Source organism: Ceratotherium simum, unplaced genomic scaffold (assembly GCF_057802395.1).
Source record: "Ceratotherium simum simum isolate JZ-2026a unplaced genomic scaffold, ASM5780239v1 HiC_scaffold_46, whole genome shotgun sequence".
NCBI classification, from domain to species: Eukaryota; Metazoa; Chordata; class Mammalia; order Perissodactyla; family Rhinocerotidae; genus Ceratotherium; species Ceratotherium simum.
This window is the reverse complement of record NW_028261262.1, coordinates 414611-486535: the sequence shown is the minus strand read 5'-3', so window position 1 is coordinate 486535 and position 71925 is coordinate 414611. Positions and strand designations below refer to the sequence as shown.

General features: G+C 43.8%; 1 protein-coding gene, 1 long non-coding RNA gene and 2 pseudogenes across 9 annotated transcripts; 2 read left to right on the top strand and 2 right to left on the bottom strand.

Moving 5' to 3' along the window:
- Positions 1 to 20148: 20148 nt before the first annotated feature.
- LOC147911230 (ral guanine nucleotide dissociation stimulator-like) lies at positions 20149 to 28943 on the bottom strand. 3 transcript variants are annotated; one of them, XM_087428405.1, is made up of 14 exons: positions 28846 to 28943; positions 28394 to 28587; positions 27688 to 27798; positions 26840 to 27030; positions 26320 to 26696; positions 25331 to 25546; positions 24870 to 24973; positions 24316 to 24385; positions 22630 to 22698; positions 22131 to 22205; positions 21504 to 21536; positions 21040 to 21161; positions 20737 to 20837; positions 20149 to 20430 (listed from the first exon to the last, which is right to left on the bottom strand). In XM_087428405.1, exons 1-14 carry the CDS (start codon positions 28936 to 28938, stop codon positions 20306 to 20308), a joined length of 1881 nt encoding a protein of 626 aa, XP_087284531.1. In that variant the 5' UTR covers positions 28939 to 28943; the 3' UTR covers positions 20149 to 20305. The 3 variants fall into 3 exon arrangements, with proteins under 3 accessions (XP_087284531.1, XP_087284532.1, XP_087284533.1); XM_087428406.1 differs by lacking the exon at positions 21504 to 21536; XM_087428407.1 differs by lacking the exons at positions 21040 to 21161; positions 21504 to 21536 and having other exon boundaries at positions 20344 to 20430.
- LOC147911229 (uncharacterized) lies at positions 21155 to 30772 on the top strand. Of its 5 annotated transcripts, none has more exons than XR_015551395.1 (4): positions 21155 to 21417; positions 26824 to 28213; positions 28293 to 30469; positions 30692 to 30772. It is a non-coding gene; the product is annotated as an uncharacterized LOC147911229 (long non-coding RNA). The 5 variants fall into 5 exon arrangements; XR_015551398.1 differs by lacking the exon at positions 30692 to 30772 and having other exon boundaries at positions 26824 to 26891; positions 27486 to 28213; XR_015551399.1 differs by lacking the exon at positions 30692 to 30772 and having other exon boundaries at positions 28293 to 28604; positions 28897 to 30469.
- A 14260-nt stretch (positions 30773 to 45032) lies between these two features.
- On the bottom strand, positions 45033 to 48663 carry LOC101387741 (methyl-CpG-binding domain protein 3-like 2B; annotated as a pseudogene). Its single transcript, XR_015551394.1, has 2 exons — positions 48590 to 48663; positions 45033 to 45772 (listed from the first exon to the last, which is right to left on the bottom strand). The product of XR_015551394.1 is annotated as a methyl-CpG-binding domain protein 3-like 2B (transcript).
- Positions 48664 to 55716: 7053 nt separating this feature from the next.
- Positions 55717 to 56460, top strand: LOC147911228 (methyl-CpG-binding domain protein 3-like 1; annotated as a pseudogene).
- The last annotated feature ends 15465 nt before the right edge of the window (positions 56461 to 71925 follow it).

Genomic DNA, 71925 nt, shown 5'->3' with positions numbered 1-71925 from the left:
CTTTTTCTCAATCGCAGATAAAATGCTCTGTAAAAAGTAGCTTCAGGACTATTCCCACATAACTAAACTGTCCTCCGAGTTCCTCACTCTGAAGAAATAGCTGTTGCTTCTGTTGTCAAAACTGTAGTGAAATGACAAGTGACAATCGGTTAGTCTGGTCTCTTGGAACCCTTTTTCCTCCTCCCTATTTGCTTGTGCATCTTCCCTTCTCCATCCCCTTTTCACTGTCTTGCCATTCATCTTCTATTTTCTGACAATATGTAGGGACCTGTCTTCGTCCCAGCTCCACCTACCAGTCCATTCCAAGAGAGATTTTGGCTCAATCAGCCAAACAAAAATTCACAAAGTCTGGTCTCATTTTTCATCTTACCGTACCAGGATTGGGCCCTCAGACCAGCTCAAAGTACAGCCTGGTGGTTCCCTGGCCTCAAAGATCCCCTCCTCCCCCTGCTTACCTCCAGCCCACTACACCAGCTGCCTGCCACCACTGGCTCATGCACATTCTCCAACCCAGATGGTGCCACTCACCCCACACTTAACCCTGACGGGAGCCATGTTCCACTTCCGACTCGGAAGCCTGTGCTCCATTTTCAGTGCTGATCTCAGACCACCTCCGGTGCATGCCTCGGTTCACTCATGGTGCAGCCCTCTGTGCTCCCCTGATGACCTGACTTGGAACCAACAGGAAGTTAAACATCTAGTTCAACTGAAAAATAGTAGGAGAGCCTCTGCCTCAGGTAACGTTTTGAGATATATGGTGCCCCTCCCTGGCCCCACTCCTCTGAACTCTAGCACACTCCTACCCCTCAACCTCATGACAATAAGTCAAAGGACTTTGTGGAGCCCCTCCAGGTTGGGCAACAGCAGGACCTGGGACTCGCTGGGTCACTGGAATGACCCAAAGCTGTATCCCTTGTGAGGTAGGAGAGGTGAGAACTTTGGTTCAGGGTTTGAACATCTTTGAATTAGTCTGGCCTAATTCTAATTATTTTTATTGAATATGTAGCATTTTTTTTCCTCTGTGGGTATAGATGTATTACTTCTAGATGCATTATGTTGTCATCTCCTTCCTTAGGGCATCCTTGTTAAGTTTCTACCTAGATACTGATGTTCAAAGATATAGTGCAAGGATGCACCCTCTCTTTGCACTCTTGCAGACAAAATTCCCCTATGAAATATTTGTGTACAAACCATAGTAAATGTTTTCATTTATCCAGTTCCTCAGGCAAAAAAAAAAAAAAAAGAAATATTGATAGTTATCCTTGACTCCTCTCTTTTCCTCTTGTTCCACATCCTATTCATCACCAAAGCGTGACAAATTTTTCTAAGTTATATACTGACTTCAGAATTGCTTGCCTGGATCATTTCAGTAGCCACGTGCTTCCTCACTTAGTCCTCTCTGGTCCATTCACCAACCAGACACCAGGGGGGTTCTTTCAGCATGTAAGAGAGGTCCACACCCTTTAGTGAATTCCTAAAATAGATTTTGGAGGTAGACTGCCTGAGTACCAGCTCTGTGACCTTGGACAATTACATAACCTCTAACATTCCTCGTAGGTAAAATGGGAGTTAATATTGTTTGCTCCAAACATTGTTGTGAGGATTAAATGAGTGAATACATGTCAGGTGCCTAGAACATGCCTGGCACATGGTAAGGCAACATGAAAATTTTCACTATAATTATAATAAAACTTACTGTTGTTATCGCCTATTAATTAAGTTGAATCATATGATATTTCCAATATACAACCATTTTTGATATATTATTATTGTTGAATAAATGATAAAACTAAGTTTAGAAAGATTGTGTAGCATAAAAAAAGATTGCAGAGGAAAATATTATTAGGAGAAAAATAAGATGAAGTAAATTGCTTTGCTGGCTGGCCTGTAATCCGGCTGTAACTGCTTTGCAATTTACAGAACACTTTCTGATACATTGTTTCATTTAATTCTTATAGAATGCTTTTCAGGATGTTATTACTGCTGTCTCTGAAGGAGTAACTGCCTTGCCCAAGGTCACTCCACATTAAATAACACAACTAGGATGGAAACATATTTTTGAGTGTGAATTCCATGTAATATTTTGTTTTCCCTTCATAGCATCATCTTTCCTCTCAAGAAAGTGATGAAATAGTGTTGATCCATAGGAACCTAGTATTAGAGACATCTTTTATGTCTGCTCATAATCTCAATGATAGCAACCATATAATACATTCTGTGACGTGCTTACCCTCAGATGATAAACAGTATGTCTTTGAAAGAGTGGTGATGTAAGAAGGAATTTTGGTTTCATGCTTTCTAGATTTTCAAGTCCATGCTTAGAGCTCTGGAGAAGCTTGAAAAGAGGAAATGGGTGAAAATAGTCCAAAATGAAAGAAGATTGATGCATATGTAACTTTAGTGATCACCTCAAATCTCTCTTTTTGTTTATGGTCTGTGTCACCCCACTAGAATAAATGCTCTTAGTGTAGATCACTGCTGTCTTGCAGCAAGTGGTAGGCAATGAGTTAACATTTATTGAAGGAATGAAAATGGCCTTAAGTACATCTGCTCTTTATACACCAGAGAACAGCCCCATTCCGGGCAAATGGTATCATTAGTTAACTTTGAAAACCCATGTTCTTATTTGCTCATAACCTTGGATTCAAAGCTCCCTTTTATTTCCTGCTAAGTACACAAGAATTGTGTTGTGTCTCATTAGGGAATGTTTGCACAGTGTCACTACAAAAGAAAGACCTTTTAGCCTACGGTCTGCTGGTTCCAGCAGGTGCCAACACTATACTTCTCTCTAAACAATTAGCTATCGATTTGCTATCCTTATAAGCAGTGATCTGAAATGGAACTTAATTTGATCAGTGTCATGCAAAAGTAGACACTTACTGTGTCTCTAAGTGATGATGTGGATAATAATGTTGATGGAGAAGAAGATCACTAAAAATTCACTCTGGTTTTGCCAAGTGCATCTGGGTAAAGGGTACCTTGAAATTATAGAACTTTAGAACTCAAAAGCACTTTTCAAACTCTTTATATTACAGATGAAGAAACTGAGGTCTAAAGAGGTTAAGAGATTTGACCATGATTAATTCTTGAGACTAGGGTAGGCTTCTCTAATTCTCAGCTGACCACATTGTCATGTCTTAGCACCAAGTAGCCAAGAGAGAGAAGTCTGTTGACTTCTAGGCAGAAATTATTCCTCTTCACATTTTTACTTTCTCTCTCTTAGATGTCTGGTCTGCCCTGACAAGGAATTTATCTGATGTTTACACTATGCTTAAGATGAGGAAAATGTTACTGGCAAACATTATTGTGATTCAGTGTGGCACTGGAGAGCCCAGTCATGGAAAAATGAGAATAGAAAGAATAAGAGGTAAATAATATTAGAGAAGAAGAGAAAAATCTAATATTTTAGTGGGAAATAACATAACATTTAGAACTAGTAATTAAGTTGAGTAATGTGAAACAATACTAGATAACTATATGAAAAATCAAAACTACTGTTATATTAGTAACAACTAGTTTAAACATGTAAATAATTTTTCTAGCATTTGGAGAAATGAATTATTTAAAATAAGCATTTAAAATAATTGGATCTATTCACTATGAAGTTATAAGTTATATAAGTTACACAAAGAAGATTATAAAGATATACCAAATGACATAAGGCTCTAATTAAATGGAGAGACAAACTATATTTATGAAAGAAAAGAATTAGTGTTTCAAAGAATTCAGTTTTCCAAGCATTATTCAGAATAAATGTACTTAAAACCAGCTTTCAAAATGGTACAGTAGTTGTTTTAAAGACAATAAGATATCCATTTTCAAAATGAAACACTGGGCCGTAAACTAACATTATTCACAAGTAAATCACTCCAAATGGATTATGGGGCTAAAATTAAAAGTAAAAATCCCCAGTGCAAAACAGTGGTGGATGACAACAGAGGAGAATATCCAATGTCTCAGAATTAGTACAGTTATTCTTAATATATATGGTTAAAAATGTCGGGTTGAAAAGAAGGATGAGAGAAAGTACAATGAAAGATGATATGGTCTCAGATTTTCTTTTAGAATCTGAATCTTGAGAGGACTATTCCAGCCTAAAATCTTGGATAAAGAAATAGAAATCTGTGGTATTTAAACATATAATGAAAGGACATATTTAAATAATAGTATCATGTATCAGTTAGCTTCTGCTGTATAACAAATTGCCTTAAAACTTGGTGGCTTAAAATAAAAATAAAAATAATTTATTTTTTCTCAATATTCTGTGGATTATCTGGGCAGTTATTTTGATCTGGATCTATTGGTGGCTCAGCTGGGATTGGACGGTCTAGGATGACCTTACTCACATATCTGATGGTTGACTTGAAGTCACTTGGAGTGATGGAGATGTGCAGTCTATCTAGACTCATTTACATATTGACGGCCACAGGTTTCCCAGGGGCAGCCAGAGAAGGATAAGTACCAACAATGAGCAAATGTTTTTCAAGCCTTTGCTCACGTCATTTGCTAATGTCCCATTGGCCAAATCCAGCCAAAAGCCAGGAGACAAGGAAGTCCATTGATGTAGATCATCTTGATTAACCTTCCTGGGTACAGCAAGAGAGAGAAAGTGGATTTGCTGTGGCAAATGGAAGATATCCAGAATTGTTCACTCCTTTTGTGTCTGAGAATCTACTCCTGTCAGTCACCTGGGTTGAAGGTTATATCCCTGCCCAGGAATTGTATCAGCTAGTGTACCATCCTGAGTGCTCTCAAAGCATTGATACTCCCATGTGTAGTCTAAAATAGTTGCCTCCACAAGTGTTCTTCATGTAAGATGGGTTGTGGCATTCTTGGAAGGAAAGTGCAAACGATAATTAACATAAAGGTCCTGGTTCCTATAGGGTGGACACTTCTACCAGGAGACAAAGGATGAATCCCATTGAATGTTATGACTGCTGTGATGCCAGCACAAGGAAAGAAGCCATCATGTCTTCTGGCATGGGTAATTCTTCCAGAGGACATGGGCCTTCTGTTATACAGTCAGGACAGAGAAGACATGGGGCATTCAGGTAGCCCACCGGGATATCTTTTGATATTCTTTCCCCAATTTTGTTGATAAATTAGTGCAGCAGTTGTATCCTGAGAAGGGCATGGTGACCAGGTGCTCAGACACCTCAGGGATGAGCATCTGGATCATCCCTCCAGGTAAACCACGTAGACCAGCAGAGGTGCTTGTCAATCTAAATGGGAGAGTAGGATGAGTGGGATGGTAAGTATCAATTGCAGCACCAAAAAGCTGCTGTTCAGAGCTGCCTGTTATTTGTCCCACTGATCTTCCTCTTGTAAGTTTCCCCAGTCAGCATGACCAACCAGAACACTGCGTGTACTGACTTTAAGAAGCAAGTGCATCTGAGGGGCGTAAGTGATGGACCATCATGGAGACAGTGGTATATTTCCAAGATTCTTCTTTTGGGACTAAGTCATTCACTCTTGTAGCTGCCAGAAATGTTTTAAGGGCTCGTGCTGCCACCCTCTCTGGGAATTTCCTTGGGCCAAAGGAAAGTGCCACACCTAAGATTATGACCACTCCCAATGGCAGCCCATTTCCAATGAGTGGTTCATGTGGGGGGTACAATGGCCTACTTCCTTTGCCTTAATTTGAGACACGCTTGATGCTCTCTATGGGATCAACTGTTGTCTCCATTTTTAACCTACTGCAGTTCAGTCTCTTGTTCTGTCCAGTCTCAGTTCTCTCCTTTAGACATGGTTACCTCAAGCTAGCGACAAACTTATTGTGCCAAGGTTTCTTCATCAGTAAAACGGGAACAATGAGAGTGCCTACTCTGTAGACTTGTATTAGGGATTCAATCAGTTAATTTATGTAAAGCACTTATGAGGCACCCTGGTATATAGTAAACATTATATATCATCTTTTATTATGAATTAATTAAAGTTCATTGTAGGATTATACTGACCAAAATAAGCCACACACAAAAAGAGCAAATATTGTATGAATTTCAATAACAGGCAAAAAATAATTTGTGATAGGAAAAAAAACAGAATAGCAGTTGCATCTAAGCGCAGGTTGTGGCGAGAGGTGGTGCAGAAGCAGGGACTGGCTGAGAGGACATGAAGGGACTTGATGGGATGAGGAGAGTGTTCTACATCTCGATAGGAGTGTAGGTCACACAGGTATATACATTTGTCGAATGCATTGAATTTTACATGTTAGGTCTGTATGTTGCACTGCATGTAACTTATACCTCAATTTAAATTAGAATCATTTTGCTAAGTGAAAGAAGCCGGAGACTAAAGGCATTTTATTGTATGATTCCATTGTATGACATCTGAGAAAAAGCAAAACAGTAGGGAAGGACAATTAGTCAATGGTTTCCTGGGATAAGGAGTAAGAGAGGGGGATGACTACAAAGGGGCAGCACAATAGAATTTTGGAATGATGGAATTGTTCTATCATGAATGTGTTCACGTGTGTATCATGCTCAGTCATGATGGTGTAGATGCATACACAACTCTATGCATTTGCCAAAACCCATAGAATTGTACATCACAGAGTGGATATTACTGTAGGTTAAAAAAAAATTTAATCCACCAGCTAGTGGAGGGAATGCAAAATGGAATAGAAGCTATATAAAATGAACCTAACTGTATTACAAAGGAAATAACCATAATGAAGGGTATGAGAAGGAAATGAAATTTACTTTGGAAAACTGTGTTAAGACCAGATACTGTAAGGCTAGATACAAAAAGAACTGACCAGAAATCCTGGAGTCTAGTTCATAAATTTGTTTCTCAGAAGGATATGTGTTAGCAATTCTTAAACTACTTTATTTATGTACTAGAGCTGAACAGCTAAGTTAATATATTGTAGATCATGAGAGCCAGTTTCGCACTGTCAAAGAAAGATGTTACAAACAAGGGAAGAGAGAAGACTAGAATGAACACTGGGTGCTGGATTAAAATTGGAAGCATCAGTATGAATTCACGCTTTTGATGAATGGATAGATGGATGGATGGATGGATAGAAGGAAGGAAAGATAGAAAGATAGAAAGATAGAAAGATAGATAGATAGATAGATAGATAGATAGATAGATAGATAGATAGATAGATAGATAGATAGATATAGATAGACAATGTGTGTATGTAGAGGATAGGATACATTCATATATTTCCAAGGCCTATCGGCTCAAAAGACCTAGAAGCAATGACACTCCAGTAGCAATGAGTACACCTATCACTCAAATCTTGGTTTCTAAAGAAAAAGGAAAAAGAAGGAACCAGGGCTCTTTCGAGAAATGGTTGATGCCAGGGCTGGGGTAGGTAAAATACAACCTGATCCTGAAACACCTCTGAAGCATATTCCAAGAGAAAATAAAATTCACAAAGAGGCAGCCCACAAAATCTGCCTACGTATCCCCCTCAGGTCCCTGAATAACACCTAAGCTGTGCATATGAAGGGAAAGACTGTAGGGGATTTAGAAGAGAAAAACCACTGGAAACTGAATATTGTGTAGAAATTTCAGAGGTCACACATCCCAGGAGTTGGAGGTTGGTTTTCAGAGTCATCTGGAGTGGAATGACCTTGATAAAAAACCCTGGGTTCCCATTATGACCCTAGAAATGTCACACTAAGAGTAAGGACTACACCCTTTGCAAAACTGAAATAAATCTGTCCTTTTAGAGGCTAAAACCCAGCCATCATAGGTTCTAGGTGATCCATTAGTAGTACAATTGCCTGCCCTGACAAAACCTAATCTTTAGAGGAATGTAACACGATTAAGAGCCTCTATGAGGTGTTGTGCACAAGATCCAGCATACAATGAAAGGTTACTAGACATGCAGAGCAGCAGGAAAACCTTCTCTATTATGAATATATAAATCAATAGAAGCAGACCCAGAGACAATGCAGAGATTGGAGTTAGCAGACAAGCACTTCAAAATAACTATGAAGAAAAGGGAGGAAATATGGACAATTGTAGACAATGAAAGACAAACTGCAAATCTTTAAAACAACCAAAGGAAAAGGACACATTGCTTTCAAAAGAGCAACAATAAGACCCATAACTTTTCAAAAGAAACTACAGAACAAGAAGACGATGAGCGGCTGGCCCCGTGGCATAGCAGATAAGTGCCCGCGCTCCGCTGCTGGCGGCCCAGGTTCAGAACCCCGGGTGCGCACCGATGCACCGCTTGTCAAGCCATGCTGTGGTGTCATCCCACATAAAGTGGAGGAAGATGGGCACAGATGTTAGCCCAGGGCCAGTCTTCTTCAGCAAAAAGAGGAGGATTGGCATGGATGTTAGCTCAGGGCTGATCTTCCTCACACACACACAAAAATAAATAAAGCATTCACCTTAAAAAAAAAAAAAAAAGAAGAAAACAACGAATGACATCTGACATCTAAAGTGTTTCATGGAAAAATGAAAAAACCCTAACAATCTAAGATTCTGAGACCTAAGAAAAATATTCTTCAAAAATGCAGACTAATTAAAGATGTTTCCAAAGGGGGTTTAAAAAAACAAAAGCTGAAAGAATTAATCAAAAATGGAACTGTACTTCAAGAAACACTAAAGAATGGTCTTCAGGCTGAAACAAAAGAATTCCATGTGGAGACACATAACGTTAGGAATAATTATCAGCAGTAAAAAAAATGTAAGTAAATATAATGAATATTGACTGTATAAAAGAACCCTGTATAGTTTTACAACTTTTGTGTAAGTCTAAACTTTCTCAAAATAATATTCTTTTAAAAACACAATGAACTAATCCCCCAAAACTACAGATGATGGAAGCCACTGCAAGGGATCCCCCAGTCTACCTCCCAAGATTAGAGACTATGGAGCCCCAGCAAGTGATATTCACAATCTGCATCCAATAGTAGAGATGACAGAAGCCCTAGCAAGGGACCACCAGTTCCCTCCAAAGCTAAAGGCAACAGGACCTCAGAGAGCAACCGTCATCCGAAACCAGGCGGAAGAGCCGAACGGAACCACTGAGCCGAGGAGCGGCGGAGACACGCGGAGGGAACCGAGGATGGGCGTAAAGAGCCGAAGAAGGTGAGGAAACGGCCGAGGTCGGGCGGAAGGACCCGAGGTTTGGCGGGGGAGCCGAGCCCAGCCAGCGGCGAGAGGCGGCGGAGAGAGCCGAGCCCCGGGGCCGGGGAAGAGCTGACAGGTCGTGGTCGGTGAAGCGAAGAACAGGCGGTTGGCGCCTCAGAAGGAAGCGGAGACGAGGACGGCGGAGAGTGAAGGCGACCGCGCTGCATGGGGCCGTGGACGTGGAGCCCGGAGCCTTCGACGCGCCCGAGCCGCCCCGAGCGCCCCACGGAGTCGTGGACCCGGTCCCCGCTGCCCTCCTCCCGGCTCTTCCGGCCCCGCCGCTGCCCACGGCGCGGGGCGCTCTGGCGGACAGCGGCGTGTCCTCCGCCCACGACGAGGACGCGCGTGTCCCCGCGGCTGCATCCTCCGGACGTGATGGCGCGTGGAGTCTGGCGCCGATGTCGCCGAGGACTGACCCCGGGTGCAGCCTCTGACCCGCGCTGAGCCCGCGGACCCCGCCCGTGGGGAAGCCGCTGGGGTGAGTAAAATGTCTTATGTCTGAATTAGCATTTGGCAAAAATTAAAAAAGCATGCAACTTATGTTAGAATGAGATATAAAAGCAAGCTTAATAAAATAAGATTTTTATGGACTCAAATTAATTTAACATTAAAAAATGAGCTGTTTACAGTGGGTATCATCCTTTCCTGAGTGTAAGATTTATAAGAAAATATTATACTAAATAATACCTTAGGCTAAATTACCTCGGAAGAATTTAATATAAAAGTGAATAAAAATCATGGTAAAGAGAAATTGCAGTGTACCAGGACAAACAGATCTTCTTTCTTGTCACACGAAACCCTCCCTCCCTCTCACCCACAAGACCATCTACTCTTCATTTTTGTCTCTCAAGAGTTTAAGAAAGTATAATTTTAACATAACCAAGCATAGTAGTCCAGAAGAAGCAGGAGTAACATTAAATGAGGGAGTGAAAGCTGAGGGGGCTGCTCATGGGGAACCGCTTCCCCAGGGCCACACCACTCGGCTTCTTCAGCAGGACCTTCTCCTGTTTTCCATCAGGTCTCCAGAACATGCTTCTTGGCTCCTTGCTCTCTCTGCCTCCCTGGCAAACCTGTCTGCCCTCAGGGCCTCACCTCTTGCTTTTTCACTTTCAGACTCTCTGCAGATGTCTCCATAAGCTACCGGCTGTCTGCAGAGTGGCTGTGAGAGACAGAGACTCGCTCCTGGGATCATCTCTGCCCCATCTGAAGACTGTGCAGCGGTGGGCTCGGGGCTGGTGTGTAGAGACCCAGCACCAACACAGCCCAGGGATTCACCTGGACTAGGAGGTGCAATTATTTTTAAGGTATTTGTGATATCAAAAGTACTTACAAGTTCTCCTTCACTGCTGCAGGCCTGGCGTCCCTGCAGTCTCCTGTGTGCAGAGTTGCTGGGGCTTCTGCAAGGTCTCCTCCCGTTGACTATACCTGACTTCATTGCCAGGGTGGGAAGGTATCCTTGTGACAGGCCTCTGGAAAATGCAGCTGGTGAGTCTTATAGGAAGTGCAGACCTTTCCCGATGTCTCTGCTTGGTCTTAGTTAAATGGACTTATCTTTTCTTCTCTGAAGTCTGGGGCATCATATTTCTTTGAGCTTCCCCTTGAAAACAAAATGAAATGTGCAATTTGAATAAAATGAAGAACACTCTCAGCTCATTTGGATCTTCCACCCTCCTCTCTCCCTGGGGAAATGTGTTTCAGATTGGCCTGTGCATCACAATCATCTGGAGGGTTGTTAAAATTCAGATTTCTGGACCTCAACCCAAGTAGGTCCAGGGTGGGGCCAAGAATGTGCACGTCTAGGTGTTCCCGGATGATGCTGATGCTGCTGGCACAGGCCCCTCACATTGAGAAGTAGATCCTGGGACATCAAGCTGATATGAGTCTAGGACAGAAAGCTCTGATCATTACCCAGTGCCACCTCCAGACCGTTTCCCTCTACCGTCCTCCTCTGAGGATGTCCCCCCTTCCCATCCTTATCACAGTCAACTAAACACATGCTGGTACCCCTGACTCCACCATCATGTGGATCCACAGATCACAGGTATCTTTGTATCCCAAGATTTAGGTTTTCAGTGTCTCTCTTTTACTCTGCTTTAGGACACAATCACCTCATTTTCCTAGCTCCTTTAATGCCTCGTCTCCAATGAAATCATATTACCTCTCAACCCTTAGGTGCTCACTTCACTTGCACTCCCACATCCCATCTTCACTCAAATATTCTCCTGTTCATACATAAATAACTCCACACAGACCATATTCCCATCACACAGTTGCATCCACTGTAAATAACCATTTTTCCTCCCCTGACTCTTCCTCTCTCCTCCTACTCCTCCCTGTTACTCTCAGCTCCACTATCTGGCTTAACAGAACAATTGATGCTTCTTAGAAGTCAATCCTGCTCCCAAGTTTGTTACACATCCACACCCTCTTCTAGGCCATCCCATCCATTTCCCTGGCTTCAGATACCATTGATGAACTAGAAATGCCCATTGAGTCAGCAAGATCTGACTTCACCCTCAGATCCAAATACGCATCTGCCCACTCACCACATCAGTGACAACTTGATGACTCAGCTCACAGTGAGCATTTCCCAAGTTGAAACAGCCAGTTCTCCAAATAATCACCCATATCTCAGGGTCCCCTAAACTCCCTTGTTGGTACTAATATCCTGTCTACCCCTGTGTGTCATTCTGGACACCCTGCCACCCCACACTCGTTCATCAGTGAACCATCCATCCACCCTCCTGAATCCACCTAAAGATTCTCAACTTGTGAATAATTCTTTAGCACCTTTCAGATTCCCTACAAAATACCATTTCCACAGAGTGACCTTTTCCTGATCCAGCAATCAAATTTAATATCACTTTTTCTCTGTGTTATTTTTTTTCAATTTTTAATTGTATGTGTATAGTATTATCTATTTATTTCATAGTGTTTTTCTCACTAAATTGGATACTCCATGAAGAGAAGACTAATGTGGGCTTTAATGTTTTATGCTGCAATATTCAGTCATTTCTTTGCCCATCGAAAGGTGCTTAGATATATTTATTGAAAGAAATTATTCAACTTCCAAAAGAACTAAATTTTTCAAAGAAATTCACTCCAGCCACAATTATACAATGATATAATCTGTTTTGTGGTATACTGCAATAAATTATCACTAAGATTTCAAATCCTTTCTCTGTAATCCATTATAAGATTATAGTCATAATAATCTGTTTAAAATGTAATCCTAGTCAGTCCACTTTTCCTTTTAAATCTCTCATTTCTGTCTTCAGAAGATATTTTTTTAAAAGTGAAACCATAAACCTCACTTCATTCCTGTTGTCCTGCCATAATTATTAATACCACCCTTTCGTTTCCCCAGCATGTCCCAGTTTGGAGGGAAAATTAGTTGATCCTCTCATTTATTGAGCACCTATTGTATGCCAAGTTATGTACTAAAACCTGTGATCCAGAACTTAACAAAGTCACTGCGCCTCTTTATTTTAATCTTAGTGAGAGGAAAGAGTTAATAAACAGACTGAGGAATCTCTATTATAGTGTTAGGTATAATTAAGTGCTGTGATAAACAGTAAGGCCAAGACAGAGACAGAGAAAGAGGGAGGGATAGAGGAAAAGTGGCAAGGACGGATGAAGGAAGAAAGAAATTAACTACATAATTATTGATGATGAAGAGATTAGGGAAGGACTAACTGATGAGGTGACATTTGAGCACAGAACTGAATTTTTCTTAAAAAAGACCAAGCGCATTGTGGGTAAAGAATTTTCCAGAGAGGGGAACAACTTAAACAGTGCAGGGCCGAATACTACACCACTTCCTAGTGATGTTGTTGGTTAAAAATAAAACAAAACCATCTAGCCTATTATCCCAGAAAACTTCACATAGAAAAAAGTACAATAACTTGAACATGACTTAACAAACATTAACACCTAGGAAACAACTTTAATAAAAAGATATCTTCTTGTTTTAAGAGCTTCTCTCTGGGAACTTAAAGAGGTTTCACAGAAGGACAAAATGTACAAATGGACACTCTTGCCATCCATATGGATTCCACGCTCACCAGAATAGGCTGGCTTGGAAAACAGGCCGATGCAGGTTCCTCCATGGCTGCAGAGTTGTCCTGCTGACCCCACTCCTGATGTGCAGACAGCCCCTGGATTGCTGGAAAATGCAGTGAGTTCTGCCTCTGATTCCCCTTTTATGGAGGAAGGGAGTGGATAATCCAATCAGTGGATAATCCAGAGGAGACTTCCTGTTTCTTATCAATGGGATTTGAGTGATTCCTAAAGATTTATACCTAAACACAAAAATGTTGGGTTATTGACACTGTCAGATACTGTTGGTAGATGAAAAAATTTAATACACTTGTGTGGGGAGATGGTATTTGCAGTTTCTATCAACATTTTAATATTTCCTTTTTCTTCCACTATTGATATTTTCTGTAAAAATAGGAATGATAATTTATATGTACAAAAATGTCCATACAACTTATGTTTTAATAGGAAAAAATAGAGACTGTGTAAATGTTTATCAATAAAAGAATGTCCAAAATATTTATTAACAAGTCTCTAGAATATATCACACAGCCATTAACAAGAAATTAGTATTTTGTGCATTTACATCTCATGTAATTTCCAGTAAACTTGTAATTATTTCAACCGTCTTACTCTTTCCCTTCCCTTTGACCTGAATAATTAATGTTCCTTTACTCTCTTTACTTCACTGATGTTGGTTTAACTCTTTTATTATTCCATTATTTCCTCTATAAACTTATTAGTTGGAATCATATGGAAATCTTTGTTTAATTGCACTAATGGCTAAATCCTGAATTCTTAATACAGTCTAATATGAATAATTACTTTTACCACCTCCCAAATGCTAATACCTTCAACACTTTCAATTCTATTTTTAAGCTTCCTGACATTTGTATTACTGTTTTCATGCATTTTATTCTACATATATTTTAATCTCCATGAGAGATTTCTAGAATTACTTCACAAAATAAAATTCATTTATATTTATTTATAAATTATCCTTTCCTTTCCTCTTCAGTCCTTCCTCCATTCCTGGTTTTCAACCTGAGATTATATTCCTTTGGATGTGATAACTCACTCCAGTATTTTGTCTAATTCAAGGCTGCTAACAATGAAAAGTTTCACTTTAAGTTTTTCTAGGACATCTTTATTTGGGGCACTGTTGCTGCTGGGTGTAGAATTCTGGTTTGACATGAGATTTCTATTAGCATTTTAAAAATGCTGCTCTGTTGATGTCCATCTTATTTTATTTATGGTTATAAATCACCAATTGGCCTTTTTCTTGCTTATTTGGCATCTATAGTCCCTAAAATCCTTTACATTAACTTTGGTTTTTAGACCATAGTTTAGTTCATTAATATTTCCTGTGTATGCACTCTGCTTAGGGAATGTTGAATTAATTGAATCTGTGGATTGATGTCTTTCATCAACTTGAAACATGCTTGTGTATTTTCACTTCTGATATCAATTCCTCTCCACATTCTCACTACTCCCCTTTTAATCACATCCCTTGTATATTCTAATTCTACCCTGAATTTTCCAATGTCATTGACCCAGTGGTTTTCTTGGAAGATTTGCTCTTGAACTGTCTTCCATTTTAGTAAACCAGCCTTTTGCTGGAATCGATTCCTTCTTTATTACTTAAATTCTTAATTTCATTTCTAACATAAACACAATATATAGCTTTAATTTTTTAAAAAAGAGATAGAGCAGTTTGACAATAAGGAGAAAATGATTTCCTTTTGATACAATAAAGCTAAAATAGATAACAGAAAATTATAAATTGGATCATATTAAGTTATATGAGGAGCCAGTATTCATTGAAATTCACCAGTAAGACTGAGGGAGCAGAAAACCTGAGTATCTTGTTCTTTGTACTGATGTGGACTACCTTTTGAAATGATAATATTTAGATTTCTTGGGTTAAATAAAAATGTTATAAAATCCAGTTTCATCTGTTTGTATTTACTTTCTTTAACATGTGTTCTGGAAAATTGAAATGACATAGGTCACATTGTGATATCTCTGTTCGTCTTGGTTGGATAAAGCCGTGATGTGATGGTTAATTTTAGGAGTCAGCTTGACTGGCCTCAGGGGTGCCCACATAGATGGTGAAGCATTATTTCTGGGTGTGTCTGTGAGGATGTTTCTGGAAGAGATTAGCATTTGATTCCATAGTCTATGTAAACAAAGCCACCCTCAATAGTGTAGGTGGGCATCATCTAATCTGTTGAGGGCTCAATAGAACAAAAAGGAAAGAAAGGCTGAATCCACTGTCTCCTCCAGACCTGGGATGTCCATCATTTTCTGCACTTGGACATCAGACGTCCTGGTTGTCAGGCCTTCAGACTTTGACTGAATTATATCACTGGTTTTTCTTGTTCTCCAGCTTGCAGATGGCATATTGTGGGACTTCTCAACCTCCATAACCTTGTGAGCCAATTCCAACAATAAATTTCCACTTCTATAAGTTTATATATATTCTATGGTTCTATTTCTCTAGAGAATCCTGACAAATACACATGGATAACAAAGTGCATATTAAGTGCACATGGAGGAAATTTTCCAAGGCATAGGAGGCTCCCCCAACCCCACAGGAGGAAGCAAGTCATCCCATCCAGGCAGCAGGCATGAGCATGTGCACGCACACACACACACCCACACACACACAAACACAAGTAATTTGAAAATGTGCTCAAGCTCAAACTCTCTGCCTTATTCTTCATCACAGCAGTGATTTCTACATGGCATGTTATACATCCTTTGCCATTTATTATCTCTTTCCTCCCACTAAGACTAAATCAAACAGGGGCAGTCAGTCTGTTTAGTTATTTTGTAGATCACAGGTTTTATACCACAGCTTTGCATGTAGTAAGTGCTCTAAAAATCAAATGACCAAATAGTTTTCCCTCCAAACTGGAACATATCAGGGAATGAAAAGTGTAGTATTAATAATTATGATAAGACAACAGGAGAAATATGTGTGGAAGACAGAAATAGGGGATTTATAAGTTAAGATGAACTGATCACTTTTGCATTTTAAACAGATCACTGTGACTAGAATCTCATGATTGTATTATGAGGAGAAAGGATTTGGAATCTTAAACTATTCTTGCTAATTTATTGCAGTGTACCACTCTAAAGGTGGTATCTTTGCATAAGAGTAGTTAAGTGGATGGATTTAAAATATTTCAGGAAATAAAGTTTTAATGTTTCAATTTTATATGTATATAAATATCAAATATATATTGTACACATAATATATGTGAGCCCTTTATGTGTACAAAGCCATTGTGAACACTATTGTGGGAAAATTTGGAAAATCCACATTAGTCTTGTCTTCATGGAGTATCCAGTTTAGTGAGAAAGAACTAAATCTTGAAAGAAATAGATAATATTGCACATGTAACTAAAATAGAAAAAAAATCAACGAAGAGGAAAAATGGAGTTTTGTAATTTAGGTTCCTAGTGCAGGCGAGTTCACTCTGTGGAAATGATATATTTTATGAGATGTGAAAGGTGATTGGAAATAAATCAGAAGTGGATAACCTGTAGGTAGATTCAGGAGAGTGGATGGATGGTTCATTGATACGTGAATGTGGGGTGGCAGGGTGTCCAGAGCGACACCCAGGGCTAGACACATTATTAACACAAACAATTGAGTTTGGGAACCCTGAGAGAGAAGCAAATAATTTGGGGAAGTGGTTTGCTCGACTTGGGACCTGGTCATTGTGAGTTGAGTCATCACTGATGTGGTGAGTGGGCAGGTAGATAAATGGGTCTGGAGGTCAGAGTTAGGTCTCTGCTAATCTTTGGACATATTTGGCTCATTAGTGGTATTTGAAGCCAGGGAAATGTATGGAGTTTCCCCAGAAGGAGGGTGCAGATGGGGAACAGGTGTCAGAGCAGGGTTGACTCCCAGGAAGCATCAGTCTTTGTGGGGTGGTCATAAAGAGAAGCCAGAAGGTGACTCAGGAAGTTCAGACAGGCAAGAGCAGGACAGTGTAAGGTGGTGGATCCCAAGGACAAATAAGCTTTTAAAATGACATTGAAGTCCACAAGGTCACATGCTACTGCAGAGCATGTCAGACAAATCATGACAAGTCCCCGGTGGATTGGTAAGAGACATGGCTTGTGAGGTTAGCAAGAGAAGCATCCACAGAATGGGGATGGGCTTGAGTGGGCACTGTGCAAACACAGGCATGGGGAGATATGTGAACTTTTCACCATGGATCCCTGGCTGGAGGAGGAGAGGAGGGGCGTGGAGGGTGAGGACTATTGGGAATGCTGGCTGAGAGATTGTTTTGTAGATGGTAGAGATTTGTGCATATTTGAAACCTAAGGGATGATTCCAGTAGGGAAGTGATGGAAAGTACAACAAATGTGGAGGGCATAATGTCATTGAAATTGAAGAATGAGTGGTTTCCACAAGAAAGAAATTTCTTTGGATATAACAACAGAAAAGTTGTGATAAATGAATTCCTTATGAGGAATATTTATAGATCTGATGACTAGAGAGTCAAATAGTTCTTGTTTGATGGTTAACAATGTATCTGTGAAAAATGGAGGAGGTCGGAATAGAGATTTATGGAACTCAAGAAATGGAAAGAAATGAGCAGAGCATTCAGGAAGCATTAAAGAAATGCATATAGGTGCATTGGTTGCTGTGATTCTCTGTTGGGATCCACAGGCTCCTGGTGCATTCTCTCTTCAGTGCAAGTGTCAACATGGCATGGCAGGTACATTACTCAACAAACATGTGATAAGTGAATAATTGGTGGCATCATCAGGTCATTCACAGAAGCCAAACTGAGAGAGAGCTTCCTTAGGTCAGGAAGGAGAGGCATTCCTTTATATTTGTGAATGTTTTGATTTGTAATATTGTAATGTGAACAGCAAGTATACTGTTTTTATCAAAATTGTGTTCTGAAGGTTTTCAAAAATCTCTAAATCTCAGAGTAGAGAAAAATCAATCTCTGTGAATCTGTTACTTGCTTCAAAGATTGTCAACTTGTATACCATCTGGCTTTGTTTATCCTCACACCAAGATCCCAAGAACTAACCAGCTGAGATGGCTGAGAGCACATCATTTCAGCTGTAAATATTTTCAGTTTCTGGTACAGATGAGGGATTTTGGAACACAAACAAAATAATGTTATCACACACAAAAATAAAAGTGTCATTCGGATAATCAACTATCTGGTCAGTATCCAAAGTCTCCCAGTGTTGTCAAGGTTATTTCCTGGTTTTACATTTTATTTGAGTCAGGATCTTTAAAAACCCTTTCTTTGCAATTGGTTGATGTGTTTCTGAAGTGGCTTTTACTCTCTTACTAGTTCATGCATCTTGATGTTTGGGTGGCATATGCCTGTGTGTGTTTGTGTGTCTACACCGAGGTGTGAATTCTTTCTTTCCTGGATGGCAGTGCCCTGGCAGGAAGGGCCTGGGCTGTGGGAACCAGGATTTCTACTCTGCATCTGGCTGAACTGAAAAGGCCTTCCTGGGTGACACTTGCAGCCTTCAGAAAGGAGAGGGAAGAAGTACCAAGGAATTCAAGACAATGGCCCTTGTCTTACAGGGTGTTTCCAGGGCATGATGTTCAAAATGCTGGGTGGTAACCCTTTAGGTCCTAGTCGTAGGGTGGGTTCTCGGGGTGAGCTCAGAGTAGTGTCTGTTTACCACCCATGTGGGAAGCGTTTCAGTATTTTAATTGGTAAGTTTGTGTCTGTTGTGTCTGTGTTGTCTAAGATGGGTTGCATTCCCCTGCTGGACCCACTCCTATACCTGCCGCTCTCGTGCCTCATCTTTAAAAACTCCCAACAGGCAAGTTTCACATCCCTGTAACACACATCCACATAACCACAGCACAGACTGGGGAAAAGAACACAGTCATCCCAGGGGCTACGTGCTCTATGCGCTCAGGCCCAGCTGCCCCTTTGGGACAAGTCAGTAACAACACGACTGAGTGTGTAAACTAGTGATTGTCTGAGACCATGGACCTCAGAACACCAGGGTCCCAGATGTCACCCTAGGCAGCAATGGACAGTGTGGGTCATTCAGTGGCCAGGATTAAGGTCTATTATCTTGGCAAACCAGAGCTCACCCTTGATCCATCAGGCCCAGCCAGGGAGGAATGGCCACGATGTACCTGACAGAGAGGCTGGGGGCCTTCTAGGGAATTTCTGCCCAAAAAGAATCATATAAGGAAGTGCGGGGATGCTGGAAATCCTAGTTCACAGGGAGTGGTGAGGTTTATGGAAGAAAGTCCTGTTGTAGGTTTAAAAGCTGCATCATGAATCTTTTCCTCTGGATATGAAACAAGTGGGAAAAGGACTTCCATGGCATGGGCCAGGATCCCAGGAGGATTCCAGTCTAGGCGAAGGGTGAACAGGGAGCCCTAGAGGCGTCCTGATGGGGATGTCCTGTCGGCCCTTAGTCCATCAGCACATGGTCTTCCTCTGGCCTTGTGTTTTCCACATGCAAACTTTTATCTTTTTACATTTTTTCCTCATTTAGTGTTGATTCAAATCCAGAGACTGATTAGAAAACGGTAACTTCCAATATTTGGTCAAAAGAAACCTCAATGGGAGGAGCAGAAAACATTCCTTCTTCCTGGAAAACTGTAGAAAGACAGCCGCTGTCCTGGGGAAGGACATGGTCCTGGCAAGTGGTATTTGAAAGACACCCACATTTCAGTGGTTGTTGCTCTGCCTGGGAAAGTCCCTCCAACCTCTACATCCAGGGAGATCTGAGGGGCTGTCTCTGCTCCTGGCCCAGGTGAACCACACTGAAATGCACCTGTCCTCTGAGGAAGGGGGACTTGAGAGTGTCATTCAGTAGCCAGGGAGGGGACTGGCCGTCCTCCCTTCTCCCACATACCATAAGCTCTGACCATACATGAGTTCTTAATTCAAGGCGGAATGGGAGATTCTGTGTCTCATTTACATGAGCATGAGAAGTGAAAGAACCACACCACAACACCCAGGCTGTGACAGAAACAGAACTTACTGCAACATTCAAATCTGATATTTACTCTTAAACATATACTAATGCTCCTCCTCAATGGATAAACAGTCCCTGGGGTGGAGATGTCAGGGATTTGGAGGGGGGTCGTGCCCTCCATCTGGGGCTTTAGGGGAAACCAGGGAAAGTCTTCAGATGTCCTCCTTTACTTGGGGTGGGGGGGGAAGAGCTGACCCGGTGCACCCGGAGGGTCCCAGTGGCCCTGCTGCTCAGGAGGAGCTGCACTTGTGGTCTCCAGAGGGTTATGGCTCCTTGCCAAGGGCACGGTGGCTGAAGAGAAGAAACAGACTATTTTGGGGTGCCTCCCTGAGATTCACGGCACACCTCCCTCCCCCCCTTCACTCTTATCCAAACCCTGTGCCGAGTGATCAGTCCATCAACAGCACCCCGTTTGTCCCTGATGGGGGAGGCATCATTTAGCATCACCCATTTAAGAGGAGGCAACCGAGTCCCAGAGAGAAGAGGGGAGCGGCCTGTCCCAGGCCTGCTCAGCAGTGGAGCTGGGATCCAGTATCATGCTTAGCCCGAAGCTGTACTGAGCCCCTGGATTCAGTCGCTGCTGCTCCTGACACTCACTTGGCCCTGAACTGGAGGATGTCCGGTTCCTCTTTCTCCTGAAGAGCCGCATTTTGCTCGCCTTCTGGTGTGCGGGCTCCAGCCGGCAGGAGACCCAGTAGCTACAGGACAGAGTGGAACTGTGAGCTACCAGGAGCCACACCTCAGGTGCCCCTCCCAGAGTCTGCCAGCAGCTGAGTCCTGGTGCCCCATGGGTCACCACGCTACGAGTTCTGAGGCTGATCAGCGAGCCAGGCCACAGGCTCTGGAGCTGGTCATCAGAGAGAGTCTGCCCTGCCCTCACCCAACTCCTGTCCCCCTCACCTCTCATGGACACTGATGGGCTCCATGGCCTGGAACCAGGCCCCAAATCGCTCATCGGGCTCCAGGTCATATGCCTTTGCAGCCTGCTGGAGCAGCTGGATCCTACGGATGACTTTGAATTTCTGGGAGGAAGGACAGGATGCAGAGAGGGCTTGGGTGGGGAACACTGCCAGGGACTTGTGCGGAATGAGGATCTGGTCTGGGGTCTGTGCTCACTCGGGAACCCTCCTTCCTTCCCTCTCCATTCAGGACTTGCCTGTCCTCACAGTTGGCTTGAATTAGTTCCTCATCCAGGAAGGTGTCCTTGATGCCAGCCCCTCCCGCACCCGCCAACGTGATGGGATTCCCAGCTTTGTGGATCTGACTCTCCCAATAAATGTAAGACCCAAGGGATGAGGCCAGAGAAAGTCTTGCCAGGGGAGGTCTCTGATTTCCACATCCCCACCCTCCCCATAGCTGCTCACCTCACACCATTTCTGGAAGTTGACCTGACTTCCCTGGAAGGGAGACAGCCAATGACCATCAGAAACAGCCCCCTAAGCCCAGAACCAACCCCCATCCCACCCCTTCTCAGGCTGCAGGAATGTCAGGGCCCAGCAGAGGGCAGACCTTCCACAAAGAGAACTTGACACTGGGCCAGGCTCTGGGCTCCAGGGCAGGAGGGACAGGGGAGCTGAGGCCAGAGACCTTATGTAGCACACCCTCTCTGATGACAGACGGGGAGACTGAGGCCTCAGGGAGGAAGGGACAGCTGGAACACAGAAGTGCTTCCTCACTTGCAGGGGCTGATGGCACTCCCCCAGGGGCAGGGCCTGAGGGGGAGGCTGAATCCATCTCAGACACAGCCTCCTGCAGCTCTGCAGGCAGGCAGCTATGAGCTTCACCAGCCCAGGTAGACTGGTGGGGGGCTTATGCAGAGCGTCTATTCACGCATTGCTAAGATGTGCCTGACTCCCCAGCTCCCAGGGGTGGCCATGGGGCTCTCATGAGAGGAGGTTTGCCAGGTACTGAGAGCTCAGGTCCCAGTGCAGGGCTCTCGCCACCCAAACCTCAGGATCCTGCTCCCTGGCCCCACCTCCAGGCTCACTCACTTCCAGATCATCCGCCATCCCAATGTCCAGCAGCTTCAGGTGATAGAGGAACATGCCCAGGAAGGGGACGACACCCTGTGAAATCAGGGTGGGAGTGGTGAGATGAGTCCCACCTCTCAGGTGCCCCCATGGACCCTCCCCCAAATCCCTTCACCCCAGCCTCCTGCCCACCACAGACTCCCACAGAGAACAGCCTAGGACCCTCAGCGGCCTCCCCCCAGTTGCCCCCTCCAGGACCACCCAACTTCCCCAGTCACCTCCCAGGGGCGGCTTTTGGCAAATCCCAGGGTATGTGGTCCCTGCCCCTCCCCTCCCTAAACCATCCTGGGCCCAGCCCTTCCAGGCCTCCTCCTGGTCACTTCCAGGGCAGGCATTTCAGGCTCTTGGGCTCCAGGAGCTGGGCTGGAGGAGGAGGGACCCCTCTCTTAGGGAAGCCTCCAGCCGTGAGGAGAGTGACCCCTCCTCTGACACCTGGACCCTCCCCCTCAGGCCACCTCACCTGCTGCTGCTGCCTCTCCTGGGCTCCCTGCGGGTCCATCTCATGGGTGGCCCTCACAGATGACACCTCCTGCAGGGTCAAGGACAGGCTCAGGGAGGCCATGTTCCCTTCCCCGTGTCTCCCAGGGCCCTGATCTTGGACCCTGGCCATCTGGTGTCTATGGCTGCTCCCATTCCAGGGTGCCCTGATACTAGATCACTCCCAGCTCCAACACTCCCTCCTCTGTGCCCTCAGGCCTGCCCAGGCCCCTAAGCCTCTCTCCTCATCAGGAAAGTGTGAGGAGGACTCCCCATGCCTCCCAGGGTCCCCTGAGGACTCAGTGTCATCTGACTGTCACCAGTGCTGTTCCCTCCCCCCTCGAGGAGGAGCACAAAGCTGCTGCACATTCCTCTCCCCCTTGTACCTCATCACCCCTGTGAGGCCTGCACCACAGATCATCTCCCTCCATTACCCAGATGAAGAGACCGAGGCCCACAGAGGGGCAGTGAATTGCTAAAGGGCCAACAGAGGAGACCGCTCCCCCTCGCAGCCAGAAGCCCTGGCCCCCGGCCTTCACTCCTCCTCCAGACACACCTCTGACCAATGTCCTGTCCTCTGGACTCTCGGGGTGTGTTGAGGCCCTCAGTCAACCTGAGCCATGGATGGAGAGGCACAAGGTGTCTCGGGGTCCCATGCAAGTGGCTTCTGTGTTTTCCAGCCCCCTGGGATTCTCTGACACCAGGCTGGACCTGAGGCCATGCCAAAGGCCTCAGCTCCCTAGGATCCCCTCAGGATGGTCCCTGCACAGAACTCCTCCTTTATTCACTCAAGAAGGGGACCCCCTTGCGCCACATCTGAGTGACAGTGTAGGGGCTGACCACGGCACTGTGTAATGGTGACATTTGCATCCTTTTTCACTTGGAAACTTCTAATGTCCCTTCTCCTTTCTCAGCTCTCATGTTTGAAGTCTGTGGTCTGAGCCTTTGTACAATCCTTAGGCCCCTCCTGCCAGGGCCTCGATGGAGGCCATTAAGAATCTGTCAGGAAGGTCCATTAAGAATCTGTAGGTTCCCTGATAATTCTCATTGCCATCTGGGGCGTATCCTTGTCGACAACGCCCCGGGGGAGACTCACTGGTTTGTCAGCAGTGACCACTATCGGGCTAGAGTGCACAGTCCCAGAGAGCACACAGTTCTGTCCCAGATCCACCATTTGGCCCAAGGCTGTGCAGCCCCTGTGTCCACAAGGCCTGTGTGACCTCACAGTGCCCATCCCTGGGGCAGGCAGAGTGCCCTCCCCTGCGAGCTGCAGTGAAGACAGAAGGAGCAGCAGGGGCCTGGCTTCCTGAGGACAGACTGGGCTGCTTTAGGAAGAAAGGAACCCCCACCCACTCCATCCACCCGCCAGCCTGGAGGATGATGAGGGCCAGCTGATGGGTCCGCATGGAAGCCAGACACCTGCTCATTCTGCCAGCTCTTCACCTCTTGGAACAGTCCAGGCGACACCACTGTATCCCGTGACCAAGGCCTCCTGCCCCAAACAGTCCCCACCTGCCCCTGCAGCTCACACCCCCCGCTTCCTGTCCAGCTGGACAAGACAGACCGTTATTTCTCGGGGAACCTTAAGTGAAAAACTTACCAAAGCACATCCTGCCTGGTCCCTCCCCACCTCACCTCCCGTCCTTCCAGATCTCCAGCCTCCACTCACCTCCTTGAGAAGCTTCCTGCTCTCCCGGTGGCATGTTTGGAAGATCTTTTTAACTGTTTGACAGTTCTTCCTGAGGAGGGAAAAAAGGAAAGAAACACTGTGGAGTGGTTTGAGGGTAAATCCCTTTTGTTTGAAAACCCAGAAGATCCAGACAGCCTGGATGAGCATTTTCACTGTGTCGTCTGAGCCCTGAGGTGTCTGGGACTGGGGAGGGGCTCTCCTATTGTCACCTGGGGCCTCCATTCTCTTATTTTCTCAGCAGATGTGTTTTAAACAGTCTTAATTTCACGTGGACAGAGAGTTCTGTTGCTGCAAACACTTGAAAATCTTCAATTTGGTCCAAGCCATGATCTGTCACTTAGGGAAACTGATTCCTGAGGCAGAACCACTGGCCTAAGTTTTCAGAAAGACTTCCAGCCTGCCAACCAGGTCAGACCCTATCCCCAGGGTTTGCTGTCTCCCAGGAGGTCCCAACTGACTGAAGGGCAATGCCAGCCCTGTGGGGGGTGTCTGGTCCACCCAGGTGGTGCTCGCATGGAGAGAGGCCTACCCACCTGGACACCTGTCTCCACGTGTCTTTTAAACATTGAATGGAGGGGCCCTCCAGAGCCCAGAAGATCGTATGGAGAGAGGAAAGGTTCCTCAGGCCGTGGCATTCCTGGGGAAGGGAAGAGAATGAGCTGTGAGGGGGAGCTGGAGCCCTGCTTCCTCTGGCTTCTGTCCCCTCATTGACGTCTCCTGTCCTGGATGAGACAGCGGCTCAGGGAACCCGGAAAAGGCACAGCTGGAACCTGATGAGGAATACTTCCAGGGAGGAGGATTTTAGCTCAAGCCAAGAAAGGAGCCCAGGAAGGGGTGAGCTTCCTACCACTGGGACCAGGAGTCAGGTCATCGAGGCCTGGCAGGAGGGGCCTAAGGTTTGTGCAAAGGCTCAGACCACGGACTTCAAACGTGAGAGCTGAGAAAGGAGAAGGGGCAGTTCCCCTGACTCCAGAGAGGGCCTCCCACATCTTACCTTGGCCACCTGGATCCAGAGCTCCACCACCCTGGCCCTGTCCTGGGCCGTCATGCTCGGGTCCCCAATGCAGGTGGTGATGATACATTCGACCACTCTGTTAAAGTGGGTCATGGTGGCATGGATGGTCGGTGCCAGGTGCTCAATGCCCCTGTTGTCACCCTGGGACCAGATGGAGTCCAGGAATTCGTGGGGCCTCACTGTCTTGAAGAGCTCCTGGGGAGGACAGGGAGTGTCACCCAGCCCTGCCACAGCCCAGCTCAGCATCTGCAGCCCCCAGTCCCAGGCTGGGTCAGTGGTGAGAGCTGGAGCTCAGGAAGCTGAGAATGCGGCCTGAGGCTTGTGGGAGTCCCTGGGTGTTGCCTGTGTCCCCTGAGGGCACCCAGCACAGGATGACCCAGGAACCCATACTGTGGCGCAGGGAAGTGGCATTTGCTCGCCGCCCAGTCTCACTTCCTCCAAGCACCAGAACTCGGCTCCTGCTTGACCATCTCTAGGGGCATCTTCCTCCCATTCTGACCATCCTGGGGTCTGACTCCTCTTTCAGATGCACATTCCCCCAAGGCAGCAACAACCAGGGGCTTTGTTTGTCTGCCTTGTAGTCATGTACACATGAGGTGCCTAATTAGTGCTGAGGCTGTTGAGGCCTCCTGGGCAAATGAGTGAACTACCCAAGGACGAGACAGCGCTTCAGTGTGCTCCCCTCCCCCACCAAAGCGCAGACTCTGCCCAACTTCCTCTCTGCTCCCCCTCATCCACCTGCACAGCCACTCTGCATGGCAGCTGCTCTCAGTGTCCACCCCTACTGTCCACATGAGGACAGCAAAGGCTTGGGAGTTAAGAAGGCTGCTCAGGTCACATGAGGGTAAGTGGGGAAGCAAGAGGTTGGACCGAGATCATGGGATTCTGGATCAGGAAATGGCAGGTCTGGGGCAGCTGATGGCACAGGGAAGGCCGGCCCCACCTGCCCTGAGAGCCCCGCTGCTCACCACATCCATCAGTGTCAACTGCTCTGCCACCAGCCGGGGAGGGAACTCCAAGAAGTCAGGCTTCTCCTCCCTCAGCAGGTTCTTGGTGGTCACGTCCCAGGGGCAGGTGGGCTCTGGGGCTGGATCTGGCTCTGCTGTTATCTCTCCAGGTGGAGGGAGGATTCTCCCTGGAGCCAATGGTCCAGCTGGCTCCAGCTCAGGAGCTGGCACTGGGGCTGGAGCTGAGGTTGGTGGTGGCTCTGGCCCTGGAGGGACTGATGGAGGTGACACTGGCTCCAGCTCTAGCACAGGTGGTGGAACTAGAGCCGGAGCTGGATCTAGCCGTGGAGCTGGCCCTTGCTCTGGCTCTGGAGCTGGAGGGAGCTCTGGAGATGGTACTGCAGCAGGAGAAAGAAACAGTGTCACTCAAGTAGCTGACTTCCCCTGTGCCTGTCAAAGCCAGGAAAGACCCCACTGCCTTGAAGTGAACCAAGCCTCTGAACACTCTGCAACTTGTCTTCCCAGACTGCAGTCGCCTCACCTTCCAGCTCTGCCTCAATGGGCCGTGGATGCTCCAGCTGGACCTGGAGAAGGTAGGCGTGGCCCTGCAGCCCCGAGCCAGGCAAGCTGAGATGCAGAGAGGCCAGCTTCATGCTGAAGCAGGGATAGTGCAGGAGCTCCCAGAAATCCTGCCCTGGGTCCAGGCAGGTTCCCACCAGAGAAGAGATGGCACTGGGGGAGGCAATTGGGCAACAGAGTCAGAGGCCTGGCCTTTCCCTCCACGCTTCTCACCCAAGGCACCCTGGCTTGGGTCTGGGCCCTATGCCTGCCCCTCTCCATCCAGGTGAGAGCCACATGGCAGCCCTGACCCCTGTGAGGCTGTCCTGGCAGTGGCAGGCCTGCTTATCCAGCAGGTTGACACAGAGTCTGTTGTGACTCTCTTCCCACTGACACTCTTCTCCTGAAGGTCTGGGACACAGCCCACCCCAGCCCTCCATGCACTTGTGCAACTGGATTGAGCACTGAGACAGATTTGTGACCAGGTTGCTCACACACCTCCTGTTCTGGGCCTGGAGGCGGTGGTCAGAAGAGGTAGATGTGGAGAAGGGGAGGCAGATTAAAATGGGTCTGTGGTGGGAATGGGTTTCTAGGGGAGAACTCAGCCCAGCCACCCCTCTGGTTCCCAGGGGTCCTGGCACCCATCCATAGCTCTTTGACTCCTGTCCTCCTGGAGTGGAAGCCACCGGACCTCTGCCTTCCCATGGGAATCAAAAGATGCGTGAGATGCGGCTTCTGACAGGCTCCCCTCAGCCACAGCCTCCATCTCTCCCCCCACAGCTTGTTCTTTAGAGACAGGAGGCCGTCCTTCTGGACCCAAAGACCACTCACTTTTTTAGGTGGTCCTGCGCTCTGCCCTCCTGGCTGGAATAAGGGGAGATGCCTCCAGATGTAAAGGAGGCTATGAGGGCATCCCTTGGGATGGACGGTGGATGACAAGACCTGCGAATGATGTCTAATGTCAATGTCTGACTCTCAGACGGAAATTGAGGCCACGCATTGTGTCTCCTTCATTCACTGAGTTTACTGTCTCCAAATGTCCTGCATGCAGTAGGTGCTTAATCTACATGGTTGAATGAATGTAGTCCACCCAGAACCATCCCAGACACCTGAGTGGGCCTAGGGCCTCTCTGCTGCCCCAGAGATCCTTGACTGGCTACCCCAAGGAAAAGGACCAGGACCAGCTGGATGGAATCTCCAACTCCTTGACAGGGTGGTTTCCATGTGCTTTTCCAAACTCAGAAAGGCCGCATCTCAGAGATGGGTGAGGCAGACTACTTTTCACGGGGAAGAGAGAAATAAACACCATGAACAACCACAGCACGTCCACAGCCCTCTCTGCAGAGCCAGGCACCAGGTAAGCACCCACCATGGCTGATCCCATTAGTTCCTACAAGATCCCCATGAAATTTGTCCTCTCCCACCCTACTTTTCAGAGGACCAAACTGAGGCTCAGAGAGATTTGGTGACACTCCCAGGACACACAGCTGGCAGGGGACAGAGTCACCACTGTGCTGAGGAGGGAGTGGCCACTCACCTAGTAAACAGCTGGTCCAGGACCTGGTGGGATGTGTCTAAGGCCGAGTAGTTGACCATGAAGGTGGTGAAGCTAGAGATGTTCCTCCTCAGGAAAGCTGGTGCGATGGACTCTGTCAGCTTCTCCATCATGCCTGTCTGGAGGGCCCGCATCCTGCAGGCCTCATTGAAATTCACGGTGGACTCATCCTCACACTGAGGGAGAGGAGGAGGTACATACACTCAATGACATCATGGTGAACCAGCGGGAGGATTGAGGTGACTTTCTACCCTCCTGTGTAGCTGGTGGGAAGGAGTGGAGGTCCAGATTCCTTTGGGAGTGGGACTGTGGAGCACTCTAATGAGAAAACCCTGGGGGGTTCCAGGGGAGACTCAGATTTGAGTCTGCATTCTAGTAGTGCCTTGGTCATCTCAGAGTCCTGGGTATGAAGACCCCTCTGCACCCACACTCACCTCAGACCAGCCCTCTTCATTGATGGACTGGTGCACCTGTGTCCTCTCCAGGGAGATGGCGAACTGGAAACCATCTACCAGCTCCTCAACCATCACTTGGGTGCAGCTCTGCAGTGACAGTGCCCAGAAGTCAGGCCAGGAGGCATCAGGGGCCTGCCTGGACTTTGCCACAGAGGGAAACCCCACCACAGTTCAGGCACAGAGGGGCATCTGCATAGTCTCCATCAGGGAAGGAATGTGATGACACCTCGATGGCCTGGGATTCACATGTGGGTAGAAGAGCTTGGTCCCCAGCACTCACCATCCTCTCCTGCAGCCAAATCTTCAGTATGAACATGACACACAACCAGATCTCCACCATTTAGCTACCTGCTCCTGCTCAGGGTGGTTCCTCCTCATACTACCTTCTCTAACTCCACCTCCCACATACACACACACACACACACACACACACACACACACACACAATGAGGGTCAAGGGGTGTGGGGCTGTCCATTTGGGATCACAGTTGTGGCCTGACCTAGAGTGGCCTGCCCTGGGCTACGCTGTTACCTGATGGTTCCTCCTGCCAAAAGGCCACAGACATTCGAGGTGAGGGCTGAGCCAATGTCTAAAGCGACTTAACATGCTCTCATTCTTGGCTTTCCGGGGGCCAGAGCCTCGGAAAGTCACAGGACAACATGAGAACATCCTGCTGTGTCGAGTGTCTCCACTCAAATGAACTGGACAGGAGGCTGTGGTTACAATGTGGGTGCCTGGTAACCAGAGTTCTAAGTTCTGTTGGGGGCTGTCACCAAGGAAGTGAGGTCACTTCTTCAAGGTTCTATTACTTGGCCCCTTCCTTCAATCAGACCCACCCAAAGCCCCCGCTAGGCTGTTGGCTGCTCTCCCTCCTTGCCCATGTCATCTCCATCACTGTACACAAATATCCATCACCACCCTCCCCACAGCTCCTTGGGAGTGGAACCAGTGGCCAGCTTTGAGGAGACAGAGCTGAAGTCACACCTCTTTTATCCTACCAGTTCTGTGTCCTGGAAAAGCCACTGTGCCTCTCAAGATCTCCCCAGTCTCCCAACCTGCACAATGGGGATGGTGCTAAAAACAGCTTTCTAGGAACATCGTCAGGTGTATATGAGATAATACCTACAACACCTGTGGATTGGTGTCACATGTGTCTAATGCTGAACCTCCCATCTATGTCAGTTCCATCTATGCAGCCTCCACAAACCCCCACTCCATACTTCTTGTCACACATCATTGGCCTGAATTTGGTCTGGTCATTCTTATCTGCAAGAGCGGTTAGGAATTTTATCTTTTAGTTTGTTGAATTGCCACCCAAAATAAAACTGATTCTTTGTTCTGAATATTAAGGGAGAAGGTGAACAGTGGAAACTACCCGTGCTCTCGCCCTACACTAACCTTCAAGTTGAAGGGGAGGAGATGAGCTTTTCAGATGAATCAAGCATGTATTTATCTACCACAGGCTCTCTTTTCTTGTTGTTTATTCATCCACAGAGAACAAGTAGTCTTGCTTCCAAACCAGAATGTATGAGACGTCCACTGCCCTCTGTTCCCAGCAGAGTGACCAAAACCAATTTGTTGGCTTTTATTTGCCTGGCCCTTGTAAGTAGATCTGAGAACATTCTTTCTATGTCCTTCATAGAGTGGGTCTGGGAGGGTCTGAGGTTGTAGAGAATTGTAGGCAAATAGCAGGCTCCTGAAAAACTGAGTCAAATTTGAATCTCTGTAATTCGAAGAAGGAGAGTGACATCAGCATCATCGTGGAATAAGACACCTCCTGTTTTTCTACTCCTGCACTAACAATGCTTTGGCATCCATCCATAGACAAAAGTGCCTTTGTGGGAGAAGTGGGATCCAGCACCATATGGCAAGGGACACAGAGGGAGTCTCACCCAGCCATGCATCTGGTAATAGGCAGACAGACCTCGGTCCCAGCTCTGGACCCTGCAGTGGCCCGTGAACCAGCTCAAGCTCCTTTCAGCTGCTGCATGGAAACCCCTGAAAACACTGTCTTAGATCATGACACACAGAGGAGAGGGCCTTTGTGGAAGTCCAGGTTTCAAGAAGAGAAGTTCCAGCCCTCTGTTGGAGCACAAAAATATGAGTCTGGATGGGTTGAAGAGTTTGGAGGCATTGGCAGATAGGTACTCTTAGAGGGCTTTAAAGGATGTGGATCCTGTAACTGCACTGAGCACTCCATCAAGAAGTCTCCCATGACTTGTGGGGTATGCCTCACCCATGGATCTCCCCAGCTGGCCCTTAGGCACCCCCAGTGCTCTGCGTGCCTCACATACACACACCTCCACCCTAGGGCTTCTTCCCTGTGTATGCTCCCAACAGTGGTGGTTAGAGTGAATTTTGGAGGACAGCTAGTGAGCACGTGCAGAAACTTGGTCCAAATCCACAGGCCAGAGAGAGACCACAAACTTGAGGTTTCACACAACCTCTGGAATACAAAAGGGAGGCTGTCAGTGCCCAGCCTATTACATCACAGCATCAAGAGAATGCATACAGGCTGGAGAATTCTGCCATTAATGAACAAATTAAAAATGCTGAGATTATACTGGTATAACACATTAAAATACAAATGTATTATTGAAACATACATTAAGTTTAAAAAAATGACATTTCAAATGTTGGAAAAATTAAGTTTGAGAAACCTTGTAGGTGGTCAGTAAACATCTGTCCCTCCCTCCCTCGCCAGAGCAGCCGTATGTACATGTATAAATACACACACACACACATATATATACCCCCTATAAGTTATATATATAGAGAGAGACGCATATGTGCATGTGTGTCCACAAACGCTCATACATATATATAATGCATGTACCTATGTATATCATATACATGTATGTATACATGATAGAATACTCACATGCACATGTGTGTATCTCTACAATTTCACCTTCAATAAGGTAAATTTCCGGTTTGTATTGACTCTAAATATCTCTGCTTTTTAACTTGTTAGGTCTGTTTCAGTTTGTTTTCCCCAAACTTTCTGGTTAGTCCTCTGGGCACTTCTCAATTGGATAACTGTTATGTTTTTCATTCGTTGTTGTGCTTTCATTTTCTCTTTTTAATAAACATATTTGTTGAAATATGACATACAATCAGAATAGAGCACAAATCCAAGTGTAAATATTGATAAGTTATCAAAAAGTGTACACATGTATTAACAACACCCAGGCCAACAAACAGAACATGACCAGTTCTATTTATAGTAGATTATACATGATATATATAATAGATAATAACCGCAGTTACCCAGATTATGATTTCTCCTTTTTCAGGAAGTAGCACACTGAATGGCAATGCATAAAGCAAATTTGGTCATGATGTGGCCTCCTTCAAAAATATAGCCGGATTTGGAAGGTTAATTTTTTTTAGGAATACATGATTTTAGTTCCAGAAAAAAAGAGGCTTATAAATTTCCTTTCCTGTAATGACCTTGTAAGATTTTTGTAGCAAAGTTAAGCTATTCTCACAAAATGAATCAAAAAGTTTTTCCCATTTTTCCTGTTCTCTGGAAGAGCTAGACTCAATGTGTATTATTTCTCTCCTGAATGTTTGGTGGAATTTACCAGCAGAGGTGTTGGCCACGATGAAATGTGGGAATGTTTTAAACTATGGATTCAGTTTCTTCTTTAGATATGGGACTATTCAGATTTCTCATTTCTTCTTGAGACAGTTTTGGTAACTTTCATTTTCCTGGCAATTTGTGAATTTCATCTAAATGTTCAAATGTATTGACATGTTATTTATAATGACACGTGTGTTGTCAGGGAAGGTCTGGGGTGAATCTCCTGGGGGCAGAAGTCAAGCTCAACTCATGTGTCCCCGCAGCTTCAGGCACCTGGATGGTGGAGGGAGAGCTTGTTCTCATTGCAGGATGAGAGGCTGAATGCTTTTCTTTTCGCCCTCTGCTCTCCATTCACACCAGCTCAGGAGACCTTGTTCCTGGCCAAGTTGGCGTGCAGGCAACGCCCCATGTAAATTCTTCCAGGCCTGGTGGATATTTGGAAATTTTTTTCTCAGATGTTCTCTTGACACCACATGGCAACATTTGTATAATATTCTCTCTTTATTTTCTATTTGAGTCAGTTTTGGTAATCACATTTTCAATTTGTAAACTTTGCAAGGCTGTGTCTCTTAGACTCCTAAGTGTTTTCCGTTTTAACTCATTCAAACTTCTCCCCGATATTTCTGACTTATGGTGATTCCTTCTTCATGGGAGCTCTGAAGCTCTTCCTAGCTGCCTGGTTGTTGACAGTGGCAGATACACGAGTTTCATGGGGCAGAAGTTTAGGCAGTTTGATTGCCAGCCTTCTGCTGCACCATTCTCAACCCACAGACACCGTGCTTCTCTGCTTGTCCCAGAGCCTTCAGTTGTAATTACTCTTCCTCCCCAGGGCTATCTCCAATCTCATGTTGATATTATTGCTGTTCTCTGAAGCATTTGATGATGTGTTCAAATGAACAAGCATTTTGGATCCTGAACCAAAGAAGCATTTACAAAACGCACTCTGAATGTGATCTGCTTTTCCATTCATTAAACTTTTCTCATAAACTTAATCACTTTTCTCCATGTGTGTGGAATTCAGTAAGGATGTTCCAGAGCCCAGGTGATGTTACTTGATTTAGCTATAAATTCTAGGGCTTCAGGAGAGCTGTTGCCACAGATGGAGTGAGTTGGCTGGGCATTCTTCCTTCATTAAGTGGTTGCATTGGATTTGAAGATAATTGTGGTTTGAGTCTTTTCCCTAAGTAGCCCCATCCCTCTCAGCAGGTTTCAGTACAAGAACTATCAGTATGTTCTGGCCTTGGTTTTTGCCATTGAGGAAATCAACAGAAACCCCAATCTTTTACCCAACATATCTCTGGGAGTTGATCTCTATAATGTCCTGCACAATGAACAGAAGGCACTGGAGGGTTCCCTCATTTGGGTCTCAGGGCTGGGCAAAGACAACCCAAATTACACCTGTAGGAGAGAGAGCAAGTTTCTAGCAGTCCTTACTGAAACAACATGTGCAATTTCTGCCCAGATTGGAACACTGCTGGAACTGTACAAATTTCCACAGGTAAGGCTGTGTGGTATGGGGAGACATGAAATCATGTCTACTTTAATGCCATTCTCAGATGCCTGAAAAGGAAGAAAGGAGGAGACTGTGTTTATGCATCTCTCACAGGATGTAATCTCCAAGGACGAGTGTATAGAGTCTTAGTGAGGTATGCACATTTCCTTTATTTGGCAGCCCTAAGCACTATGATTTCATCCATGTCCATTGATAACAAGGTTCCAGGGACCATCTGCTGTTGGCCAGATTGGGTCCCAATCCTGAGTCAACAAGTCATTTGCATGAACATCATTTGCAGTGATGCAAATGAACTGCATCAGAGGAGGCAATGTCAGGTGTAAGGTGCAAGTGTCAGAAAGGGCCCATGTCACTCAGGGCTCAGACAAGAACATTCTAGCATCACAGCCTCCAAAGTGCAAGATAGGGAGGGACAGCCTCACACACCCAGGGCCCAGGGCAGCCACAGGACATTCTATGTGTGACTCATGCAGGGCTGCACACCAATCATGAGTGCAGAAACACCACAAGCCCATGAGGCCCTACCTGGGGAAGCAAAAGTCATGCTGAATTTATAAGATTCCAAATCAGTAACTCAAGATCAATGCAGAAATAAAGTTGCATTTTTGATTTTCTAAAAATTGACCTCCTTTCCTTTTCCTCAGTTCTTTTAACCATGCTCATTCCGGGATCAATGTGTTGTGATGATCCACTTCTGCACCCTCAACATCGGTTTCCTCCATTATTAATGCTGTTGTGAGAATTTCCTCCCTTTCCTCACCCTAAAGCAGAGGATACTAGCTGGAAGGAACCCCTGTATTCGCCATCATGCCAAACATCTATGACTATGACAAAGGTCACACACACCTCTATGGCCCTGGAGCAAAGGGGATTTTAGGGCAGTGAAACCATAGTTCTATATGATTCTGTAATGGCGGATACATATTACTATGCATTTGTCAAAACCCATAGAATGTACAACACAAAGAGTGACCCTAATTCCAACTATGGACTTTCATTAATTATAATGTATCTGGACTGGTTCAGGAATTATAACAAATATACCACACTAAAGTTAGTAATTTGTAGTTAATAGTGTTATAGTAATAATGTTATATAAGTTATATAGATTACTAATGAGATGTTAATAATAAGAAAACTATGCTGGAAGGGATGAGGGGATATATAAGAACTCTATAATTTCCACTTAATTTTTCTGTAAACCTATAACTGTAAGCCGTTATATGAAATAAAATCTATTTTTTTAAATCATATTTTCCTATCTGGTAGCCTCTAGCTACATGTCACCATTGAAAATTTAAAATGTGGCTGGTCTAAATTGAGATGCGCTGTAAATGTAAAATAAACTATGGGTTTCAAGGATTTTATATAAAAATATGAATGTATAATACCTCAATGATAATTATATATTGACTACATGTTGAGATAATTCTTTGGAGATGTTGGGTTAAATCAAATATATTAAGATAAAAAAATGAAAGGCTTACATGGCTACTGACTTGGGAATTGCAAGATGCACCACCACACACACACACGAGACTCTGGCTGAGGCAGGGGGTTCTAGGTTTTGCAACCACCTCATAAACTTATGGTCTCCCACACTCAAACCCTCCTCTCCTAACTTGGAGCAAGGCTATTGCTATGGGTTGAATTGTGTCTCCCAAAAGACATGTGGATGTTCTAATCCCTGGAACCTATGAATGTGACCTTATTTGGAAAGAGGGTCTTTGCAGATGTGATCAAGTTAAGATGAGGTCATTTGTGTGGACTCTAATCCAATATGACTGGTTGGAGAGGAAACAGCATTTGATGATGGAGGCAGAGATTGGACTGATTCAGCTGCAGCCAATGAACAATGATGATTAGTGGCCACCACCGCAAGCTGGGGGAGTCAAGGAAGGGCCTGCTGATACTTTGATATCAGATTTCTAGGCTTCAGAACTGGGAGAGAATGAATTTCCTTTGTTTTAAGTCACCCACTTTGTGCTATTTTGTTACAGCAGCCCTGGAAAGTCATACAAGTATAAATGGCAGAGCTCATGTCACACAGGAAACATAAAACAGAGGCAGAAAAAGGGGGATTTATTCTCTTCCTTCCAGGTTGGAGTGGTTTCCAGAAAAACTGGTTGCTGTAGCAGAGGTCCCTGGTGTCACTGTGGTTTTTCTGGGGCCACAGGAGCTGGTGAAGCTGTTGGGCTGTTTGAGGAGACAGAGATAGTGGTATGCGGAGCTCTAAATATTATGCTGGAAATTTTGGAGATATTTGTGATTCAAGAGTCCTTAACTGGGGAAAAGGCCGTCACAAGGTGATTGGAATCAGGTCCGACTTGCCCTTCCCCACTGTTGTCTGAGAAAAATGGGACCTTGTCCAATTCATGATGAACCAAAGAAGAACTTCCATGTAAGCTGATTTATAATATTGAAAATTTTCCAAACTCTTAAGTGTCTGTTGATAGGATGCTGGTTAAAGCTATTATAATAAATTCAAATTAAGTACTCTAGACATTAAAAATCAAATCGGAGTCTATTTTTTGAGCAAAAACTAAGTTTAGCTATTATAGGATACCAACGTTGTGAAATGAAATTTTTATGTTTATCTACATAAGAGGAAAATTGGCTGGAAGACAAAGCACCAAAATATTAATAGGGAATATCTTTGAAAGATGAACTTACAGTTGACTCAGTTTTCATTTTTTTTTCTCTTTGCTTACCTGATTTTCTGCTAAAATGATCATGCAATTTTGGTAATAAGGAAAATTGTGTATTGTTTTACATGACTAGACCATCATCGCTGAAGATTCTATGAAACAGGTGGGAGAAATAAGGGATCAGGTGTGTCTCTGACTTTTGTCAGGAAACAGCTCTCAAATCTCTGGCTACAAGAGGAGTGCTGCTTTTCTGGGGTAAGGGCTTAAACAGCTTATTCCCTCTCCAAGGAGAAAATGATCTAACGTGCAGTTCAAGCCTGCAGATAAACTGCTGAACCTAAAAGACAGTTGTCTTCAGATCACTGTTATCATCTCATCTTCTTTTAGTCTGCTAAGCTGCAGCATCGCCTTATCCATCCTGTGTCATCCATGCGCCCCTTTGTTGATGGTGGTGGTGGTTGTGTGTGTGTGTATGTGTTTGTGTCGAGGTAAAGGTGAGGGGAGGGAAAAGGTCAAGGAAATAATAATGGCAAAGATGGCATCATAAAATTGAGACTTCACAAGTACTAGCCACCAGACTTAATCTTACATGCACCTTAAAATCCTATGTCATTAAAATGTGACATTGGTGACAATCACAACTAAATAAGAATACACCTCTAATTGTTGACTCTGTTTCACTCTTGAGTTTCTGTCCAACTTTCGTGTTTTGCTTTTTTTTTGGCAATACTTATGAAACTCCTAGGAAACAGTCCATTAATAAACATCGAATCTGATTCCCAAGGGCCAATTATCCACTCTTATAATGGTCTCTCCACCATCAAAAATGTGAAAGGCCGTTGGCTAGAGTGGAAATCTTGGAGTTATGCCAGTGGCACACTGTATTTCCCTAATTGAACTTCTGCACCTGGTTTGGCGGAAACTAAGAGATAGTACTGAACTCTGCAATGTGCAGGATGGCAAAAAAGGTCAACCCCAGGCCGACTCCAAGACCCAGAAGGCATTTGTGGATGCCAGCTATTAATCTAAATTATCTTTGTTCCCTCTCAGGACTCTATTGCTTTCTTGCTTTCATTGAGATTCAAAAGTGTTCAACCCAAGGTTTGTTGCTGGTGAAGGAAGTGGTTAGTACCTCTTGCATTTCTACAGCACTGGGTTTTCAACACAGTCCCTGTGTGTGATTTTATATTATCCTACAACCATTTGGAGGTAAGAAAGACAAACATTGTCCTCAACCTGTTTCCGATGGAGAAAGTGTGGCATAGAGATGGTAAGTGAGCTTCTTAAGTAATGAACAGAATATCATACAGAGAATGGAGGCCAATGCTATTTGATCTACAGGTAGACAATCATGAGTTTGAACCTCTGCTCCCATAGATACCAAGAGATGACCTTGGGAGAACATAGAACCTCTCTAGATTGCTTCTTCCTCAACTTGAAATGGGAATGATAATATTTACATGATATGGCTATTTTGAGGAAATGCAATAAAATAAATAGAACATCTGAATGACATTTTGTGGGATGCCTTATGTGTGATAAATGCTTAGTAGTGATAGGCATTATTTTAATCAAAGCTTCATTTAACTAGATTCTTCATGGCAAAATGAGATAAGGCAGATTGCTTCACTCCTTTATTAATAAATAACTTTATTACAAAATAATGCAAAATGGCATTTTGTCCATTGTTTCCATTATGTAAAAATCATGACCCGTCAAATGCTTCCGATACTCACTCTTTATAACCAGAAGAGAGGAATCTCACTGTTTCCTCACTTCCTGCGGCCAGAGAGCGGCAGCTACAATAGGTAACATTTTTGCAATATTTTGCAGAATATATATGGCTCTTTTGTCTACTTGAATATAATTCTTTTTTTCCCTAAAAATAACACCTTAATGAAATGAGCATGTATAGGTTTTCATTGGAAAGTAAATCTACGATATTTGCATTTGAGTATTCCATTACTCGCTAAAATGGAAGCTGATTTAGATTCAGAAAGGATATGGATTTATAGCTGATAAGGAAGATAAGAGGGTGCAAAATATTTGTACATAATTTGAAAATTACATGGAATCTAAAGACCAGAATTATCCATCAGTAGTTTCTCCTGGGAAAACCTAAAATGAGACCCCATTACAACTGCTGTTGTGTGTCCACAATGATGCGCGTGCACATTGAAACATGGTGCTGTAATAGCCTCCATGAAGGTTTTTCCCTAGTATGCCAGACTCTATCCGTCCTGCAATCTACAAGCTGGGAGACCAGGGGCAAGTGACTTCCCTTCTTTGAACGTCATTTTCCTGGTCACTAAAATGGCTTTAAGAGTTACTGTATGAAGAGGCCTGCTTCAATGATTAAGTAAGATAACACCAGTAAACTGCCTATTTCAGTACTCGCCAGAATAAGTGCACAATAAGTGTTGTTTCTATTTCCTCCGACTCAAACACTGATCATAATGTTGGAAATAAGATGACTTCTCTATTGCACACCAGCAATGAAGAACACTTCTTCAGAGGCCTGCAGAAGCAATGCGTTAGTGAGTTCAGGACTCAGGGCTTACATAGGCGCTCAATGGATTCAGATCATTTCATCCTTTCCCCAGGTGGTTGGTCAAAGTGAAATGTCAGAAATCATACAAAATGGTATTCAAAGTGTTGTTTCTTCTTCAGTTGAAGATGGTATGTCTTTTATTTCTTTTCAAAAATACCATTTGGAAGAAAAAGTGAAAATGAGGTGAATTTTCTTGTCTTTCTCAGTAATAAAGTCCAAGGACAAAATGTATAGGTGTGAAGAGGGAGGAAAAAAGGAAGAAGACCAGAAAAATAAAAAGGAAAATAAAAGGAAGAGAAAAGAATTAAAAGATATTATATGGAGTGATTTTATTCAAATGAGTAGATAATCTCCCAGGTGAACAATTTAGATGCATGTTTTGGCACACATTTTTAAAAATTTTTATTTACTTTATCATATGTTAGAGGATGAATCTCTTTCTTTATAATTTTATCTCATTTGGATTAAATACAAAAGTTTCAATATCACAACTAATGAAATTAAAAGTAATTTAAAAATTAAATCTTATACAAATAAATCTGCCCCCTGAATCATAGCCATCTGATTCCAGAGATGATGGAGAAAGGGTGTGAGATCGGACAATGGATAAGAAGATATGAAAGGGACTTGGATCTTGGGAAAAGGAGAGGAGATGGAGGGGATTAGAGAGAAAGCTTCATGAGGAGAGAGAAAATGAGTCATAGGTTTGGTGAGGTGATAAAGAAGGAAGAACTAGAAATAGAACTGGTGCTGAAAACAATCTGAGGTTTAAGAAGTCCAATATAAACCTGGGAATTTTGGCTGATGGAAAACCATGGCTTTAAATAGTGACAGGGTGACTCATGACACCTCACTGAGTTGATGTAAAAAAATGAAATAAAGGTCAAGAAATTCTAAATCGTCTTATTAAAAATTCTTAGGGTTTTCATCAGAGAACTCTTTTATTCTAGAAGCAGCTGAGATGCAGAGGTTCTCAAGCCTGAGCATCATCGTCATCCCCGGGGGAGCTTGTTCAAACAGATTCCTAGCCCAGGACCCAGACTTAGATTCAGTAGGGCTAGGGTGGAGCCAGGAAATTTGCATTTTTAACAAGCTCCCGGGTGATGCTGATGCTGCTGGTACAGAGACCACACCTTGAGTAGGACAGTTCAAGAGGATTGCTCCAATGTTTTCCAAAAGAGTTTGAGTCCCTGCTGAAAGAAAATTTTTTTTTCTAATAACATAATCTGGCAACACCAATCATGTTCATTGATCATCCATTGAACAAATGTTTACAAAGTGAGTACCACTTGCCGAGTGTCACACTCAGCACATAAAAGGATTCAAGTAACCAAGACTCAAGTTGACTTGAGGCAGCCCAGGGTCTAAACAGAGTTCCTATCCTCTCCTCCACTCTAACTGTTGTTGTGACTGTGAAAATGTCTCCACTACTTGTCCCCCAAATGCAACGTGCAATAACATCACAAAGGGTTATGGATCTACCACTGACACAGGATGTATATCATGTCCTGGAAGGGAGAATTTTACAAACGGCACAGAAGATTGCAACGGTAAGTCCAAATAGAGTAACAGCCTTCAAAAATCAGAACAGAGTTAGTTGCAGCAAAATTGAACCAGTTCCTTAGAATATGATGTGAAATTCTAGAGAAAACCTACCGAAGTGAGCAAAGATGCCAGGAAGAAAACAGGTCATAGAACCGAAATGTGACACCAGGCCTACAATTGATTTTTCTCTTTTATTGGTTGCTTTAAAAAAATAACAGTGAATGTTGAAAGTAGTCCACACCTTAGAGTCTTAACTCATTCTGCAATAACAGCCTAATAGACCAGGGTTTTCAATCAAAGCCCAAGGCCATCCATAGTTGGAAACGTTACTAAGCAGCTAGAGAAGCCTGTGCACATTATCAAATTAAAACCCAGGAAACAAATGGGAATCGTAACAGCATAACAGTTGACTTTTCCCATTTATCCAGTCCCTGTCCTAGATGTGGACATTGTATGAACAGGTTAGTCTTCTATTCCCATTTTGATTCTCTCTATGATACTGGAGAATTATTGCCTCTGTGCACAGCAGGCTGTTACTGTTAAGAATTCTCCCAAAGAACATACACTCAGATAATTTTTAAGCTCTTAATATCTTAGGAAAATCTCTTATCTCTTCAGTCCAGCTGTCCTTATCAGTGGCTCCCAAACCTGTATGCTGAATGAAATCACCCAGCGTTTTTCTGAAAACATCAGATTCTGAGTCCCAACTTCTCTGAAATTCGTTTTACTGGGTCTGAGATTTACTTTGGGATTTATATTTTCAACAATTATCTCTAAATATTTCTGATGCTGTCAGTCCACAGAAACGTCTTGGGCACCACTGCCAATGGATAGGTGGAGCGTATACATTCAGCTGGTTTGATTATGAACTGTTTGCTCCATTCCACAGATGAGGATGAACGCCACTGACTGACCACCCCTAAATTATTGGACCTATCCAATTGGAAGCTACCTTCGTACCCCTCAACCTGGTTTGGCTCCAAGTAAGGGAAAGTCAAACTTCACACATGAAGAGGAAGAACGCACGGGTAAGTATTGATAAAGCCCAGTGCCTGCGGACCACCAGGAATGCATATGACGTCCAAAGTGTTAGGTTTATTAATGTGCTGCAGCAAAGTGCACCTCCCATTGGGAAGCTTCGGTGTCTCAGTAAGAAGATGCTAGAAGGGCCTTATTGAAGGGTCTGGCCTCATGCCACGTGGCTTTGAGGAAAGCTAAGGAAGCAAGGGTTTCTTCTGTAAATGGTCCTGTCAGGAAATGAGTGCAAGTTGATAACTGGATATTTTCACTTTCAGGTAGGAGAAGAGACTAATGAAGTTGGGTAAGAGTTGTCTTTGCTTCAGAAGCAGAAGCATCCGTGTCAGCCAGGAGAGTGGAATGTTTGGGAATTTGTCAGGAATGCAAATTTTCAGGCCCCAGCCCAGACCTACTGAATTGAAATCTGTGGGGATGGGACCCAGCAGCGTGTTTGAACAAGCCCTCCAGGCGGTGCTGATGCACACCAGAGTTCCAGAACCACTGCCTTAGCCCAACCTACAACAGTAGTCAAAAAAGGTGGCAGGGGACACGCCATAAAAATCATGTCAAGAATTCTTGCCCACCAATGCTGGTGATAGGTTACACTGTTTTATATAATAAAACAGGGACCGTGGCTAGTATAGGTAATAGTCTATAGAGATGGTATAAGGAGTTTGAGAGAAATATTCAGGAACATTTGAAGGTAAACATTCTTCATTAATGCTACTCTGTTTCCCTGGGTCTCCAAAACATTTTTTTTTTTTTTTTAGAAAACTTGATCCTGTCTCAGGTTTAGATACTTGATGCTACAGGAATGTGAGAAGAAAAATGGGGAGACGTTTTTTCATCTTGTAAGGTCAAATATTTCCTGACCTTGAGGAAGTAACCCTCTCCAGCTTCTCTTCTATTTTTCATTCTTAGAAATCAAACTTAATTCCTCTCAACTTGGCAAAAATAAATTTTCCAGATACTGTGAAGTCCAGGTGAGTTTCATACCGTCATCATCTTGTGAACTGGGCATGAGAAGGGGCAGACATAGAATATACTTAAGACTCTCGCAACATTTTTCAAAATGTTGTGTGGTAGATATTTTTCCAAATACGAACCTAAATGTACCAGCTCTATTTATTCGTTAGATACCCGCTAATTTAAAATGCTACTTTTCAAAATGCAATGTGATAACTAAAACATGGTGAGGTGTGTATAGAAATTCTGTGTACTATTTTGCAATTTTTTTGTGAATTGGCTGGGGAAGTGACCATTAGCCCTATTGCAGAACTGGAGCTGGGCATCCCACACACATATGAATTTAGTTCTTACACTCTCTGCTCTCTTCGTTTCACCTATTTTCTTATTTCCCTAACAGGATCAACATTTTTAATTAATGCAGCTTTATATGTTTTAATAACTCATAGGTCACGGCATTAAAAATTTTCCTTTTTTTCTGAATCTCAGTTGAGCATGCCTTTCTTTAATACTAAATGTGTTGAATGTCAGAAAATATCCCTCAAGTGGTCAATTCAGATACTAAATCTCTTATAACCGATTTTGATTTTTACATATTGACTTGTCCTGAGCAAACTACTGGCAAATTGTACTCACCATCTATAAATGCATAATTCGCTTTAAGTCAACATCATGGTCACATGAACTATCAGCCACTCAAAGTCTTGGCTGCCCAAGTTAAATACACATATTTCTATGAAGCCCAGATCTCTGTGGTATAAAGAAAATGTCCACATCGCCATTCTAGTGTGTGTTTTACTAGCTGAATTTCACAAATTATCAGAATAACAGTAAATGGATTTGCTCTGACTTAGTGAGGCTCTCAAATCGGTGTGGAAATGGGAATGCAACACTCGCTTTAAAGGTTTGAAATCCTTTCTAATATTTTAATATCTTTTCATGCTTGGTGATTCTCAAACTTGACCATATATTAGAAACACTTGGAAGGTTGTACAAAATGTACTTATACCTGGGTCTCTGATGAATCAGAATCTCTGAGGTTAGAGCCCTATTGTCTATATAGTTTAACTTGTCAAATGATTCTAATATACAAGGGTGGTTGAGAACCATCACAAATGGCTCCCAGGGTTTCCTCTCAAGCATCTGGCTAGCAGGCCAGATCACTGGAATCCTAGTTCATTTTCGAAGGAGAAGGGAGCACATACAGAATAAGTATCCAAATCACTAGGAGAACGGGAGGTTTGGAGAGTTTTTAATAGTTAAAACTATTTCCAAAAGAGGGCCTGTGAGTCTGCACTGAGGATATTATGCTTCTCTCTCCTTCCACCCACCCCCTAAAAAGTTCCTCAATCTAGAAGCCCACAGACTTATATGTATTTGGCTTAATTCAGTAGGTAAACAGGTGAAAACAGATGTTCTTTTCTGGCCCAATATATGAAGTCACTGATATTTCACCAGATTCTTTTACCATATTGATTAACTCCATTCATTTTACTATTTTTAAATATAGTTTTTATTTTATTCTCTTGGTTAACAATGGATATTTATGGTAAGAGAATAGCAGACAGCAGAAGAGAGAGAACGTGAACAAGAAAAGCAAGACATACAGGAAAAATAATGACAGAAAGGACAGAATGTGGGACAGGAAGGCAGAGCTGTATTCATCCATAGTTTTCGAGAAGCGACCCAATAACAGGAGAACAGAGTTACTTCCCACTAGGTTTGAACAACTGTGTTGATTTCCCAAGCATTCTGTTGCAATGCACCCATCATCTCGATATGTAGGAAGACAAGCATCCCAAAGACAAAATGCTCCCAGACAACATTTTCCTTGTTAAGAATCAAAGGTGAACTTTATTTTAAAAAATTACCGAGGTAATTTTAGGTAACAGATAAGGCTGTAACCGGTAGTCTAAGGGCTAATTAAATTATATAAAAACGTCTTGTATTTGAGTTAGTATTTGGGGAAAAAAGGATACAACTTATGTTAGAATGAGCTATAAAAGCAAGCTTAGGTAAAGTAAGACTTTATAGAATCAAATTAGTTTAAATTTAAAAAATAATCTCTTTACATTAAGTATCATCTTTTTGTGAGTGCACGTATTCTAAAAATATATATAACTAAAAACACTAAATGATCCCTTAGGCTAAATTACCTTTAATATAAAAGTGAATAAGAATCATGGTAAGCAGAAATTGCAGTATACAAGGACAAGTAAAGATCTTCTTTCCTGTCACAGGAAACCCGATCTTTCACCCACACAACTGTCTACTCTTCACATTTATGTCTCTTAAAAGAGTTTAATGAACTACAATTATAAAATGACAAAGCATCACAGGTCAGAGCAAGAAGCACGGTTGACATTAAATGAGGCGAGTGAAACTGGGGGCTGTTCGTGGGGAAACACTTCCCCAGGGCCACACTTCTTGGCTTCTTCAGCATGACCTTCTCGTATTTTCCATCAGGTATCAGAACATCGTTCTTGGCTCCTTGCTCTCTCTGCCTCCCTGGCAAACCTGGCTGCCCTCAGGGCCTCAGCCCCTCTCTCCCTTGCATTTTTCACTTTCTGACTCTGTCTGCGGATGTCCCCATAAGTTACGGGCTGTCTGTAGAGTGGCTGGAGGAGACCGAGACCCACTCCTGGGATCGCCTCTGCCCAGTCTGAAGACTGTGTGGCAGTGGGCTTGAGGCTGGGGTCTAGATACCCAGCACCAGCACAGCCCAGGGATTCACCTGGACCACCTGGTGCAATTATATTTAAGGTATTTGTGATATCAAAAGTACTTAAAAGTTCTCCTTCACTGCTGTAGGCCTGGAGTCCCTGCAGTCTCCTGTGTGCGCAGACTTACTGGGACTTCTGCAAGGTCTCCTCCCGTTGACTGTACCTGACCTCAGTGCCAGGGTAGGAAGTCATCCTTGTAGCTGGCCTCTTAAAAATGCAGCTGGCCTCTTAAAAATGCAGCTGGTGAGTCTTATAGGAAGTGCAGACCTTTCACGATGTCTCATCTTGGTCTTGGATAAATGGACCTGTCTTTTCTTCTCTGAAGTCTGGGGCATCATATTTCTTTTGAGCTTCCCCTGTGAAAACAAAATGAAATGTGAAATTTGAATAAAATGGGAGATGCAGACTGCCAGCCATGGAGAATGTTCTCACCTCATTTGGATCTTCCACCCTCCTGTATCCTGGAGAAATATCTCTCAAACTGCCCTGTGCATCACAATCATTTGGAGGGTTTTTAAAACACAGATTGCTGGACCTCCACCCAAGGAGGCCTGGGGAGGGCTAAGAATTTGCACTTCTAAGTGTTCCCGGATGCTGCTGATGCTGCTGGCACAGCCACCACACACTGAGAACTAGATCCTGGGACATCAAGCTGATATGAGTCAAGGGCAGAAAGGACTATGAAAACTAGATGCTTGTGTGCCCAGAGCATAGTAATTTAGTGCCTCATCTCTAATGAAATCACATTCCTCTCAGCAATTTGATGCTCACTTCACTTGCACACCCACGTCCCATCATCACTCAAATATTCTCCTGTTCATAAGTAAATAACTCACACACGCCATATTCCCATCACACAGTTCTACCCACTGTAAATAACCATTTTTCCTCCCCTGACTCTTCCTCTCTCCTCCTACTCCTCCCTGTTAATCTGGGCTCCACCATCTGATTTAACACAACAATTGATGCTTCTTAGAAGTCAATCCTGCTCTCACATTTGTTCCACATCCACACCCTCTTCTAGGTCATCCCATCCATTTCCCTGGCTTCAAATACCATTAGTGAACTAGAAATGCCCATAGAATTAGCACAGATCTGGCTTCAACCCTGAGACCAAAATACTCATCTGCCCACTCACCACATCAGTGATAACTCGATGACTCAGCTCACAGTGAGCAGGTCCCAAGTTGAACCAACCAGTTCTCCAAATAATCACCCATATCTCAGGGTCCCCTAATCTCACTTGTTGGTACTGATATCCTGTCTACACCTGAGTGTCATTTTGGACACCCTGCCACCCCACACTGGTACATCAATGAACCATCCGTCCACCCTCCTGAATCCACCCAAAGATTCTGCACTTTTGAATAATTCTTGAGCACCTTTCAGATTCCTACAAAATACCATTTCCACAGAGTGACCTTTCCTGATCCAGCCATGTAATGTCACATTTTCTCTGTTAATTTTTAAAATTTTTAATTGTAAGTGTATTATCATCTATTTCTCTCATAGTGTTTTTCTCACTAAATTAGATACTCCATGAAGTGAAGACTAATGTGGACTGTAATGTTTTACACTGCCGTATTCACTCATTGCTTTGCCCTTAGAGAGTGCACAATATATTTATCGAAAGAAATTTTTCAAACTCCAAAAAATACTCTCTAAAATTTTCAAACAAATTCACTTGACTGCAGTAATACAAGGATAGAATCTGTTTTATGGTGTACTGCAATAAGTTATCACTAATATTGCAAATCCTTTCTGTCTGTAATCCATTATAAGACTCTAGCCACAATAATCTATTTAAAATGTAAACCTAATCAGTGCACCCTTCCTTTATAATCTCTCATTTCTGTCTTCAGATACTTTTTGTGTGTGTGTGTGTGTGAGGAAGATTGGCCCTGAGCTAACATCTGCCAATCCTCTCTTTTTTTTTGGCTGAGGAAGACTGGCCCTGGGCTAACATCCATGCACATCTTGCTCTCCTTTATATGGGACGCTGCCACAGCATGGCTTGACAAGCAGTGCCTTGGTGCAAGCCCAGGATCCGAACCGGCAGACCCTCGGCCACCTCAGCAGAGCACGTGCACTTAATCCCTTGTGCCACTGGGACGGCCCCCTCAGATACTTTTTACAAGTGAAGTCATAAATGTCACTTCATCCCTGTTGTCCTGCCATAATCATTAATACCATCCCTTTCATTCTCCAACATGTCCCAGTTTGGAGGGAAAATTAGTTGATCCTCCCATTTATAGAGCACCTATTATAAGCCAAGTTATGTACTAAAACCCATGATCCAGAATTTAACTTAAAAGTCACTGCCCCTGTTTTTTTTAACCTTGGAGAAAGGAATGAGTTAATAAAGGGACTAATCAATGTGTAATATAGTGTTAGGTACAATTAGATCCTGTAATAAACAGTAAGGGCTACACAGAGATACAGAGACACAGAGAGGGATGGAGGAAGAACAGCAAGGAGGGATAAAGGGATAGAAATTACCTACAATTGTTTCATTTATTTATTTATTTTGTGAGGAAGATCAGCCCTGAGCTAACATCTATGCCAATCCTCCTCATTTTTTTTTTTCCTGAGGAAGACTGGCCCTGTGCTATCATCTGTTCCCATCTTCCTCAACTTTATATGGGATGCCACCACAGCTTTGCCTGACAAGTGGTGCCTCAGTGCCTGCCCAGGATCTGAACCCAGGCCACCAGCAGAGGAGCGTGTGCACTTAGCGGCTACTACAGCATGGGGCCGCCCACCTACAATTATTGATGATGAAGAGATTAGGGAAGGACTAACTGATGAGGTGATATTTGAGCACAGAACTGAATATTTTTTAAAAAAGACCAATCACATTGTGGGTAAAAGATTTTCCAGAGACGGAAGCAATGTATACAGTGCAGAGCTGAGTATTACTTCCACTTCCCAGTGATGTTGTTGGTTAAAAACAAAACAAAACAAATGTCTGGCCTATTATCCCAAGAAAGCTCCCTATGCAGAAAAGTACAACACCTTGATCATTACTTAACAAACATTAACACCTAGGAAACAACTTTCAATAAGGTATCTTCTTGTTTTAAGAGCTACTGCCTGCTCACTTAGAGAGGTTTCACAGAAGGACCAAGTGTACAAATGGACACTCTTGCCATCTGTATGGATTCCACACTCACCAGAATAGGCTGGCTTGGAAAACAGGCCGATGCAGGTTCCTCCATGGCTGCAGAGTTGTCCTGCTGACCTCACTCCTGATGTGCAGACAGCCAGTGGATTGCTGGAAAATGCAGTGAGTTCTGCCTCTGATTCCCCTTTTATTGCAGAAGGGAGTGGATAATCCAATCAGTGGATAATCCAGGGGAGACATCCTGTCTCTTATCAATGGGATTTGAGAGATTCCTAAAGCTTTATACCTAAACACAAAAATGTTGGGCTATTGACACTGTCAGATACTGTTGGTAGATAAAAACATTTAATACAATTGTGTGGGGAGGTATTATTTGCAGTTTCTATCAACATTTTAATATTTCCTTTTTCTTCCACTGGATACCTTCTGTAAAAATAGGAATGGAAGTTTATATGTACAAAAATATCCATACAACTTATGGTTTAATAGGAAAAATTAGAGACTGTGTAAACGTTTATCAATAAAGAATGTCCACAATATTTATTAACAAGTCTCTAGAATATATCACACAGCCATTAAAAAGAATTTAGTATTTTGTACATTTACATCTCAGGTAATTTCCAGTAAACTTGTTATTATTTCAACCGTCTTACTCTTTCCCTTCCCTTTGACCTGAATAATTAATGTTCCTTTACTCTCTTTACTTCACTGATGTTGATTTAACTCATTTATTATTCCATTATTTCCTCTATAAACTTACTCGTTGAAATCATATAAAAATCTTTGTTTAATTGCACTAATGTTTAAATCCTGAATCCTTAATACAGTCTAATATGAATAATTACTTTTACCTCCTCCCCCAAATGCTAATACCTTCAACACTTTCAATTCTATTTTTAAGCTTCCTGACATTTGTATTACTGTTTTCATGCATTTTATTCCATATATATTTTAATCCCTATGAGAGATTTCTAGAATTACTTCACAAAATAAAATTCATTTATATTTATTTATAAATTATCCTTTCCTTTCCTCTTCAGTCCTTCTTGCATTCCTGGTTTTTAACCTGGGATCATATTCCTTTGGATGTGATAACTCACTGCAGTATTTTGTCTAATTCAAGGCTACTAACAATGAAAAGTTTCACTTTAAGTTTTTATAGAACATCTTCATGTGGGGCACTATTGCTGCTGGGTGTAGAATTCTGGTTTGATGTGAGATTTCTTTTAGCATTTTAAAAATGCTGCTCTGTTGATGTCTATCTTATTTTCTTTATCGTTAGAAATCACCAATTGGATGTTTTCTTGCTTATTTGGCCTCTATAGTCCCTAAAATCCTTTACATTAACTTTGGTTTTTAGACCAAGCTTTGGTTCATTAATATTCCCTGTGTAGTCAGTCTGCTTAGGGAATCGTGAATCAATTGAATCTGTGGATTGATGTCTTTCATCAACTTGGAACATGTTTGTGTATTTTCACTTCTGATATCTATTCCTCCCCACGTTCTGTCTACTCCCCTTGTAATCACAGTCCATGTGTCTTCTAATTCTACCCTGAATTTTCCACTGTCATTGACCCTATGGTTTTCTTGGGAGATTTGCTCTTGAACCATCTTCCCTTTTAGTTAACCAGCCTTTTGCTGGAATCAATGCCTTCTTAACTCCTTAAATTCTTAATTTCAGTTCTAACATAAACACAATATAACTAGAATTTTTTTTAAAAAGAGATAGCAGAGCAGTTTGACAATAAGGAGAAAATGATTTCCATTTGATACAATAAAACTCAAATAGATAGGAGAAAATTATATATTGGATCATATTAAGATATATGAGGAGCCAGTATTCATTAAAATTCACCAGTAAGACCCAGTGGGTGGAAAACCTGAGTATCTTGTTCTTTGTACTGATGTGGACCACATTTTGAAATGATAATAATTGTATTTCTTGGGTTAAATAAAAATGTTATAAAATCGAGTTGCATCTGTTTGTATTTACTTTCTGTAATATGTGTGCTGGAAAATTTAAATGACATAGGTCACGTTGTGATATCTCTGTTGGTCTTGGTGGGATAGAGCCATGATGTGATGGTTAACTTGAGGTGTCAACTTGACTAGACTCAGGGGTGCCCAGATAGACTGTGAAGCATTATTTCTGGGTGTGAGCTGAGGGCAGACCTCTTTTTTCCTACCAGTTCTGTGTCCTGGAAAAGCTGCTGTGCCTCTCAAGATCTCCCCAGTCTCCCAAGCTGCACAATGAGGATTCGGCTAAAAACAGCTTCCTAGGGACCTTGTCAGGGTACATGTGATAATACGTACAACACCTGTGGGCTGGTGTCACATGTGTCTAATGCACACACTTAGAGATGGATGAAGTACAAGGAGTAGGACATCACATAGAATACCAGTCAGAACTTCTCTAGGTCCCAGATGTGTGATATTTGGTAAGTCACTGCCGCTCTGAGCCTCATTTTCAGGTCTGCATCCTGAAGGGGCTGAAATTAGAGGAAATTCAGACATTGTGATCCACTGGCATTAAACCTTCCACGGTCCCCTGTTTTACTCAGAATCAGTCGCAAGAGCCTCATGTTGGCCTATGTGGTGGGAGCCTCCACAACGTTCCCAATGCTCCCTGCCTCCTGGAGTGCACATCCTTGTGTCACCACTAAGTGGTCAGTATCTGGCTTCTGAACAACAGAACACAGCCAAGGTGATGGGATGTCACTTCCAAGTTTTAATTACAAAACGTCTGTCACCTCCCAATTACTGGCTTAATTAGCTTCCCTACTTACCTCCCTCATTCTGTTTCCATCTCTCTCTCTCTCTCTCTCTCTCTCGCTCTTACTCTCGCTCTCGCTCTCTATCAAATCACCAGAACTGGGAGAGCAAGTGCTGATGTTTTCAGTTGCACTATGTAGAGGCTCCATAGGAGAGAACTGAGGGAGTGTCCCGCCAACATACAGACAGGAGCTCACACTCTCAGTCCAAATGGATCCTGACAAAACACATGTGAGTGATCTTGGGTGGGAATCCTCCCCCACTTGAGACCTGTTGAGACCACAGCCCCTGCTTCACAGAGACTTTGAGGCAGAGGCACCCGGCTAAGCCATGCCTGATGCTTGGCTAACAGAAATTGTGAGATGTTATATATTTGTACTTTATAGGTGGCAGGTTTTGGAGTAATGTTGTCACAGAGGAACAGAAAGTAACAGTCTACCATGTCCCAGGATCCAGCCTGATCACCCTCCTCTCTTCATTCCTTTCTCATGCTCCCTCAAGCCACACTGGCCACATTTCTGACCTTCCCTGGTCAAACTCGCTTCTTCCTGTGAGTCTCTGCACCAGGGAGCCTTCTCCTTGACACACTAACTGTTCCCAGACCTAGGGAGGGTGCTTACACTTGTCATTCTGGTCACAGCAAAGGTCTGAAATGCCTCAGGGCAGCCTTTCAGAACCTCCTAGCACAGTCTCTACCATCACAGGTCTCACATCCAGAAGAGCATTACATGATTTCCTCCTCCATCCTCCCACTGAGATAAAATGAGTGCTTGAGGAAGGGCTGTCTGCTTCGGCTGAAACAGAGGCAACTCCTTCTGGTTATACCAGGCACACGACTGTCTCTTCCAGGCCGAATTTTTCCCACCATGAGTCCACTGTTTAAGGAAACCATCATTCCCTCTCTTTCATGGGTGTGGTTTCCCCAAGAACACAGTGAACCATCCCCTCTCCCTCTGCTGCATCACCATAAACCCACAGCCAGAACATAAGCACCAGGTTAAAACACCACCAGATCCTGAATTCAGTCACTGCTGAGACCCTCCCATCAATGTTGTCATTCAATGGTGACTGCTGACAACACCTTTCCTCTGAGACCCACTCCCAGCCTGTCCTCAGCTTCTTACAGTAACACTGAGATTTCCTCAGAGTCCTCCCAACCTGGGCAAGAAAAATTCTGAAATGTTCTCTGTATTAATTTTCAGGGACTGGGGACATTGGTAGACGTAATTTAAGTGTGTATGTGCAGTAGTTTCTACACAGGTATTCTATTTTTCAGACACAGATAAAATAGTGTGACTACTCAATGCACCAAGAAAATGGATAACTGTTCAAATTTTTTCATGATGTGAAGTCTTTAGAGAGTAAATGTCGTGGTTAAGAGCACAGACTATGGAGTTAACTCCTCATGTCCAAATTCCAGCTCAATCCCTTCCTAGATATTTGTATTGACCGAGTTATTTACCTGATTGGTGCCTCAGTTTCTTCATCTCTCAGTTGGCAATAATGATCAGCATACCTACTTTGTAGGTTTATGGAGAGTATTAAAGGAGTTAATGTTTGAAAAACGCTTGGAACACCTAGTGTATTACCAGTGCTGTAGCTATATATTATAAATAAAATTTAGAAATTCTTCTGACACTGCCTGTGAGCCCCAGAGGGTGAGACTGTGGCCTGGATGTATGTAGAAAGCACTCCATGACAAACGATGAATAAATGAGTGAACATTGGCAAATGCATTACCAATGTCACCTATGTCACCCTACAGGCATTCCCAAGCCAAACCAAATGCACACATTCCTGCTCTGTCCTGCATCACATTCCCTGGAGGAATCACTGGGGCTTCTTGGACCTGGTAACGGTGCCCACTAAAGGTTCTTTTCTGTCAGCAAACCCCAGTCTTTTCCAATTGCTGCAGCTCACAGGGTCTGCGCTCTGATCCTTTTCTTCACTCGAGGGAGACGTGCCATCCCCAGAGCTGGGCCTGAACTTTGGAGAAAATGTTTCCCTGGCCTGGGGCAGGTAGAGGAGCGAAGGTCAGAGTGGGATTTGGGGAAAATCCTCCAGGTGTTGTCAGAAGGGATGGAGGCAGGACATGTGTCAGCAAGGACTGGTCTGGTTGGTGGGCCTTGGTGGTTAAATAGTAGGGGGGCTGGGAAGTTTTGTAGGTTCTAGCATAATACAATCACTATGACGGTCATGAAATCAGAATCAGCCTAATTAAGTCCAAATTAACCCAATGTCAGCTGTTCCCTGACTGGCTCTCTAATCCAGTACTGACTTATTTTAAGGGTTGTTCATGTTCTGTCATCTCCTTTTCATTGATTGGCTGGAGTAATTATTCTTTACATAGCCTGTGTATTTTTACATAGTAAAGAAAAAAGGAGTTTTACAACAACCCTCCTTGGAAAAGTCTCCATAACATATTGAATTAATAACAGAAGCCATGACAGGAAATTCACCATATATCTGGATCTTTAGTCTCTGGTTTTAGATCTTCCTAACTGGTAAATTACCTTGACTTCTTACTTCTTTCTTGAGGTTAGTTCACTTAGGACTAAGTAAGAATGCAACCTCATGCCATTTGAGAAGTAGTGGTGGGACTCTAGGAGGATGTGTGTTTCATTCTGTCAGTGTGGTGTGTGTGTGTGTGTGTGTGTGTGTGTGTGTGCATGCGCGTATGACAGTTTTTGTTGCATCTTGCAGTGTGGGCCAGTGTAGACTCCTTTTCTAGGGAAAAAATTTCCCTAACCACTTTCTCTGGGCTTTATTTTCGCTGATGGCTTCACTGGTGCTGTCCAATAGTAACATTAAACACTCTATATTACGGAATTTAATATCTTTTTAGTAGCCAAATTTTAAAAAATGAAAACAAACAGGTGAAACTAACTTTAATAGTATATTTTAACCCACTATAACCAATATATTATCATTTGTGGGTGCAGTGTATATAACATTAATAATAAGATAGTTTACATTTTTTTCCTGGGTTTCATAAATCCAGTGTATACTTCCTACTTACAGCACAATCTCCATTTTTAAGTTGAGTTTTTTCAGACATAGATTCTCTGTACTGAGATTTAATGTTCACAGTTGTCAAATAAGAGTCACATGTCTAAGTTGACCCAAACATATTTAAGAGTTTTACACTTGAAGATCATGTTAGATGAATCATGAGAAGTTCCTATTGAGATGGGTAACAAAGGAGTCATTGTGACGTTACAAGGGAAATACCCAGAGAATGGTGAGGGCAGATGGAGTGTGGAGTGGTCTGAGGAGGTGGTTGGAGGTGAGGCCACAGAGATACATGATGTAGATGACCTTTGCTCAGTGGTTCACAACTGAGGGGAAGAAGTAGAGAGAGCAATTTCTCTGTGAAACATCAGGCAAGTTAAGGGACCTCGAATATGTATGAAGGAAAAAGAAAAGTGGGGACTATTTGACAGAAACTTTGTGAAAAATCAAGGAGTAAATATGCCAACACATGAAAAGGAAGTAAAATTTCCAGGCATTATGGATGCTTCCCAGTTGATGCAGATGATTTTGGATTTACAGTGGTACCAACATAATCATGTTGTATGCTTTTCTTAGCAGTTATCAGAAGACCAGCAGTAGTTAAGGTACCGCAGATAATAGGGATCTTTGGAGTTTCAGGTTTTACAAGGCAGATATTATGAGCAGTCAGGAATTTTGGATCATTCCAAGGGAATTATTGAGATTACTGACCATGGAATCCAGGAATGATAGAAAAAGGAGACGAGAAATTGAGGTAAGGATATGGAGACCTGGCATCACTTGCATCTTGAGGAACAGGTATCTGCTGTATGAGTGTTTGAGTAAAAACTGGAAATCAGGAATTTCTGGTGGGTGAATATGTTTTCTCAGTTATTTATTATTGAACAAGATCATTTGGGTTGATGGAAACATCTGGGATATGAGAGTGAGTCACTAGGAGTGGGGTGAATGATCATTTCACTACTGATTTAATCTCTAACGGAGCTATGAACACCAACTGGTCAATGGGTTAATCAAATGAATAATCATATAGTACAGAAGAATGGTAGGATTTGGGATTTAGAAAAAGACTGGAGACTGTGTGTCCTGACAGGGAACACCAGGGCTTTTGTGGTTGAGAGTGACAAGGACAAAAAGAGAATCAAGTCATACTCATAAAGGAGAATGTCTACAAGATGGAGGAGAAATGACCTGCAGTAGTCCTGAGTTTTGACCTCGAGCTTTCTGTTCTTGACCCAAATCTCTTTGATGACGTCCCAGGGCACAGGTCAGATAAATCCCCACAGGGGGAGAGGGAGGGTAGAAGTACAAGACATCTGAGATAACAGTCCTGAGAAGGCAGACTTCAATCATCACTCTGATCCACTTTCACAATTTATTTTATAAGGTAAGAGGAAAAGAAGTATGATGGTCAAATCATCACAGAGGAAGCGACATGATTGTGGAAACCAATCCAACCCAAAGCCTGGTTTGAGCATCTCCATCCCTTTGAGGATGTCCAGTTACATATTCAAGAGGCCAGTTACTAGAATCACATCCCATCCTGGCAATGAGATCAGATGCCTTGGAGCAGCCCCAACAACTCTGCTGGCAGAAGAGACTGCAAGGTCTGCAGGCCTGCAGAGTACAGGAGAACTGTTAACTCCTTTGGACTTTGCCAAAGCCCTGCCGAATCTTGCACCCAGTTGCACAGGTGCATCCCTGCCAGGTGTGCTCGCAGGTGGTCTGAACTCCAGTCCCATGCCCACCCCTGCCTGGTCTTCAGATTCGGCAGAGATGATCCCAGGAGCTGGTCTGTACATCCCACAGCTCCTTTGCAAACAACTTCTGGTGACTGAGGAGGATATCAGGAAACAGGAAGGGAAAGTGAAGACGGCAAGAGAGAGACTGGCGGTAGCACTGATGCAGACAGACTCGCTAGAGAGGCAGGGAGAGTGAGGGGCCAAGAAGGACGTCCCGACAAACACGATGAAGAAAAGACAAGACGGGACACATGACATGGAGCTCACACTACATGAATGCCTCTGCAGGGGTCCTGATGTCTTCTTGCTTTGAGCTCTTGAAACTTTAATATATACCAATACTTTTCTTTTCTTCAATTCCTTTGCATGACAGAGAAGATACAGACAGTGATCCTTCTGAGATGAGAGATTGGGTTTCAGGTGAGGAGAGAAAGGAGATCTTTCCTTTTCGTGTTGTTCTCTCATTTTTCTTTCCTAAGTGTGATATTTATTTGTATTTTAAGGTCAGCAGAGAGTTATGAAAGTCATGGGGTTCTTTAGAGTTCTGCCCTCAAGTCACAGAGAAAACCTACCTAGTCTGCATGGACTGTGCTTTTTGTGTAATATTCCAACAGATCCTGACATAACATTTCACTAAAGAGCTGTTATATCTGTCTTCTCAAAAAGACACCTACTTCTAGATCTCTATTTTTCTGTTATTTGTTGCATGTTGATTGACAATTGCATATAATGAAATACCAGATTTGCCCTCATTGTTTAGATTTGTATGTGTTGGAAATTTGATTCATGAAAATTGATATGCCATTGCGGTATCATGCTGTCAGGAGAACGACTGTTTTCAGCATCATGAATCTAACAATGAGCCACTGTGTGTTGGGATTTGTCTATTTGCTGATCAAGCCTGTTGCACTCTTCAAATCCTCTTCATCATAACTTACTTTTACCCCACAGATTTATCAGCTTCTGAGAGCAATGTGTTAAACAATAATGGAGTATGTTACTATTTATATCTTCTCTAAAAAATGAGTTATTTTTAGCTAAATCTTCTCTCCTCTATTCTTTCATGTAGCAATCATCTGGCGTTTTAGTTAAAATGTGTTTTTAATGTCTTGTTTTAAAACTAATACTAAATTAGACAGACTGTTTTTTCCTTTCCTCGTGACTCCTGTTATGTTTTCCTGGGTTCACATTTCTTCTTCCTGATGCACATTCTTTACCGGTTCTTTCACTGCAGGCCTGTGGGAGGTCAACTTTGAGTCTGTTTGTAGGTCAGATAACGTCTTTCTTTCTTTGACACATAGTTTGAATAGGTGTTTAATTTAGCTTTGTAGTAATTTTTTTCCTTCTTTGTCAAGTTATTTACTATTTCTGAGCCTCAATATCTTTAGCTTAAAATGGGAATAAAACCCTAAAAATGGTGACTGTAACTGAGATAATACACGCAGAGCTTGCCAGTCATGTTGCTTAGCAGAAAATAAATAGTCAATAATGATAACATTATTAATCGTTATAATGATATTATTATAATAATGTAATATATAATAGTATATTAATGTATAATAATAATTATACATTAATTTATAATTATAATGTACAGTGTATAATGTATGCAATGTATAATAATATATTAATATTATTAATCACTAGAATCTTCAGAGTGTGCATTCTCAGAGAATCACAGCTTAAGATTGAGAATGTGAAGCTCACACACAAGAAGTCTGAGAGAGTGGCGTGACTGTGACTGTAATTCTCAGCCCTTGGGTGTCTTCAGCTGTGGTCGTCTGCACAGTGTGCACAGATAATGTAATCTGTTCCCACAGACCCACTGCAGGACAGCGCAGCCTGCCTCACGCCTGGGATGCTCTGGGCTGCTTGTTGGGGAGCCTCTGCTGTGAGGCTAGTTGGACTCTGTACAGAGAAAGATGAAAAAAGACTCTTTCTTTTCCCTCAGATTTCCCCCCATCCGAGTTTTATTCACTTTTACATCCAGAGCAGATACTCTCTTCCCAGAGCCTTGGTGTTACTCTGGGATTCAGGCTTCCCAGACACCTAGTCATTTCAGCTCCCAAGGCCCAAGGTGACTGCAGAGTCATGTCTCACCCACTCCTCCCATCTTGGCCTGTTTCCCATCATGGAGGACCCATGAGTGGGGAGAGGAGACATCGAGGGAGATTGATCTGGAAGTCCTGGTGAATCTGAGCTTCAGAGAATGAAGCAGAAAAGGGGAACGTGAGACTGCCAGTGCTTCAGTGGGGGAGGAATATGGAGGAACCAAGAGGGGTGTGATGGCTGCACAGAGTCAAGGGGAGGGTTGTTCCAAAGTTTCCTAAGAAGGGAAACCTTGCAATGAAGTGGGGATTCGATTTTACATGATGGCAATGTCTGTGCTGGTTTCACCAATTCTGGTGTCACTGAGGGATGAACTGGTGTGACATCACAGGACAGAAGTTACAGTCACTTTCAGGACTTAAGGAAGTTGAAACCTTTCAGCTTAGTCCCCTGTGAGCCAGTCAGGGCCCAAGTCTAGAAAGGCTTGGAGCCTGTGTCCGTCCAATGTGGTTTCGTTCTGTTCCAACCAAGCTTCTCTGGACCCCACCTATGAAAAAGGGACCTCAGATCTAGTCAGATCTAGTCACCGCAGCTTCTGTAGGTTGCCATGAGGCAGGTAATAGCCCAGGTGTCGTCACTGGACCTCATAGTCGCCCTCCTTCCTCTGCTGGCAGACAGTGACTTGTGAAGTGAGGAGAGTGCATCAGAATGGTCCAGTCAGCTGCCCAGTATGGGAGACTCCAGGGGAAGGAGATGCCAAAGCCACAGAGACCCGATGCCTCCTGTGTCTCCCTCTTCCTTTTGTCCACTTAATTTTCACCCTCAGTCCTTCTTTTCCTTCCATTTTTCCCTCTTTCGGGTCTCTCTCCCTCTCTTTCCCCTGCATGTTCTAGCTTAATTGAGTTATTAACGACATACAGTAAACTGCATACATTTAAAGTGAACAATTTGACACATTTTGATTATAACTTATTGAACCATCACCACAATCAAGAAAAGGAATGCCCATCCTCCCCAAATTTCCTCATGCTCATTTTAATTCCTCCTTCCCTGCCGTCTGCAAACACATTCTCATTCCCAGGCAACCAGTGTTCCGGTATATGTCCCTATAGATTTTCCTGTATTTTCCATGAATTTTTATAAATGGGATCATATACTACTCATTTTTTACTGTCTTCTTTCACTCAGCATTATTATTTTGAGATTTATGCTTGTCATTGCATGTACTATGAATTCATTCCTATCCCCAACCCTTCCCTGGCAGCACTGTGCACACGCCCAAGTGCTTCCCAGGTTGGTGTGAGAGCCAATAGTACTGCTGGATCCCCAAAAGTAGGAATGAGCCTTGGTGCAACTCTGGGAGGGATTGGCGGCAGCCCTGGACCCGCACATGAATGCTTTCCTGGATGGTTGAAAAGCCCACCGTGACATGGTAGTCCCAATGATTGGCCAATGCTCAGACCTGTGAAGAAGCCCCACACACCAAGCACAGAGGCTGGCATGAGCATAAGAAAAGGCAGCAGCAGATATACGCACACATGCAAATGCTTTCCCAGATGGCACAAATACCCATATTAGTGCTGCAGTCTCACAACTGGGTACTTGCCTCCGTGTGGCGGGAGCTCTGAGCCTAGTGTGAATGCTTTCCCAGCTGGTTGGAACACTCACTGTACCCACACAACTTCCAGCATATGGGGTGGCATCAGAAACATAGCTCATGCTTCCCCCACAGCAGTAGCAGGTGGAATCTGCGACCTGATACTACCACAAATACGCAGGCAAAAGATAAGTTTATCAAATACCATAAGAAACTACAGTAACAATTCAGAGCAGAAGGAAATGACAAATCTCCAGAAACCAACCTTGAAGTCACAGAAATTTACAATCTAAATGACAAAGAATTCAAAATGAGTGTCATAAAGAAACTCACCAAGTTACAAGAATGTTCAGACAGTTCGATGAACACAGGAATAAAATTAATGAGGAAAAGGAATACTTCATCAAGAGACTGAAACTATTAAAAAAAAACAAGCAGAAATTCTGGATATAAAGAACATAATTAATGAGGTAAAAAAGAATGTAGAATCCTTAAAAAACAGAGCTGATATCATGGTTGAAAGAATAAGTGATTTAGAGGATAGAAATATAGAAATGCTTCCAGTGGACGAGGAGAAAGGACTCAGATTTTTAGAAAATGAAGGAATTCTTGGAGAAATATATGACGCAATTATAGAAGCAACCTAAGAATTATACGTATTCCAGAGGGAGAAAAGAGGGAGAAAGGAGCAGAGAGCTTGTTCAAAGAAATAATAGCTGAGAACTTCCCAAACCTGGGGAACAACCAGACTCACAAATACATGAAGCCAACAGAACGCCTAATTACATCAATGCTGAAAGACCTTCACCAAGGCGTATAATAGTAAAATTGGCAAAAGCCAATGACAAAGAAAAAATATGAAGGGAAGCAAGACAGAAGAAAATAACCTACAAAGGAACCCCTATCAGGTTTTCAGCATATTTCTTGGCAGAAACTTTACAGGCAAGGAAAGAATGGAATGATATATTAAAAATACTGAAAGACAAAAACTTTCAGCCAAGAATACTCTATCGAGTGAAATGATCCTTATGATACAATGGAGAAATAAAAGTTTTCCCAGATAAATAAAGGCTGAGGGAGTTCATCGCCACGAGATCTCCCATATAAGCAATGATCAAGAACGCCCTCATACCTGAAACAAAAAGAAGGCAAATGTCTACAAAGCTTTGATCAAAGAGATAAATAGACAAAATCAGAAAGCTACAGCTCTGTTTCACAACAGGGTAGCAAATACTTAATTATAACTTAAAAGAAGAAGGGAAGGAAGGCATCAAAATTAACTATAAACACTTCAACTTAGTCACAACCGCACAACACAAAAATGAATAACTTGTGACAACAATAACTCAGAAGGAGAAGAGGAAAGGGATGGAACCTGCTTAGGCTAATGGAGATAAGAGGCTAGCAGAAGATGGACTATCTCATCTATGAGATCTTCATACAAACCTCAGAGTAACCAGCAAACAAAAAATCAGAGCAGAGCCATAGATCATAAAAATAGAGAAACGTCCACAGAAAACCCCCAAAATGAAATGGTAGTCAGAAACACAAAGGAAGAGGAACAATGGAAATATAGATTAGGTGGGATTAAGCACTCATGTATCAATAATCACTCTAAATGTAAATCGATTGAATTCTCCAATCAACAGACACAGAGTGGTGGGTGGATTAGAAAAGAAGACGCAACAATATGCTGCCGCCAGGAAACACATATCAGCTCTAAAAACAAACAGGATCAGAATGAAGGGATGAGAGACAATACTCCAAGAAAATGGCAAATAAAAGAAAGTAGGTGTTGCCATACTTATATCAGACAAAGCAGACTTCAAGATAAAAAAGACTATGAGAGACAAAGAGGGGCAATATATAATGATAAAGGGGACTTTCCACCAAGAGGACATATCCCATTCAACATAGAACTGGAGGTTTTGTCCAGAGAAATTAGGCTAGAAAAAGAAATAAAAGAAATCCAAATTGGGAAGGAAGAAATGAAACTCTTGCTGTTTGCTGGTGACATGACTGTAAATACAGAAAACCCTAAAGAATCCATCAGAAAACTATTAGAAATTAATCAACAACTACAGCAAAGTTGCAGCGTACAAAATCAACCTACAAAAATCAGTTGCATTTCTATACTCTAATAATGAACTAACAGAAAGAGAACTCAAGAATACAATCCCATTTACAATTGCAACAAAAAGAAAAAAGTGTCTAGGGATAAATTTAACCAAAGAGGTTAAAGACCTATACAATGAAAACTATAAGACATTATTGAAAGAAATCAATGATGACCTGAAGTAATGGGAAGATATTCCATGCACATGGATTGGAAGAATAAACACAGTTAAAATGTCCATATTACCTAAAGTAATCTACAGATTCAATGCAATGCCAATCAGAATTTCAATGACATTCTTCATAGAAATAGAACACAGAATCCTAAAATATATATGGAATAACAAAAGACCTCGAACAACCAAAGCAATCCTGAGAAGAAAGAACAAAGCTGGAGGCATCACAATCCTAACTTGAAAATATATTACATAGCTATAGTAATCAAAATGGCATGGTACTGGCACAAAAGCAGACTCATAGATCAATGGAACAGAACTGAAAGCCCAGAAAGAAAACCACACATCTGTGGTCAGTTAATCTCTGACAAAGGAGCCAAGATCATACAATGAAGAAAGGAAAGTCTCTTCAATAAATGCTGTTGGGAAAACTGGACAGCCACATGCAAAAGAATGAAAGTAGATCGTTATCTTCCACCATACACAAAAATTAACTCGAAATGGATAAAAGACTTGAATCTAACACTTGAAACCATAAAACTCCTAGAAGAAAATATACGCAGTACAGTCTTTGACATCTGTCTTAGCAGCATCTTTTCCAATACCATGTCTACTCAGGCAACGGAAAGAAAAGAAAAAATATACAAATGGGACTACATGAGAGTAAAAGGCTTCTGCAAGGCAAAGGAAATGATGAACAAAATGAAAAGACAGGGCTGGCCCCATGGCTTAGTGGTTAAGTGTGCGCGCTCCGCTACTGGCGGCCCAGGTTCGGATCCTAGACGCGCACGAACGCACTACTTTTCCGACCATGCTGCGGCCGCGTCCCACATACAGCAACTAGAAGAATGTGCAACTATGACATACAACTATCAACTGGGACTTTGGGGGGAAAAAAAAAAGGAGGAGGATTGGCAATAGATGTTAGCTCTGAGCCGGTCTTCCTCAGAAAAAAAGAGGAGGATTAGCACGGATGTTAGCTCAGGGCTGATCTTCTTCCCCCCAAAAAAAAAAAAAAACGACAACCCACTAACTGGGAGAAAATATTTGCAAATCACATATCTGACAAGGGGTTAATCTCCAAAATATATAAACAACTCATACAACCCAACAACAAAAAAACAGATAATCCAATCTAAAAATGGGCAGAGGATATGAACAGATATTTTTCCAAAGAAGATATACAGAAGGTCAACAGACACATGAAAAGATGTAAAACATCACTAATTATTAGGGATATTCAAATCAAAACTACAATGAGAGATCACCTTACACCTGTCAGAATGACTATAATTCCCAAGACAAAAAATACCAAATGTTGGAGAGGATAAGGAGAAAAGGGCACCTCACACACTGCTGGTGGGAATGCAACCTGGTGCAGCCACCAGGGACAACACTATGGAGATTTCTCAAAAAATTACAAATAGAAATAACATACCTTCCAGTTATCCCACTACTGGGTATTTATCCAACGAAATTGAAATCAACAATTCAAAGAGATTTATGCACCCCTGTGTTCACTGAGGCATTATTCACAATAGCCAAAACATGGAAGCAACCCAAGCGCCCTGCTACAGATGAATGGATCAAGAAGACCTGGTATGTATTATATACAATGGAATACTACTCAGCCAGAAGAAAAAGACAAGATCATCGTGTTTGCAACAACCTGGATGGACCTTGAAGGTAGGATGTTAAATGAAATAAGCCAGACAAAAACAAATATGCATGATTTCACTCATACGCAGAAGATAAACATACACAGGGATAAAGAGAACAGATTAGTGGTTACCAGAGGGGATGGGGGCTGGGCATTGAGTGAAAGAGTTAAAGGGGCACATATGCATGGTGATGGATAAAAGTTAGACTACTCGTGGTGAGCACGATGCAGTCTATACAGAAATTCACAAATAATAATGAACACCCGAAATTACACAATGTTAACACCCTTTATAATTTCAATAAAATAATTAAAAAAGAAAAAAAATAATTCATTCTTTTTTATGGTTGAATAATATTCCACTGTGGGGACATACCACACTTTGTGTATCTGTTCACCAGTAGATGGACATTTGGTTGTTTTCCATTTTTGTCTACTATAAATTGGTTGTTATCAACATGTGTGTACAAGTCTGTGTATAGACATATGAGTTTATTTCCCTTGGAGGGATTCCTAGGAGAGGAATGGCTGGATAGACGTATGTAATTATTAAAGACGCATCCAAGCTATTTTTCACCAGCACTCGATGAGAGTTCCAGTGACTTGACATCTTCAACAACACTTGCTATAGCCAATCTTTTTAATTTTAGCCATTCTCAAGTGTGGTAGAATCTCATGATGACTGTCACTTACATTTCCCCAATGACTCATGTTGTGAAGGAGAAGGCAAGCCACGCACAGACTGGGAGAAAACATCTGCAAAACATATCCCTAGAAAAGGACGTGTACTTATAATATATAAAGAGCTCTTACAACCCAATAGTAAGAAGACAATCAACACGTCATGGCTTACCAGGAGAAAGCAGATCAGGTCTGTGATGAGCACCAGGAGGCCCGCCAAGCAGATGAGGATGAGGACCCAGAAGGGGAGGTCTGCGGAGACAAGTGGTGGGGTGAGCCACCTCCTGTCATCGCCCCAGGGCTCCTGCTGACCCCACTGTGCCTCAACCATCCTTGACAAGGGTTGGCCAACTTTCCTCATCATCCAAGACCCTGTGCGCATGGTTCTCTTCAATGAGGCACAGCATCAAGATACTCGCCCCCCACCATGGGCTGAGGCTTTCTGCAGGTTTACCAGGCTTCTCAGTCAAGGTGTCATCTCTGTTGGGAGAATATTCTGGAAGTGAATGAAATGGAGAATGCATGTGAGTGTGTTTCACTCTTTTTAATAAAACTTTTTAGACACAGAAAAATAAAGGGAACAGTCTCATAAACATCCATCTTCTAGATTTAACAATGTATATTCCATCCAATTAAAACAATATTTCATCAATGTATAAATTATTAACACTTGCCACCCTTGATTCATCCCATGTTTTCAATGAAATATTAGTGTCAAGTAGACATCATGATGTTTCACCCCATTTTACTTTCCATCTCTAAAAAGTGAGCACACTTTGCTACAAAATTCAAGGCCATTATCACAGAACAAAAGTGTAATAAATTAAACCAAATTAATACCTCTGGGCACAGAGGACTGAATTTGGGGTGGACTATCTTATGACGGCCAGGGGGAGAATGGGTCATCACAGTTGGCAAGCCTATAGGGTCTCTCTAAATTCATAAATTCCCACTCAAAATTGTTCTTCTGTGCCTAGAAACACATCATCCCCTTCTCCTTTATCTATTTGCTTGATATTCATTTTCTAGGATTAACCTACAATGTAATTTCCTGCAGGAAGTCTTTTCTGGTTACCCCCTAAAAATATGAGTTTGTTCAGATCAAATAATTGATAAGTTTCAATTCTCTACTCTTGTTATTGTCAGCTACAACATAAACTCCAGGAGGGAATGGGCATGGGGGGAGGGGTGCAAGTCCCCCTACTTGTGCCTCTACCCAGACAACCTCTTAGAGGTGTGCTGTCTGATATGGAGCAGCAACAAGTCTCTTTTTGAATTAAAATTAATTTTAGTTAAATAAAATAAAAATTCTAACCTCAGTAACATTAAAAATCAGTAACAATAAAGACCAGTCACAATACCATCTTTTGAGCACTCAACAGCCACATGCGGCTATGCACCGAACAGCACAGATATAGAACATTCCACCACTGCAGAAAGTTCTAGTGCATTGGTGCTCATCTAGAGTGGGACTTGGCAAACTATAGCCTGTGGATAAGAAACCACATCCACTCCCAAATCTGTAAGTCTGCTTCACACACAGCTGGAGGCCCTCACTGACCATCTGGCCGAGTGGCTCTCAGTGCAGAGATAAGGAAACAAAATTCCGGAGAGGGGAGGTGACTAGCTTGAGGTCACTGAGCTGTCTAGGAGAAGGTGAGGGCCTCCCATACTACACTGGTGTCCTTTTTTCTCTCTCAATGGTCGGTAAAGACTGGGGGACTATGCCACCTCCTGCCAGCCTGAGAAAGTTCAATGTTCTCTCAGCCCCAGGCCTCCAGAGTCCCTAGAAAGGCCTCACTTTCTTCCCCAATGACCAGGGAGCCTTACCATCCCCAAGGATATTCTTTCCGTCCAGGGTAAAGTTCTGCAGCTGGGTACCATTCTGGTCAGCCGCAGGAATTCCTCATAGATGGCAACTCTGTCCAGTCTCTGTGCCAAGGCGGCTGGGTACACAGTGAGTCCACTGCAGTGTGGTACCATGGGGGACCAACCTGAAAGGACACAAGGGATGAACAAGTGTGTCTGGAATTCTACCCTGATTCTAGATTCCCTGCTTCTGGGTCCTGTCCAAGAGAACTTTCTGCAATAATGTCAACATTTGTCTGCACTACCAAATACACACTCATTATTAGCCCCATGTTGTTATCAAGCACTTAAAATGTGGCTAGTGTGTGTGAGTGAGGAACTGAATTTCTCATGTAATTTCATTTAAAGTAATTAATTTATAAATAAATAACCACAGGGAGAACATATTTGAAACTTTGGAGTAAGGACTTCTGCAAATGCATAAAAACAATGAGAACACTGGTAAAAATGGTCAAAATCAACTTTTCAGAAGTCTAGAAATTAATCAAAGGCTTGTAAGACTCTGAGGAGGGTTTAGTGAAGACACACGGTGGAATCTTGATAAAGGGAGCAAACTTTGTGGCATTATAACTTGCACTACTCCCATCCTGCTCTCACAATATCCTCCATAACTTTGAAAACCGTCAGTCTCAGAACCATGGTAGCTGAGACAACCAGCAGCCCAGCAGCCATAATGGGTTTGGAGCTCTGAAAAGACCCATCCCCACCGAACTGCAACTAGCTGACCTGCCGGGCAGATCCCCGAAAACGCCCCATGTTCAGGGCTTGTTGTTACTAGACTCAGAGCTTGCCCAGGGAGGAAAGTCTGTCCCCAGGGCACTTGCTAAAAACAATCAGGGCTAATTGTTTTCTATTGTAGCTGCCTGAGGGAGTGATACCAGCTGAGGCAGGCAAGAGGTGAGCCAACAACTTAGAAGAAAAATCGGGGGAATGAGATGTCCACAGGGGGCTGTGAAAAGCTCCAGGGTATTTGCGGGCATCTAGAAGGCCACAAGGGCTCAGGCCTGTGGCACGCCCAGGAAAGACTTGACAACATCTTAATCTCTCACCTCTAGTTGAAGGGTTGGCTTAATATCTGAAAACTTGATTATGTAATACACCATATTAATAGAATAAGGGCCAACACCATGCAATCTCGACCACATATACAGAAAAGAATTTCACAAAACACAACGCCCTTCATGCCTAAATAAGAAAACACTCAACAAATTAGGAATAGAAAAAACTTTCTCAACCTATAAACAGCATCGATGAAAAACCCACGGCTAACACCATATTCAATGGTGAAAGACTGAAAATTTCCCCCTAAGACCAGGGACAAGACATTGATGTCTTCCCTTATCTCGTATGTTAATCACAGGTACTAGAGGTTCTAATCAGGGCATTTAGGCAAGAAAAAGGAATAAAAGAAACCCAGATTGGAAGGGAAGACGTAAAAGTATTTGTTTTGCAGAAGAGAATATTGTATATAGAAAAACCTAAAAAATACACCCCCCACACACACAATATGTGAATCGTATCCCAATAGCTGTATAAAAAATTTAAATTGCCCCATCTGGTTAGTGGCTTCACTATTGGAGAGCACAGTTAGACCGCTAATATTTGTTGAACGCTTCCAGAAGAGGAGGAGGAGGAGGATGCTGGAGGTTGGTGGCCCCAAATGTTAATGCTTTTCTCAACCCCCGAAAACCTATGGAAGGAGATGGTAGGATTAGCTGACAGGGATGTGGGGCAGACTGGGCACCATGTCAGCGACTTCCAGATCAAGGATGTGTCACGGGAGCTCAGAGCCATCAGCCACCAGCTCAGCCAATGCTTCCAATCTCCTCAACCTACATCAAGTCGGTGACCAGGCAGGAGTGGAATATGTCTCACAGCTGGCCGCCTCTATAGAGCTTGGTGACCTAGAACAAACGCGAGGGAGAGTGGGTGAGATGGAGATCTCCTGGAGACGCAGGGGGCCACTGGAGCCAGTGAAAGATCACAGACCTTGGGGCAAGGGGGACCTGAATTCAAATCCTGGCTCTGCCCCTAACTCACTGTGTGACCTTAGGCACAATAATCCCCTTTCTGAGCTTCAGTTTACCCATGTGAGAAATGGGGAAGGCAGCTAGGACATCACCTCCGGACACTGAGAGACCCCAGGCACGCAGGGAAAGTGAAGGGTTGAAACGATCACGTAACAGATGTAAGTCAGACAGAGGAATGAGGGTGCCCTCAGGGCAAGGAGAGACGGGACAGGGGAGAACCCACCTGGTCCTGGGTGTCCCTCAGCAGGGCGGTGTACTCCGAGGATGTGGGCTCCGGGTTGCTGAGCTTCCAGCTGATGATGTGGAAATGTAGCTGGTGCTCTCTCTGGATGGATAAACTCTGGGCTGCAGAGCCTGGAGCCACCGAGAGGAAGAGCAGACAGGTGGAGACTCTCCGCTCCCAGCACAGAGGCATGGTGGTCCACGGGGTCAGGATGGTAGGTGCAGCCGGCGTCCACACTGCTGGCTTCCCCATCCTTCTCAGGCCTGGGGAGAGAGGGATGTGGGGACTCTAGAGAGAGGTCCTGAAACCTCTGGGGTGGGGGCCAGAACAGGAAGGAGGAAATGGGAGGACGGGGGGAGACAGAGAGGGGTGGTGACAAAAGTGGTCATTAGGGGCAAATGCTCAGGGGAGGGTCTTACTTGAGGGAGACCAGTCTGCAACTCAAGGAGAAGAGGCCCAGGCTGCTCTTCTTGAACAAGGACCCAGCTGGGGAGGAAGGAGGAGGAGGAGGAGCAGGAGGGACAGGGAGTGGGGGAGGGGCTGTGTGGGATTAACCCACCAGGAGCTGCTGGAACCAGGGTCTCCCCAGGCTCTGCAGGACCCTCTCAGTGGAGTTGAACGTGGCTGAGCCGTTGCTCCTGTCTGATGAATACCGGAGGGTGGAGATGGGGAAGGTGACTGTGAGGGTCTTCAGGTTGTGCCCCAAAGCTGCAAGACGAGAGGGAGAGCGATGGCCATCACTGAGAGCTGGCCTGAGACCACACCAGAGTCCTGCACTCATTATCATCTGTCGTCTTCTCTCCCAGTGGCACCACCACCCACCCGTGTGGTCACTCAAGTCAGAACCAGCACATCTGCTCAGCTCCTCCTCCCTCCCAGTAACACCAATTCCAGTTGCGCACTGGTCCTCACATACACTCCCTCTCTCCATCCCTGTCCCAGCTCAGGTCTTAACTTCCTTCACCGGGACCAACACCCCAGCAGGCTCACTGGATGCTCTGTCTAAAGGATGTTCTACATGGACCACTAGAAGAATCTTTCTGAAATCAATACCTCACTAGGGCCACCACTGCTCTAGTACCACCCATGGCTCCCTATGGCCTTCAGTGTTTAGTTCAACCTTCTTGACCTAGCACCCAAGGCTCTACTCAATCTGGCTCCTGCTGACCTTTCAGTCTCATTTTATCCATCTACTGCAGGTTAAACGTTTTGCTTCACGCAACCCAAATTCATTTCAATTCTCCCCATAGGGCATGTTGTTTCTGGCCGGAGCCTTTGATCATGGAATCCTCTCTGCCAGGAAAACCCTTCATCCTCTAGTTGCCAGGGTCCCTCCTACTTATTCTTAAAGACTCCATTCTGGTGAAACTTTCTCTAGCAAGCTCTTCCCCTCCAAATTATGCCAGGCGCCTCTCCCCGAAACATCCCACATTGTACTATAATGGTGCGTTAATTTCACAATTAGGGGCTCTCTGAGGGCTGGCCTTAGACTGAATCCTCGGTATAATCTTTGTGATCAGCATGATTGCCCTAAAACCAAAATTTCACACCCTGGCTTCCCAGCTCCTGGATCACAACTGGCTGGTGGAGGAGTGGGGCCGGAGAGCTTCTCTTGGGAAGGAAAAGGGGCCCCCAGATACCTGTGGTGGCTTCTGGTGGCACAGGTGATGATGAAGTATGCAGGGACGTGGTGTCTGGCTCGGGAGCTGTGGCGAGGGCTGTCATCAGGGAGGGCCAGAGTGGGAGGAGCCCCCAGGCTCACCCGGGCTCCAGCAGTGGCTTTCCCAGGACCACCATTCACAGGTGAAGCATAAATGAGAGTGAGGGGACGGATGACTGTGTGAGTAGAGGGATGAGCAAGCCTGTGGAGGAGAGGAGCCCAAGAGAGAGAGATATGTGAACAAGAGAGACTGAACTCGGAGGAGAGACAGATGGACGGGCAGAAAACTGGACAGACAGATGGGATACCTGGAAAAGGAGGACCAAGGGCGGGGCTTCAGGAGAATTAAAGTGAAAACCATGTGGGGTCAGAATGTGGTGGAGAAGACGTCTGTGTCTAAGGCTTTCTCACACTGGGCTAGGACTCTCCACCAGAACCCGGGTGGGAGAGAAGGGATGAATTAGGGTCCTTCCAGGTGCTTCCCTCACCAAGGACAGCGGGTGAAGGAGAACAAGTGCTCCCCAACCCCAAATGCGGACGGGACCCAGGACATCAGGGCCAGGAATACTCACTGGTGGTAGTCGGGGCTGCAGCTCCATAGGTGTAATCTGTGGAGAGAAGGCGAGAGAAGCTGAGCAAGAGTTGGGGTGAACATAAAGGATTAAGGGAGAGGGAGGATGTAGGGACCTTTGTGGGAAAAGCAGTGGGAAAAGCAGAGGGGAAGAGGGGAGTGGTGTTCGGGGGGAGGCAACGAGATGGAAGGTGGCTGGACCCAGTGATCACACAGTGATGAGAAGACTGATCCCAGACCAGGAGCATAGAGAGATGGATCATAGCTCACTTTAGAGCAACGGAGGCAACACAGAACTCTGACTGGGAGAGAGAGTGTGGCTGTAGCCCAGCCCCTCACCACTGACGTAGAGGCTGTCCCCGTCCAGGGTGAGGGAGCCCAGGTGGGTGACGCCCTGGGTCTCATGGCGCGGCTCCCAGTAGAGTCACTCTCTGTCCAGCCCGGGACCTGCGGGGGTCAGAGTGGAAGGGGCAGATGATGTCCACCCCAGTGGCTGCCCCACCCTTCTCAAGCCTGGGGGAGGGAGAACCTGGGGACATGGAATACTGAGCAGGGGTCCTTCTGGGTGTGGAAAGCGAGAGAGGGGAAGGGAAGAGGCTGAGGGAGAGGCTGAAGGGGTTGCTCTGATGTCTGGAGTTGCTCTCCTCGGTGTCTCCCATGTGAGACAACCCCCTCACAAGTAAGGCCTGACTTCCTTTAGGATGTGGAGGGGGGCCTGTGAGTGACAAAGAGGGGTGAACACACAGACCTGGGTGAGGGGGCGCCTGCAGGTCTGCACGGACAGCAGCGAGGAGAACAGTCAGTGCCCTGTGCCATCTGACACATGCAGGCAAGAAAGCACCGTTAACGTTCTCTCGGTTCTACACTCCAAGGTCTTTTCTTTCTACTTCTTTCCTGCTCCACAGCCATCACCCAGGCCTAGGGAACAGTCACCTTATTCCTCATCTTATTCTCAGCACCTCCCATCTCGCCTCTTAAGTCTACATTCTTAACCATGAAGTCCATCTGAACCCACGTGCTTAGACCAAACGCTAATCACATCCTCCTTCTACTCGCATCTCTCCAGAGTCTTCCCACTGGTCTTAGAACAGAGTCCCAAGTCACCCCTGATCTGGTCCTGCCTGTCCCCCCTCGCCGGTGTGGCTCACATCCCTCCCCCTGTGTTGACTCGGCTCAGCCATCCCTCTTCTCAGGTCATGGACACACCAGGCTCTCTGCTTCAGGGGTG

Coding starts and splice junctions, on each gene's coding strand:
- LOC147911230 (XM_087428405.1), bottom strand. CDS start 28,938: ATGGTTGAGGAGCTGGTAGATGGTTTCCAGTTCGCCATCTCCCTGGAG. Junction 22,206..22,629: donor AGGAGAGGCAGCAGCAGCAG/GTGAGGTGGCCT, acceptor CTGATTTCACAG/GGTGTCGTCCCCTTCCTGGG. Junction 21,162..21,503: donor ACTTCCAGAAATGGTGTGAG/GTGAGCAGCTAT, acceptor CCTTCCTCCCAG/AAATTCAAAGTCATCCGTAG.